The following is a 72,089-nucleotide window of genomic DNA, read 5'->3' as shown; positions in this document are numbered from 1 at the left end:
ATTCATATCTTAGCGTATCTGCTAATTCATATATTAGCGTATCTGTTACTGTAAACTTTGCCTGACATATTCCGTAAATTCCTCCGTAATCTACGAAACCTTTTGCTCTATATAATTAGAATACCACCCGATAGCCGAAAAATCATTTCATATAGAAAAATTCTTTATTCAATCGTACGAAATGGAATTCGTCATTAGTTCAAGTCCCTCGGATTCCGAAATGGAATCCCACTCAAGTTCCGAAAGCAGTGTGACCGGAATGGATCAACCAATTAGTCATCATCTATTCTAGATGAATTGGGGATGGGTTCGTAGCCTCCTTAATCATTGGAGACAAGAAGAAGGTGTTCCCTTCCATCCGTCACATTGCCCTCTTGGCGAAGAACCTGAAGCACTTACCGGCGAACCTATCCGAAACACCATTTTCTCTCTTATTTCTAGAGTATCTTGTCACGATTACATACTACACCAAATTCTAGATTTTATTTATCCGCTCGTCCGAACCGATAATCACCCCGGTGTAATAGAAGAAGTCAACGAGCTTCGCGCTCGGGTAGTAGCTTTGGAGAATATCGTGCAAAGTTTATAAATGCCAGCAGCAGCACCAGCAGCATAAACAGTACCACCATCAGCAACACCAACAGTACCATCACCACCACCAACAACAACATCCACATCCCACACCGCAACATTACAATCTGTATCTCAAACATCAACGTCATTCGCCCTGTAAATATCCTGGAATATCAACAACAACAAACGATGAAGTATTAATTCATAAACTTCATTGAAGAGATATCTCTGCGGCAGTTATGTAATCTCCAAAATCTTAGAGATTATTTAATTCTGACCGTAAATCGGATGAGTGAACGGAGATGGTAGAGTAGAAACTTTGATCGAAAATGGTGTACGATTTACAAGCTAGAATTGTTTTACCAACAGCATCAACAGGACCGTAGCATCATCAACACAGTCAGTGCCGTCAGTATCGTCAGAATCAACAACACATGTAACATCACAAACTCTGTCAGTTCAAGAATCATTGTGGACATCATTACGAATCAACAATAAATATATTGTATCAACGAGTTATGAAGTATTAACTCATTTCCAATCGAAAGATTTATATGTATATTTTATATGTATAAAATTTTAAACCATAATAAATCTTCCCGTACTAAGCTATTATGTGTGAATCTTAACTACTCAGTTAATTCATATTACAAATATGCAATGATGTACGTCCTTCGTCCGCAACTTAACCATCGTTAATTACAATCTCTGTCTCAATTCAATAAAAATCCAATTCATAATAAATCAAGTGTATTATTCGAATATATGTTTGATTTTACACTTTCATCATCTATGTACTCGAAACTTTTCAAATAACATCATTCGTACCTTGCGAAGTTCACAAGAATTTCACGAAAACTAACAAATAACAAAGTAATGATTCATAATTTCAATATTATTGAAGAAATACTTATGCAATTTATAAAGTTTTAGGGATTACTCAATTCTAGTTCCAACCATAAAACAAATGAGTTTAATTTAATATTAACTCATTAAATCCATATTACATCTAAAGAAAATATACACATATATTTTCATAAAGACTGTAATAAACTTCTTTTGTACAAAATATTAATTGTGAAAATTTTTTTAACGGGTAGGTAATACCCGAGAGATATATAAATTCACAATTAATATATTACATTTTTTGAAACTGATTCAGGAATCATCAACTATACTCCCTACTTTCACAACAATATCCATTCTTTCATATAAATCAAAACAATCATACTCATTCAAATTCAATTACATATTCTGATTTTGAAATCGCATAATTCAATTGGAAATATAACTAGTATCATCACTCTTAGATTCCTATATCTTTCAAAGCTATACTTTGACTTCAAAACTGTGTTAGAACATCATATGTATTAACGATTACAATATGTGCTCAAACCCTTTGAAATTCCTGAAGACACTTCAACTAAGGAACAATCGAGATGATGATCCAACCACATGTTACCCACAGTTATACACCTGAAAAACTCTCAAAACCCAAGTCATAGTTCGACACGTATCCGTGTTAGACCCTTTGGCATTTACTAGCTAAAATAACTTTTCAATTCCGTTTCAAAATAGACAGTTTTGTCACAGCTCCAGCAAGTCAACTTCGACTTCTCAATCAAAACAGTCTTATTATAACCTCGATAGATACGTTGCCCTTTCGCCAACGTTACTGGGGAATCGTTTATATTCACCACATTAGCAATAAACTTACCAACAACTTCACTGATCGTTGACTTTCCAAAAAAAAAAAATCATTATAATTATCGAAACCCTATCATATACTCATTCGTACCTTATAACAAGAATTGCCATACTAATTATTGAGAATCAGCAATCAGTATTTTGAAACCTCGCAGCATGTCTACATCAACAATTACATATACACACAAAGTCTACCTCCAAGACTTACATTCTTTGAATGAGAAATTTCTGAAAAACACCCTAAACTACGAACCAGTTCTTGAAATTTTGAAAAATGCTGATGAAGCAGCAAAAACTGTAAATGACCTTAACAGTAAAAAGTTGGATGATAAAGGATAGTATATTGGCAAAGCTCAGAAAAAGAGAAGCTTTGGAACTGGAAAACGGATTGAGCAAAGTATGAAGGAGGCTGTGGACAAATCACAAAGGCTGAACCTGTCTTCAAAGAATCCAAATAATTCAGTACTTACTGAAGTCATTAATGAATACCTTGCTCCTGACTCTAAACCCCTGCGGACAATATCCTTCATCATCCTCTGATATTAGACATTCTAAGATATCATCGTATCTTTCATTATAAATATCATCCATACTTCTGAAGATATTTTTATAATTATTCTTATCTAAAATCATTTACCTCTTCGCGCTATCTGTATTATATCATAAAAGAAATTATTTTAGTTTCTAAATTCTGAAACATTCGAGTTTAAAATAAGAATATTCTTGAAGAAGTGTTGGGAGCTGAAGCATGAGTTAGTATAATATAATGACACTTGATCAACGTGATTATATTATAGTAATTCATGCTGAGTTTCTAAATGGAACATGATGATTCACAGATCATAACGTCATCATGTGCTATGTTACACGACTCTTGTATTCTCTTTGATCTCTAAATATCAAGAAAATATTTCTTGATGATTCGGCCTTTTTCTTGGTATTCTGGTAATTTGACAAGTCAAGATCATGCCATTACAATTTCCTTCCTAGAACATTAACAATGTTCATTCCGAAATTTATATCTGCGAATTCTGGACCATTACAAGCGGTGCTTAATCGCAAGAAGAAGAAACGAAAGGACAAAGCTCCGAACTAGAAATGGGAGTATAAATCATAGCAAATAGAAGAAAGCATTAACTGTGGATGACAATGATTATAGAAGAAGCAAGGACTTTGAAATATAAGGGAAGATATAAAACCCAACAACAACCCAGAAATCACAAACCGTATATATCAATGTATATAGCAATATAAAGACACGGGAGAACTAAAAACACTATAAAACCAAGAGTATAGTAGAAGCAAATAGATTCTTCCGGAGGCAGATGAAAAAGAAGAGCGACAGATATGAAAGTGAGGAGTATATCAAGAATCAGCACTGGATGAAGCATATTGACAAATACTTTAAAATATGAGTTGAGAAGGTGTGAGTTGTAAGAAAACAAATGAGGTGGATTTATAGGGAAATATCCGACAGAGAAATCAAAATGGATTATCGCATTAATTCGAAGAGGATCATAATTTCCTTAATCGCCGAATAATCAAATCCAATATAGATTACAAAGATTTTCTTTTCGGAGATCAATCGTGATGACGTCAAAAGATACGACGAATCACTATTATCTTATTTCATTCATTTACGATAACTTCACTCACACGCTTCGAGTAATCGAATTATTTTATCCATGCTTCTTGAACATGATAAAACTCTATAATCGTTATAATAACATTCTCATTGTTAGTCATGATGACCTCTATCAAATTTCGGGGACGAAATTTCTTTAACGGGTAGGTACTGTGACGACCCGGAAATTTCCGATCAAATTTAAACTTTAATCTTTATATTATTCCAACACGATAAGCAAAGTTTGTTAAGTTAAATCTCAAGAATTTTAAACTGTGTTCATACATTCATTATAACCTCGACCAAATTCCGACAATTCACGAACCATTATATATAAATAGATATGTATATGTATATATATATATATATATATATATATATATATATATATATATATATATATATATATATATATATTATAACTTGAGAATATTAATAATGTATTAAACGTATAATACTTTACACGAACGTATTTGTTTCAATATGATTTTCGACGAAATTAAAAAAAATATATATTAAATGATTGAATTATCAGAAACATTGAATTATGATTATAAGTCTCTGTTGAGAGGTCCACTATGATTTGAGAAAATCTATTCCTCTTAACGATATTCAGAATAATTTGTAAAGCTATTTATAAATAAAAATATAAAGTTTCATTTACGAAAGTTAGACAAAAGTTAGTGGAGAATTGGTTTCCATAATATTCTATTAATCTATTTTCAAACGTACAAAGACGTTTTCAGTTTAAAAAGAACTTTATTATTAAAACGTATATAACTTTTATAAATATCTAGAATCACTTTTGACAACTCATTACTTAACCAGTATAATAAATATAACGATATTTATATTTTATTTCATTAAATATATATAACGATTTAAATTAATATTATATATATTTATACGCGTATTATACATACATGGTTTTTATAATTTTACTATACTTTAACTTTACCTTGACTTTACTTTTACTTTACTTTAACTTTAATAATTCACTTTAATAATTCATACTTTAATAATTCACTTTAATAATTCATACTTTAATAATTCACTTTAATAATTCATACTTTAATAATTCACTTTAATAATTCATACTTTAATAATTCACTTTAATAATTCATACTTTAATAATTCACTTTAATAATTCATACTTTAATAATTCACTTTAATAATTCATACTTTAATAATTCACTTTAATAATTCATACTTTAATAATTCATACTTTAATAATTCACTTTAATAATTCAAAAATCTATTATAAATAGAATTCAATAGGTTTCATTATTTCATAGAAACTTGAAAATATATTTCTCTAAACTCTCTCAATCAATTTATATATATATATATATATATATATATATATATATATATATATATATATATATATATATATATATATATATATATATATATATATATTTGCTCTGTATTATTTCAAGATATTATTAGTATACATAAAATATTACGACGGAGTGCTGTCCGAGTGATTTCAAAATAGTTTTTTTGAATGAGTCGAAGCTAAGGAAATTATGGGTTATAGCTATGGAGGTGATGGGTATGGTTCATAGGTATGCTCGTGAGGTCAATCTAGTGTTTATCATCTCCGTTGCGTCTACGTACTTTCCTGCAATATTGAATCTCAATATTGATACGTTCGTGAATCCGAGGCCAACCTTGCACTTGTTAAATGACGTTATATGTATTTTTACTACGAAATACAGTATTGTGAGTTTCATTTGCTCCCTTTTATATATATTTTTGGGACTGAGAATACATGCGCTGTTTTTATAAATGTTTTACGAAATAGGCACAAGTACTAAAACTAATTCTACGTGGGTTTAAACCAGAAATATACCCTTAGCTTGGTAACATTAAACTACTTGTCTATGTATGGTAGGCGCGAATCCTAAAGATAGATCTATTGGGACTGACAAACCCCATCCTGACTATGGGATGCTTTAGTACTTCGAGGTAATTTTAAACACACCTGATCTGGTGTACTTCAGAGGGTAAAACATGAACGTTAAGGCTTGTTACCGGGTGCCTACAACTTATAGAATACTTTTATACACTTGCGAGTGTACATATATTTATAAACGGAAATCTTGTGGTCTATTAATATATTGAAATGATTGTTATGATAAACCTATGAACTCACCAACCTTTTGGTTGACACTTTAAAGCATGTTTATTCTCAGGTATTAAAGAAATCTTCCGCTGTGCATTAGCTCATTTTAAGGATATTACTTGGAGTCATTCATGGCATATTTTGAAAGACGTTGCATTCGAGTTATTGAGTTCATCAAGATTATTATTAAGCCAATTATAGTTGGATGTATTATGAAATGGTGTGCATGCCGTCAAATTTCGTTGTAAAGAAAGTTTGTCTTTTAAAAACGAATGCAATGTTTGTAAAATGTATCATATAGAGGTCAAATACCTCGCGATGTAATCAACTATTGTGAATCGTTTATAATGTATATGAACGGGTCCTTTCATGAACCCTAACAACACTTTTCACTAACAACACAAGTGAGCTAGTGATTTATTAAACCTTTAAGACTCATTAACACTAATTATGACTTTGAAACCCTAGGTTAGTAAATCTTTAGTCTTACATGAACTATCTTTACCCAAAATCCCAAAAATCACCACATATGGGTTTTATGTTCAACCCTAACCCAAACCCTAACCATTTAACACTAATTAAGTAAGAAAATGGAGATTAGGACTTACCACTACTATCACCGTGTAGCTAGCAACTAGATGAACAACTTTAACACACGAGGTAAGACCCGAAAATAGCTTCTTTCTCCTTTGCTTGAGCTCTCTCACTCTAGGAATCACCCTCTCTCTCTATAATGAAGTGAAGAAGATGAGGTTGGTGTAAGTGGAGTAATGGCTCCACCAAAACTGATCTAAAAGGCCTTAAACTCGTTCCATTGTGAAAGTACCAAAATACCCTTATTAAAATGTCAAAAACCAACAGCTGGCCTGCTAGTTGTTCTGGACGGCGTCCCAAAATCTGGACGGCGTCCAGCCTTTTGAACTTGGACGGCGTCCCAAGCCTTTGGACGGCGTCCCACGTGCTGAACCAAAACAGGATATTACATTTATGCGTTTACATAGTGTTGTATTAATCCTTAGAATTGTCTTAGGATTTTCATCACTGAAAAAGTGAGTCTTTGTACTTTGTAATTAGAGGCATATGCTAGCTTAGCTATCATCTTCCTTAAAGGGAACTAGGGAGTTGATTATTCTTATTGGGGATTAATACTTGTCCAAGTTGAAGACAAGTTGATCTAAGTTGGAGGTAATCCTTCAAAGGGATAAAAGGATTAGGTTTATTATCTAAGGAGAAGTACAAGGCTTGTAAATCAGATCTCCACCGAATTTGGAGAAAAGTGCTTAGTGAAGCAAAAATCCCAATTAGTGAATTGGGGAGTGGATTAAGGTAGATTAGTTAACATTCACCCGAACCACTATAAATCCTTGTGTTTATGTTCTTTACTTTACTTTCCGCATAATTACAAACATAAATACACCACACATTGGTTTGAGTTGACTAACGTGATCAAGTATCGTTCATATCGTATTGGTCATCAAAAAAGTTTTAAAATCATATTAAGTAACTATTCACCCTCATCTAGTTACTTACACCCTCCTCAACCGAATCTCCCGCTCCTAGTCCTTCACCCGATCCCGTCACTCCTACCGCACCTACTCTGAACCAACACCATATGCTCACTCGTGCCAAAACCAGCATCTCCAAACACATCTCCTGCCTTAACTTACACATTAACACTCCTATCGACATTGCCAGATCTCACATCCAAGAACTTATCGACCTAAACTGGAAACATGCAATGACTGATGAATATAATGTTTTAATTAGAAATGGTACTTGGGTTCTGGTTCCAAGGCCTTGGGGGTCAATATTTTTAGATCTATGTGGTTGTTTGAATGTAAGTTATGCTCTGATGGTTCTTTGGACAGGTTTGTAACGACCCGCCAAAATCACTATTGACGCAGTACGTTATTCACCGGTTTTATTGCGAGGTATTGACCTCTATATGATACGTTTTATAAACATTGCACTCTTTTGAAAAGGCACACCATAAATGAATATCTAAATCCAAGGTTTTCGACATCTGATGATTTCTACATATAGATAATCACCGTAAATAATAGTTTACAATAGTACATCCGTTGACAATGCAGTCAAAATAAGATACATGGTGATGATTTTGTGAATGCAAAGTTTTCTCTAAAAAGCATGTATGACTCCATGCACATAGCTTGTATAATGTATAAGCAAACAGCGAAAGACTTCTAGAGAACTGAGAATAAACATGCTAAAAGTGTCAACACAAAGGTTGGTGAGTTCATAGTTTTAATATTGCGCATAATCTGTATATAAAGGTGGATCACAAGATTTCAGTTGTTTCATCCAAAACGTTTATCAAAATATTTTATGAAATTGAGCACCCTGGTAACTAAACTTAACGTATATATAATAAGTACCCCTGATTTAACATACATACAACCAATATGTACAATACACGCAAACCAACGTGTACTAAACTCAAATAGCGTACGTCCGCTTTATAGTTCAGGCTAGGGTCTCTATACCTGGAACGGACGGGGATGTCAAGCCCTATGGATCAATATATACAACTACTCGCGCCCACCAGTTCTTATAACCGGCAGTTACTAGTTACCAAACCTAAGGGATTTTCGGTTCAAACTCAGTGTAGAATTTAGTATGTACTTGTGTCCATTGCATTTAAAATAAAAGGCATGTATTCTCAGCCCAAAAATATAGATTGCAAAAGCAATTAAAAAGGGATCTATAAACTCACCTTAGCAGCACATAAATTCATTCATCGAAATGTGACCAAAACTCGGAATGCGATATAACCGTAGATCTCAACCTATAGAACATATGTTGGTCAATAAATATCTAACAATCTTGGTTGGTCCATAGGGTACGTATAGTCCTATTGATCAAGTCCGACTCATAAATTTAGCAAAATTTAGCAAAAGTCAACACAAGTCAAAGTAAGTCAAATGTAAGTCAAACGCAAGTAAAAAACAGTCAACACATCAGTCAACAAGGTCAACACAAGTCAACAATATCATAACATTACTCAAGTTAATCAAATAGTCAAACATAGGTCAAAATTTAAGTTATTCATTTTTACTTAGCAAAAATAATATAATTTATATATATGTTTATGTAGCTAATTTGCAGCTGATTTCGGGTTCCACTAAATTTGATATAATACCTTAGGTCATGACCATTGGAAAGTATACCGTCTCACCTTTCTATAGCCACTTTATTTGATAAAAACGGAGTTACGGTTTGAAAGTTATGGCCTTGCGACAACAGCCCCTCAAAATATAAAATGCTGAAATTTGGTGCTGTTAACAGCATGGATCAGCACGATTACCCATTTTCGCGCATGTTTTAAACATGTTTAGACTCGAAAAAAACATACGTATAATGTATCGTTTTAAAAGCTTATCGTAAAGACTTTCAATACCAATTAATAGTTTTTATCCAAACTTAACCGATTTCAAATTACGAGTTCGCAAAGTAGACCCAAGAGTCAATTTTCAATAATTGTGCATGCATTCGTTATTCAAATAGACAAGCATAAATCATAAATCAATTTACATGGCAAGTTGATAGTTTATCATAAACCGAGCAAGCAAAGGTCAAACTTGATTCACCCTTTTTATATGGCAAAATTATAAGTAAATAAATATATATTTTTTTATATTTTGTGTTGACGACTCTAAATTCAATCCGAAAGACATGAATGTTTCATTATCATAACACAAGTTTAAAATGACATTATTGACGTGTTTGTAACTTCGAATTTCTGAAATTATGTGTATGGTCAAAATAGGCCATTATGACCCAAATGGGTCATAAACACCCACTTTGACCAAAACATGCCAAAACTTATTTTTAAAACATTACAATCTTTAAACGTACTTAAATTGATATATCGGATGTGTCTACAGTACCCGTTACCCATTTTGACACTTTAAACCCATTTAGTCAACAAAGTCAACTGCACATAATATTTAGTTTAAAAATTGCAGTCAAATTCTGGAATTTTTTTTAAAAATAAGTACAGGTCCGTTTGACTTGAAATACGCGTCAAAATCTTCGTAATTTAGTCAACTATAACATACCCGAAGCACAACCTCTAAATCTAAACAGAAAGATCGCAGTGACTGAAAATGTACCAGGCTGTACATGCTAAAACGTTTCAGCACTTTTACCTAAAATGTATAAACTTTGAAAAATCATATCAAATCCAAAAATATCCAAAATTACGTGTTTCTGGAGTCTAAACTTATTAATTTTTCGATACGCACGCAACCGTAAACCCAAAAATCTGAGATCGGGCAGCACGCATCCCGAGGCAACTGAATCAGCCCTTGATCAGCACGCTTTATCAGAATTCAGCAATATTTGTTTTTTTTTCTATTCAAACTAACGTAACTTTTGACTCGTTTAACAGATTTTGTTGAAATTTATATACAAATTCACTAAGCAACAAGACCAACACAATGGACTATACATCACAACTCGATAATCAGGCACGCTTCCCCATTCAGACTGCTATGAAAACAGATTACATAAATATATACCAAAACTTTGAACGACTATAACTTTTGACTCACAAATCGAATCCGCGCGATATATAAATGAAAATTTAATAATTTTTCAAGTTCTTTTCAAATATCATCATGTCAAGAACATATTGTCAACTCAACTTTTCCAGAATCACAGTTTCAAATACGAATTTTCAACAAAATCCGAATAGGTCATATCTTTTGATCTAGAAATCGAAAGCATGCAATATCTATATGAAAAGTTAACTACTTTTCGATAGAAATTCAATTATGTACTTAGATTGACAGTAGTTAACATGTAAAATAAGTTTTGATCAGTCCAAAATTGTGATTTCATTAAAATTACCCAAATGATCAATTAAACACAATTTCACATGTAAACATTCAAGGACTTGAGCACTAGACATATATCTTCCCTAATATGTAACAAAAACATGAAAACCCAAAAATTAGAGTTTTTAAAACTTACCCTAATCATGAAACTGTTGATATGGATGTGTAAAGCTTTTCGAGAGGAATCCGAATATGTAAACGATTTTGTAATCAAATGATTTCTTGAGAGTGTTCTTGAAGAAGAAAGATCTATGATGAAGATGGAAATGGGTGTGAGGAGAGGGAGGATGAGATGTTTGTACGTGTGTGTGTGTGTATGATTAAAGTGAGATTAAATGAATTGGATCGGGATATAATATAGATAAGATAGAGTCACGGGTAAATATCTATCTTAATAATAGATATCACGGGTATTAACTGTATAGTCACGGGTATATAGATATATTACGGGTGTGATAATTAAATAAACACGGGTTATAATTTAAGAATATCCTACTTAATTGAAATGATTTTTAAAACTCATTTATTATAAAATATAATTGTTAAAAATTAAAAATTCATACGTTTTGTTGATTTAAAAGATATATATATATATATATATATATATATATATATATATATATATATATATATATATTTTCCGGTTTCACTAACCGTAGTATTTTTCTAAAAAAATAACAAATATTGAAGAGTAGTATAAAAATTTCTTACAACTTGGATCTAAATAGTGACTAGAAATAGATACGAATCTAGTGATGTCGAAATTCAATTTAATCATTTATTATATATTTTTATTTATCATTTTATTATTATTATTATTATTTTAAATAAAGTATTTATATATCTTTCATAAGTTAGTAGTTTTAATTTTTAACTTTATTATTACTAATCCTCAAAATTTTCTAATGATAAATTAACACATATCAAAAGTAGTCTATTCTAAAAAAATTTGGGGTAGAAAGATCATTCACAGTTGTATAAACGAGAACGACTCTATATGAGATATTTTATTGAGTTTTGCAGCGGAAGATAAATAGATTACATTGTATTTAATGAACAATGCATTAAATATCTTTAATTGATATGATATGAAATGCATGACTCCAAGCATGGCAAACGATCATCATCAAAGTAGTAGATATACAGCGGAAGCAATATTTAAGTACCTGAGAATAAACATGCTTAAAAAGTCAACACTAGGTTGAGTGAGTTCATAGATTTTTCATAAATAATGATTTCAGTAATAGTGTTAGACCACAAGATTTTTATTCATAAGCTTAGTCTCGCAGGGACCAATTAGTAGATCACGCAGATCCAAAAGTTGTTCATAAAGTTGGTCTCGCAGGGACCAAAAAGTAGATCATGCAGATCCAAAAGTTATTCTTAAGCTTAGTCTCACATGGACCAATTAGTAGATCACGCAGATCCAAAAGTTATTCATAAGCTTGGTCTCGCAGGCACCAATTAGTAGATCACGTAGATCTAAAAGTTGTTCATAGTTTGCCCCAAAGACAAGTTGTGTTTATACTTGTCGGTTAGGGACTTAGTCAGACATAGCCAGGTATAGCATAGTTTAAAGTTGGTACTTGTGTCTAGCATGTAAAACAGTTATAAAAGTTGTGCATGTATTCTCAGTTTAAAAATGTAAAGAGTAAAAGGGAACTATAAACTCACGAAAAATCAGTTTTAGTATTTGTATTCATTTCATAAAACAGTTATAAAAGTAGCGCATGTATTCTCAGCCCAAAAATGTAAAGAGTAAAAGGGAGCATATGAAAACTCACCTTAAATAGCAGTTGAAGTATTCCTTGAAATGAATGAAATGAATGGAAATAAGTGACCGGGATCTCAACCTAGAGATAGAATGTACGATCAGATGTTGTCTAATAGACATAAGTATGGTAACTATACCAATGATAATGGTTTTCTGAAAGAAATTCCATAAATGACTGGGATCTCAACCTAGAGATAGAATGTACGATCAGATGTTGTCTAATAGACATAAGTATGATAACTATACCAATGATAATGGTTTTATGAAAGAAATTCCATTTTCGGAAAGGTTACTATCGATGGAAAGTTTCCACTTTTAGTAACTTTCCAATTATAGAAAGTTCGGGTTATAATCTTTAACAAGACGTTGTACGACAATCTCAAATCTCGTTGCTATCATACAAGTCACTTGAATGATCAGTTTTACCGGTTGGCCCAGGATCTCTTGACCAAAATCTTTGTTTGGCATTCGAGATCCACAAGCGTCCCATAATGGTACCAAGGATCACCCTAGGCCTTAAGTAGCGTTGAGATTCATATATAGTGCACGTTATCTTGATTATAACCTTGGTGATAATAACGATAGTAATAATAATAATAATAATTGAAAATGGAAACATCAATCACGTATCAATATTGTGACTAAATATTGCAGTAAAAAGTACGCAGATGTAACGGACATTACAAATGCTAGGTTGACCTCACAAACAATACCCATAACCTCCAGAGCTATAACCCATTCTTTCCTTAGCTCTATCCTGCTCATAAAACCCGTTTTGAAATGACCCGCTCATGACTTCTTCGTAGTATTTTATGTATAAATAATAATATGTTATAATTCAGTAGGCTTATAACTACCTTTAGTGGTTTGATTCTTGATTAAGAATACTAATAATGAAGTGTAAGAACAAAGATGATAATGGAGAGAAAGAAAGAAATACTTTGTAAGTGTGAGAAATGGTGCAAGTTTAATGCTTGCATTCATGAGTATTTATAGCCTAAAATTTCAATATAAAAATACATACTTTATGTACCAAAATTGACTATATGTATACTAGTTTATAATTTTATTTTTAGTCAACATAAGGATGTACTAGTTTATACTTTCCTTTGTTTTAATTTTTATTTATTTTTAGTCAACATAAGGATGTATTTGTTTAGGATTCTTTTTAGTCTCATTATTATAATTATTATTACATTTACTACATGATAAGTATTATTTTCTTTTTACTAATTCATTACATTGAAATATATATATATATATATATATTCATTTCGAAATATAGATTTGTAATATTTATTTAATATTTAGTTTTTCAAAATCAATTATATTTTAAAGTTTATTTTAAAATCGTTTAAATAATAGAAATTATTATAACACGTAACGTTTTTAATTAATATAAATATATTTATATAGAATTGTTCGTGAATCGTCGGAATCATATAAAAGTTAGGTTTAAATTTAGTCGAAAATTTTCGGGTTGTCATAGTACCTACCCGTTAAAAGAAATTTCGTCCCGAAATTTAGTTGTAGCCATCAATCAGCGTTGTTTATAAACAGGTGAGGATATTTCCGTTTTATTTGGTTTTCACGTTCCCAGGTATGATCGGGGCCTTGCGTGAATTCCAACGGATAGAATATCGTTTTGTTTCAAGAGTTTAAATCATACGAACCGTAATTTCTACAGGTTCTTCTATGAAGTGCATTTTATTATTAATGCGGAGATCATTCAAAATGATGATGTTATACAAGTATTTCAGTACATATGAAATGTGTTATGAATAATATTGAGCTCATTTAAAACCTTGAGCATTTATGCCACAATATTAGGGCAGACAAACAGAGAGCAGTTCGTGAAAATCATGGTCATGAAATTTGATAGAGATCGTCACTGTTGACAACAAGAATATTTTAATGATGAATATAAGTTGAAAAATAAAGTTTTATCACTATTGAATAATATGGATAAAACGATTCGATTATAGGAAGCGTATAAACGAAGCTATCGTAAAAGAGGGAATGAGAAAATTAAATGTTCGCTTTAACTTTTGATATGGTTAAAGTTGATTTCCGGAATTCAAGGGATTTAAAGAAATCTTCGAAATCCTTTTAAGATTTGATTCTCCGGTAATGAAGGAAATTAGGATTTTCTTTACTTAAATGCGGTGAATTGCCTCGATTGTTGTGTCTAGAATTTTGCTATAAATTAGCTTCTTTCGTTTCATTATCTTCACCACTTCTATAATTTCTTCCTCAATTCATACTTCTAAAAGATTTGTTAATATGCTCCATCCCGTAATGATCCTTGTTATTATATTGATCATATATACAGTCTTTCTTCTTTTTCATTTACCACCAGAGGAATTTGTTTTCTTCTACTATTCCCTTGGGGTTATAATATTTTTAATTCTCCCGTGTCTTTACGTTGCAATACGTATCGATATACACGGTTTGTAATTTCGGTGTCATTATCGGGCTTTGTATTTTCCCTTATATGTCAGAGCTTCATGCTTTTGTAAAGCAAGTAATGGTCCAGAATTCGTAGGTATGAAGTTTCGAATGATCATAATAAAGTAGAAAGGAAAGGTAATATCACGATTTGATTTGTCAAATTACCAGAATATCCGGAAAAGACCGAATCATCAAAAAAATATTTTCTTGATATGTTTAGAGGTTAAATAGAATGTAAGAGTCGTGTAACATGGCAAATGATGATTATAAAGTCAATGAATCATCATCTTCCATTAAAAATTTAGTATGACTTACTGTAATATAATCACGTTGGCCTGACGTCATTATATTATATACTAACTCATGCTTCAATTCCCAACATTTCTTCAAAACATTTATAATTTAAACTTAAATTTTACAGAATATAGAAACTAATACAGTTTCCTTTATGATGAAATAAAGATATCGCAAAGAGATAATTAATTGCGAACAAGAATCGTTATGAAGATATCTTCAGAAATATAAAGGATATTTATAACGAAGGATACGATGATGTCTTAGAATTTCTAATATCGAAGGATGATAAAGAAGATTTGTCCGTAAAGGTTTAGAGTCAGGAGCAAGGTATTCGTTAATGACTTCAGCAGATACTGAATCATTTGAATTCTTTGAAGGCAGGTTTAGTCCTTGTGATTTGTCCACAGCCTCCTTCATAGTTTGCTCAATCCGTTTTCCAGTTCCAAATCTGAGCTTTTTTTTTTCTTTTCAATACGTCAATCTTTATTATCAAACTTTTGGCCATTAAGACCATCTATAGCTTTAGCTGCTTCGTCAGCATTCTCAAGGTTAACGAATCTGAATCATTGATTATCAATCCGAGGTGTTTCTAGAAATTTTATTTTTAGACGATTAAACACTGATTGTAATCGTCAACGGATCTAATGGTTGACGAATAGGCGTCGTTGATTTCAAAAGTAATGAATGATAATTTCGGTGGTTTGATGTGATAATTCATCATAGAATACGAATGAATATAATTCATGAATATAGTGATCTTTAGGAAGATAACACCTGCTAAAGCTTTACTTGGATTCTGATATATCAAAATCAGAATATGTAATTGAATTTGTTTGAAAATGATTGTTCTTTAGTGAACGGATACATATATCTTGTAAATGTAAGTAGTATAGTTAATGACTGTTGAATCAGAACTAAAGAATGTACAATATAACATATTAATATGAGATATAAATGTTTCTCGGGTATTACCTACCCGTTAAAATATTTTCACAATTAACAGTTTGTACAAAAGAATTTTTAATTACAATCTTTATTAAGATATACGTTCATATATATATTCTTCAGATATAATATAGATTTAATGAGTTAATATAATATTAAACTCATTTGATTTGCGGTTGGAACGAGAATAAATAATCTCCAAAACCTGAGAGATTTCATAATCGTCACGGAATATTTCTTTAATGAAGTTACGAATCAATACTTCATCGTTCATTGTTATTGATACACCTCGGTATATGATGTTGGTGCCTGTGGAATTCTTGTGAAATTCACAAGGCATGAATGATGTTTTCTAGAAAGTTTCGAGTACATCGAAAATAGATGTGTAAAATCAAACATGTATTTGAATAATACACTTGGTTTATTATGAAATGGAGTTTATTGTGCTGAAGTAGTGATTACCGATTGTTAAGTTATTAACAAAAGATGTACATCATAGCATATTAGTGATATGAATTAACCAAGAAGTACATACTAGTTAAGATTCACACGTAATAGCTTAGTACGAAAAGATTTATTATTGTTTTAAAGCATATATATACATATATACATACATACATATATATATATATATATATATATATATATATATATATATATATATATATATATATATATATATATATATATATATATATATATATATATATATATATATATATATATATAAAGTATACATATATAATTCTTCAGGAAGAACGAGTCAATACATCTTAACTCATTATTACTAATATTCCGTAGTATCTATGTGCGTATGATGTTGATATCCGAGGTACCGAGTGTGATGTGGGTTGTGGATGTTATTATTGGTGAAGCTGATGCTGTTGGTGGTGATGCTGATGGTACTGGTGGTACTGGTTATGCTGCTGGTGCTGCTGCTGGTGCTCGTAGGTTTTTCACCATATTTTCTAAAGCCACTACTCGAGCGCGGAGCTCGTTGACTTCTTCTATTATTCCGGGATGATTGGTGGTTCGGACAAGCGGATGAATAAGATCTAGAATTCTAGATATTATATAATTGTGGCGAGCTGTTCTGGAAATGAGGGTGAAAATAGTGTTTCAGACTGGTTCGCCGGTAAGTACTTCAGGTTCTTCGCCAAGTGGTGAATTCGGTTGGTAGAAGGGATCACCTTCTTCTTGCCTCCATTGATTGAGTCAGCTACGAACCCATCCCCAATTCATCCAGAATAGATGATGGCTGATTGGTTCATTTATTCTGGTTATGCTGTCATTGGAGCTCGAGGAGTTCGAAGAATCCATATTATGTGTTTGAAATAGGGTTTGATATGAAATGGGTGTTGAATATTGAATGATATATTCGTCTCCTTGAATACGTATATATAGCAAAAGATTTCCGTAATTTACGGAGGAAATTTAGGAAAAGTGTTAGACAAAGTCTATTGAGATAGATATGATAAGATATAATAAGATATGATGTGTCTATACTTCAATAATGGCAGTATGATGTGTCGAGATCATAAAATGATAAGTATGTAATCTGATAATCTTTCGATTAAAGACTTTCAATTCGTATACTGTGATAACCCAATGACATTTTTCGGTTCACAAACCGATGCATATAGGCATAAGGCACATAGGTATGTGATATAACAGGGAGTTATATACGTTTGAGTATGAATAGTAACGAATATAGGAGTTTCAAAAATCATGGATAATATTTCAGGTAATACATATGTAATACACAAAACCATGATAGATGACATAGGAATGTCAAGAACTTCAGAAATCATGGTGTCGCATTTAAATGCGGTGGCAGAATTGGATAGTACTTAGGACAGTGAGCAGAGTTCTTATATTGGCTTGGCATTCTAAGATAAGTAAAGTTTCTAAAGTATAGTGTAGCATTTAACAGTTAAAGGCAACAAGTAAAGGCACTATGGTCAAGGAAAGTTGTAGTCCTACATTGCTAAGGTACCTAATTGTATAAGGCATACATAAAATTCAATCCTGGTTCTCCACAACAAACTGCTCTGATACCAATCTGTGACGTCCTCCAGATAGGGCCCGGAAGAATAACATCACTAAATATATCAAATCACAGTTGTATAAACGAGAACGACTCTATATGAGACGTTTTATTGACTTTTGCAGCGGAAGATAAATAGATTACATTGTATTTAATGAACAATGTATTAAATGTCTTTAATTGATATGATATGAAATGCATGACTCCAAGCATGGCAAGCGATCATCATCAAAGCAGCAGATATATAGCGGAAGCAATATTTAAGTACCTGAGAATAAACATGCTTAAAAAGTCAACACTAGGTTGAGTGAGTTCATAGGTTTTTCATAAATAATAATTTCAGTAATAGTGTTAGACCACAAGATTTTTATTCATAAGCTTGGTCTCGCAGGGACCAATTAGTAGATCACGCAGATCTAAAAGTTGTTCATAAAGTTGGTCTTGTAGGGACCAAAAAGTGGATCACGCAGATCCAAAAGTTATTCATAAACTTAGTCTCACATAGACCAATTAGTAGATCACACAGATCCAAAAGTTATTCATAAGCTTGGTCTCGCAGGGACCAATTAGTAGATCAGGTAGATCCAAAAGTTGTTCATAGTTTGCCCCAAAGACAAGTTATGTTTATACTTGTCAGTTAGGGACTTAGTCGGACATAGCCGGGTATAGCATAGTTTAAAGTTGGTACTTTTGTCTAGCGTGTAAAATAGTTATAAAAGTTGTGCATGTATTCTCAGCCCAAAAATGTAAAGAGTAAAAGGGAACTATAAACTCACGAAAAATCATTTTTAGTATTTGTATTCATTTCATAAAACAGTTATAAAAGTAGCGCATGTATTCTCAGCCCAAAAATGTAAAGAGTAAAAGGGAGCATATGAAAACTCACCTTAAATAGCAGTTGAAGTATTCCTTGAAAGGAATGAAATGAATGGAAATAAGTGACCGGGATCTCAACCTAGAGATATAATGTACGATCAGATGTTGTCTAATAAACATAAGTATAGTAACTATACCAATGATAATGGTTTTCTGAAAGAAATTCCATTTTCGGAAAGGTTACTATCTATTGAAAGTTTCTACTTTTAGTAACTTTCCAATTATAGAAAGTTCGGGTTATAATCTTTAACAAGACGTTGTACGACAATCTCAAATCTCGTTTCTATCATGCAAGTCACTTGAATGATCAGTTGTTACTGGTTGGCCCAGGATCTCTTGACCAAAATCTATGTTTGGCATTCGAGATCTACAAGCGTCCCATAATGGTACCAAGGATCACCCTAGGCCTTAAGTAGCGTTGAGGTTCATATTTAGTGCACGTTATCTTGATTATAACCTTGGTGATAATAACGATAGTAATAATAATAATAATTAAAAATGGAAACATCACTCACGTATCAATATTGTGACTCAATATTGCAGGAAAAATTACGCAGAGGGAACAGACATTACAAATGCTAGGTTGACCTCACGAACAATACCCATAACCTCCATAGCTATAACCCATACTTTCCGTAGCTCTATCCTGCTCATAAAACCCGTTTTGAAATGACCCGCTCATGACTTCGTCGTAGTATTTTATGTATAAATAATAATATGTTATAATTCAGTAGGCTTATAACTACCTTTAGTGGTTTGATTCTTGATTAAGAATACTAATAATGAAGTGTAAGAACAAAGATGATAATGGAGAGAAAGAAAGAAACACTTTGTAAGTGTGAGAAATGGTGCAAGTTTAATGCTTACATTCATGAGTATTTATAGTGTAACGACCCGGATTTTTCGACTTGCTTGTGTGCCTTGTGTTTTTGCGAAACTGCGTATTTGTGCGTACTGTGTTACTTTATACTCTGGAAACTTGATTTACGTGGTTTACTTCCATTTATATGTTAAAACGTGCCTTAGAGTACGTAGGATACATAACTTGATCATTGGAAGCCTTTATAACCGTTAGTGTTATTTGACGTTTCGAATAAACCGCGAACTTGCGCGCACGTTTAACTTTTGTCATAATCGGAATATTATGACTGCGAAATATTAATTATTATTTTATAATAATAATTACCTGGGTTTTTGGATGCTTAATTACGCGTAGTAATTTAATTATGCACAATAGTTAGTCTTGTTGGACTTTCTACCTTGTTGGGCTCAAGCCCACCCTACTCTAGCTAGTGACCCAATTAATTAGCCCTTGTCCATGTCATCAATCCTTGTCAAATTCCTTGCTTATAAATACTAGCCCTTGTCCATGTCATCAATCCTTGTCAAATTCCTTGCTTATAAATACTAGCCCTGGTCCATGTCATCAATCCTTGTCAAATTCCTTGCTTATAAATACTAGCCCTTGTCCATGTCATCAATCCTTGTCAAATTCCTTGCTTATAAATACTAGCCATTACCTCTCATTCAAATCACTTGCTCATTTGGTTTTCACACACACTTGTTCTTTCTTTCTTCCCTTTCTAGTATTGCTTGTAAGTCTTCTTTTTCTTCTTCTTTTCCTTTCATTTTCGTGGCCATCATCATCATATTATGGAGATCAAAGTTCCTTTTAGCTTTGATCTTGCTTATATCTTGTTGATTCAAGCATGAATCTTTCAAGAACATGGAAGATTCAAGCTTTCTAGCTTTGAATCTTCACCAACTTTGTAGATTCATCTTTCTTTTACTTTAATCTTGTTATTTTGTTATAAAGATTCAAACTTTTGTTTGTTATCTTCATATATCTTAAAGATCCAAGCTTTATGCTTCAAGATCTTCAAGAACACTAAAGGTTCAAGCTTTCTAGCTTTGTGACCTTATAAATTGTGTGAAAGGGATCCAAGCTCTCTAGCTTAGGGTTCCATCACCTCTTTTGACTTGGATCATGTTCATACTTGTTTGATTGATGTAAAGTGTGTAACTTTGTTTGTAAATAGGACTTGTAATTGTGTTAAGACTAAGGATATGATGTAACCTTGGTTCATCATCCATCTAAGACTCTTAAATTAGTTGTGTTACCACTTGGTCTTAACATATTTTGTATTGATGGTAGAATCTTGGTCAAAAGTGATGCTAAACCATCAACGAGTTGTACACTTGAAGCTACAAGCATCAAGGATGAGAACCGTGATGAGCATCAAGCACCAAGAACCTCACCGGAGCACTTGTCCACTGATTTTCGTTTCTGATCAGACTACCTGGGCTACTGGAAAGTTAATTTTCAGTTAGTTCGGTTCGATTAGATGATTTTCCATTTAGGCCTCATCTTAATCCGAGTTACGGTTTAGGATTTATGGCCCTTCGAGAGTCACTACACCCTATTAACGTTGTGCTGAAATTTCTGACCTACTCGCACTTAAACCGTCGCCACGGTCAAATGAAGACGAGTTAGGTTCTGAAAATTGGTCAGCGGTTAGGGGACTCAAATACGGAGCCATAGCCACTGACTATGCATATTTTCGATTTACGTAGAGGTCACAGCAGCTGACTGAAGTCAGCCTATTGTTTCGATCTGTATTCATGTCGAACTTACCTAGCTTTTATGATGATGAATGATGATGATGATGACACTTAAACTTATTTTATGCACTATTAGAATTTATAAAAACAACCTACTGACCTAGTAACCCTTGATTTAGGTTGACGACCTTTCGGACCGACTTACTACTTGCGTACTTTCATTACCGACTTTACCGCTTTTATCACTGTGAGTTATAGCATTCCCTTTTTACTTTAACTTATTTTGGGAACTGAGAATACATGCGGATTTTATGTTTTACATACTAGGCACGAGTACTTAAACTTATATATGTGTGGGTTATACAACAGCATAAACATTCCCTTTAGCTCGGTAACGTTTAATCATTGGTTTTTGAACCATGAACGCGAATCTTAGATATGGATCCATAGGGTTTGACATCCCTACTCGGGCTAGTCGCGCTAGCATTTAACGAGTGTTTAATACTTCGTAGACATACGCACTTGCCAAGTGTACTTTCAGGGGGTATAAACGTTAAGTTAGTTACCGAGTGCCCACGGTTATACATATACTTTATCATACTGATTTGAATTACGGATTTGAAACACTTGTTTGAAGCACTGAAATCTCGTGGCATACATTACATTACTGAATACAAACAAACTATAGCTCACCAACATTCGTGTTGACTTTTTAAGCATGTATTTCTCAGGTGTTTAGACGTTGTTGCTTCTGCTGTTAGCCTTGCTGTTCTAGTCTCGGTGTATAGACTTGCTGTTACAGACTTGCTGTGTTAGACTTCCGCTGCATTACTTAGAGATGTCTCAAGCATGAAACTTTTACTTTGCATTCCCAACTTATGTTATTTTCAAAACAATAGCTTTGTAATGACCTTAGTATCATGTACTCATGTTAATGTTTCCTATTCATCTTTTGTAAAACGTTATCTGTTCATGAATGCAAAACTGGTTTTTAAACAGCATATAGTGTTTGACCTTGTAATGATCCTGTTGTTGATGTACCGTACACGATAATTTTGTACGGGGCGTCACAGTTGGTATCAGAGCATTAGTTGTAGGGAATTAGGTTGCATTAGTGAGTCTAGGACCGACCCAAGTAGGATTCACTAATAGGACTAATCTACAACTTGCTAGTTTACTTGTTTCTGCGGAACTTGCTGCATGCTACCGTTTCCTTTTACTGCTATGTAAACTCGCTGCATGCTTTTGCTTATTCTAGCTACTGCATGCTACTATCTGCTTTCGATTGCATGTTACTTCTATTTAGTACTGTTAATATTGCCATACTATATACTGCTGTAAACGAGCTAGGTTGCTGTAGTGCCTGATAACGTGCTTGCTTCATGCCTGCTATTCGCTGCACCGACTTGGAAAAACTTACCTTTCCTAGTTCAGATGTTCTTCTGAACCCATTTCCCACACGTCTAACCCTAAGGATTAGTATTGTAATCCACCTGTTACTACTGTTCCACCGTTCCAGGGATCGAAACGATTCTTCACGCAATCTAGGAGGAGTACCCCTCGGATTACACGCCCACTAAAGTCGATCCTCAGAGGAGGAGATATTGGAGGATTTGTCGGAGTAACCGCACCCCGAGCTCACTCTAAATAGCCACGTACGACGTGTGAACATTCGAAGGTTGTTCAGTTCCTGCAAGATGGCTTGTATCTTGTACGCTTTCATGACCGTCACTTATCTCTTTCGTTCTTCACCACTGCTCGACGATCTGACGACATTTCTGGATTTAGTACCCTAACACTCTTAGGCATTGGGGAAGTCGAGAGGACATCTCCTTTCACAAGGTCAGAGTGCCTTCTACTGATGCTCAACCATACCCAAAGACTTGGGAGTCGCCTCAAGACATATCGTACTACTACTTGCTACACATACAACTCGACGCGAGATCCAGATTGAATTTCTAGAAAGGAACCTAACGATGTTACCTGAACCTGAACATTTTGAAGAAATTTCAGGACATTTAGGCATTGGTGCATGACCTACGGAACTTACGCACCCACACCAAGAAACCGTGAGATTAATTATGTAGATTTTGTTTTGAGATAGCATAGATAAAGCACCGTTGGATGAAATTGAGTAGAACTGAAAGTGATCACGTTACATTGACCATATGGAGTGATATTGGAATGAACGTACGATTTAGTACAATATAATGACGCCAGGCCAGCGTAATTATATTGAAGTGAATTATGCAGAAGTCCCAATGTTACTACATAAGGAATATGAAGCGATTCAAAGGAAATTTTGGTAGGAACCACTTGAGTATACGCATTATGGTCTGATAAAGGCAGGAATAACCACTTAGTCTAGATACTGTACGAAAAGGGCCTGGACTGCAGAATTGATAACCCGAAAATTTGTTATAGATATAGACACCCTGGATACTTAAGGAAAAAGTTCTCAAATAGGAAAAGAAAAACTTTGGACTCATATACGATAGAGCAATCGTTATCTCAGCTATGGAGACTCGCATGGATCCTGATTTTAGTTAGGGTACGTTTCTTCACAACGATTTATAGTCTCGGAATTGTTTAATACTAGAGTGATAGAAACCTTATATCTAAGAATCCTAGTGTGATGACTAATAAGCCATTAACAATCATGAGAGTTAAGTATTCTATAGGACAAGCTAATGGTAAGTTGGTAGAGATAGAGGAGTAATTTAAGATAGTACCTTAAAAATTAACAGGTGGGTCATTTGGAGATGACCTCATGCCAACAAAACTTGGAAGTTTTATAGTAGTAGTTGGAAAGGATTAGTTACCTGCGCACAAGCAGATGTTATTTGAGAAGGTTGATAAAAATTTTCACGGCAGTATAATAAGATTTGGTTGGAATGGACCTTAAAATTAACCTAATACTCATCGAGTTAGAAAGCTTTGAGGAAATAGTTGGAACGGACTGACTTTCAAGGACGAAAGCGAAAGTTATTTATAGTAAGAAGATTATTCTTATACCTCGCGAGAATGGTGAGCCAAAAGCCATCCGGATTACTTCAACAACCCGAGATCCCACAATGGAAATGGGAAGAGATGACGATGGATTTCATTCTGAAACTACCGAAAACAGTCGGCAGTTATGACACTATCGGGGTTATCGTTGATCACCTCACCAAATCTGCCCACTTTCTAGCCATGAAAGAAACCGATACAATGGACAACGATACATAAAGGAAATTGTATCCCGTCACTTCAGCAATTCAAATACTATACTACCCAAGAATCGTATTTGATACTCATTCTTATGCGACACTGAATCCTAACTTATTCCGAGAGAATTCTTAATCAATGATAATCACACCATCACCCTTCTTACTTCGATATTAGTCATACCAGTTCATAATTTCCAAAATCAATGGGTAGTTAATCCCCGTCCTCATACTCTCCCTTTCTTTTCTCACTTATAAGCAACAACTTTATACTTAAGCATTTTTGGTCGAAGGACTTATGCCCTACTAATAGTCATCAACCACATTAAAATTCAACAGTTTTCATTACCTTGTAACATTTTTGCTCAAATATCACCCGAGATTTTCAAAAGTCTTTTACTCGATTCTCATCAATCTTTTTTCAACTTGTAACCTCCGAAATATGAAAATTTTGTTTGCCAAAATTTTACTTACACTATTTTACTGTGCGATCCTCTCAAAACTTAATAAAAATAAATTTATTTTATTTGCCATTCGTGTAAATTTTTGAAATCGTATACGTTATATAAAATAAAGTAAATAATTACTTCTTTTTGACAAATACATATGAAATTTTACTTTCACTTTTACAAATCAAATCTTTTATTCAAAGGATATTTTACCTTGAATGGTTACGTGTTGTACATAATCCTAGTTTGCTAAGAACTTAATTTCTTTTCTTACATCGTCACCTTAAATGAATTCTATAAAATTTTCGTTGCTTGTCAATATAAAATTTTTCGTTGCTTATTCGTATCCAAGTCATCATGAAGACAGACAACTGTCGAAACTAAGAGATTCATGTGTGTGTATGTGATGAAGGCACTTACAACCACGTCATGCAGAGCCTTCGGGCATCCACAAATACTTAAACCATTCAAAATTACAGCGTTACCCCAGGGATCTTATTCTTCACATCTGTCGGAGCGATGCTCTATCTTACATAACTCAAAGTCCTGACCTATTCCAAGAAAATTCTCATCTAGCGATATTAACATCATTAGTATTCCGACTTTAATATTAGCCATAACCTGTATGGCATTCTGCAAAGTCAAGAAGCGATTAACTTCTCATCCTCATGCTCTATCCTTCATACCTCACTTTTTAGCAACGGCTTCGGACGTAAACAGTTTTGGGCCAAAGACTTAAGTTCCGATAATCATCAAAACTACATTTAATTCATTAGTTTTCATTACCTAGTAACATGTCAACCGATGATTCAAAGATTTTTCACTCGACCTTTTTCAACTCGTAATCTCTGAAATACGAAAAACTATGTTTATCAAAAAATTTACACGTTGCTTATTTGTGCGGTCCTCACGAGATTTATGGACAAATGAAAGTACCAAAAACTTTTCTATCACTTACGCGATTTATAAAATCATATATGTATAAATTTATCCTTGCTTATTTTGGGTTAGTACATACAAAGTTATACCTTCAAGATGATTAAAAATCGCTCCTTTATTGAGTTGTTTTAAGTCAAATAATTTTGTGCAAATGGTACTCGTTATACATACTTCTAAATTTACCAAGAACTTCGTTCCATTTATGTTGTCGCATCAAACGTTTAAAGGTTTTTCAAAACTTCCTCGGTTGATTTTATTAAAGGTTTCCGTATTAGACTACACCATGTAGGGATCACACTTCTTCTCTCCCTCCGTTAGGGATGAAGCTTACTATTAAAATCCTTGTTAAAAACGCTTGAGCCACTTTGGGTGGCAGATTTATAAAAAAAAAAAAATTTAGGAAGTCTTTGTACTCGAAAAATGTTCCTTTTAAGGTTAAACATGGCAAAATCGCGGGCCGATAAATCAGTTTTCTGAGGTACACTCAATGGTCACCCCATTGTAGGAAGGGCACTAGGTGGGTTTCTATTCTCAATATTTCACGACTAATCGCAACATCCTCGTAAAAATCATCTCTATGAATTAGTAGGTTGAGGTACAAGGAATCGTTTTGAGATTCTTTTCACTTACAGTAAACCGTTCTTTACGACCAAGGGTCCACGTATCTTCTTGTCCGCGCATCTCCTTAAGTATAAGGATAAATTCAGAACAAACCGCTCGAAGAGTTCACCCTGGTTCAAAGATCACACCTTTCGTGCGATTCTCTTTCGGAAATGTAAAGTAACATACTTTAGGAATCTATGAATCTTGTTATCCTCTTGGAAGGGACTGCTTAAAACATCTGTAATACGGATATGGTTACTCTACACATTCCTTTCTTCGTTGGTTGCAACTATATGTTGTTCTAGTTAATGTTAACCCTAACTTCAACATGTAACTGAAAGGATAAAGTTACATTATGGAACTGTTCTTTCATTCCATCTAAGGATAAGTTCACCTGCAGTATGGTAAACTGGGTGATATCCTTCATTGTTCGTTCAGACCGTCCTGATGGCACTATAGATAATTATGGCTTGCATTGCATATAAGTCCGATTATTCACTTTCAGCAAAAGTTTCAATTCATATAGTCAAATGAAACATTCTTAAATATCGAGTTCTTTATGCCTATGGTCTCTTTCCGAAATCAAGGGGTTAGTAAAATCCGTGGCTAACACTATCCAGACATCAAATCGCATGGTTATGATCACCATGATTTCCATCCTACCTGTCAGCTTTGTATTGCGACATAAGCGCTCAATGTTTTAGATGAGTTTAGTAACATTCATGATGTATTTCATGCATCCAGCTTACTAAAGATGCCTGTAAGGCTAAAAACATCATCTTTTCTTTTGTGGATATATTCAGACAACATACTCATGTTAACCAGAAACGAAATCAATTTGTTGATCTCCTAAGAGACTTAATTAATAGCATATACCTATTCTTATTTTTATACGCCAGAGTACCTTTCAAGGTAAATAGCTCACTTTTTAGCCCACGAATCTTTCGGAACTTTGATACGCTACTTCTTATTTAAATACGGTACCATTTTTTTTGTCACTCCTCAAATTTCGGGACGAAATTTCCATTAACAGGTGGGTAATGTAACGACCCGGATTTTTCGACTTGCTTGTGTGCCTTGTGTTTTTGCGAAAATGCGTATTTGTGCGTACTGTGTTACTTTATACTCTGGAAACTTGATTTACGTGGTTTACTTCCATTTATATGTTAAAACGTGCCTTAGAGTACGTAGGATACATAACTTGATCATTGGAAGCCTTTATAACCGTTAGTGTTATTTGACGTTTCGAATAAACCGCGAACTTGCGCGCACGTTTAACTTTTGTCATAATCGGAATATTATGACTGCGAAATATTAATTATTATTTTATAATAATAATTACCTGGGTTTTTGGATGCTTAATTACGCGTAGTAATTTAATTATGCACAATAGTTAGTCTTGTTGGACTTTCTACCTTGTTGGGCTCAAGCCCACCCTACTCTAGCTAGTGACCCAATTAATTAGCCCTTGTCCATGTCATCAATCCTTGTCAAATTCCTTGCTTATAAATACTAGCCCTTGTCCATGTCATCAATCCTTGTCAAATTCCTTGCTTATAAATACTAGCCCTGGTCCATGTCATCAATCCTTGTCAAATTCCTTGCTTATAAATACTAGCCCTTGTCCATGTCATCAATCCTTGTCAAATTCCTTGCTTATAAATACTAGCCATTACCTCTCATTCAAATCACTTGCTCATTTGGTTTTCACACACACTTGTTCTTTCTTTCTTCCCTTTCTAGTATTGCTTGTAAGTCTTCTTTTTCTTCTTCTTTTCCTTTCATTTTCGTGGCCATCATCATCATATTATGAAGATCAAAGTTCCTTTTAGCTTTGATCTTGCTTATATCTTGTTGATTCAAGCATGAATCTTTCAAGAACATGGAAGATTCAAGCTTTCTAGCTTTGAATCTTCACCAACTTTGTAGATTCATCTTTCTTTTACTTTAATCTTGTTATTTTGTTATAAAGATTCAAACTTTTGTTTGTTATCTTCATATATCTTAAAGATCCAAGCTTTATGCTTCAAGATCTTCAAGAACACTAAAGGTTCAAGCTTTCTAGCTTTGTGACCTTATAAATTGTGTGAAAGGGATCCAAGCTCTCTAGCTTAGGGTTCCATCACCTCTTTTGACTTGGATCATGTTCATACTTGTTTGATTGATGTAAAGTGTGTAACTTTGTTTGTAAATAGGACTTGTAATTGTGTTAAGACTAAGGATATGATGTAACCTTGGTTCATCATCCATCTAAGACTCTTAAATGAGTTGTGTTACCACTTGATCTTAACATATTGTGTATTGATAGTAGAATCTTGGTCAAAAGTGATGCTAAACCATCAACGAGTTGTACACTTGAAGCTACAAGCATCAAGGATGAGAACCGTGATGAGCATCAAGCACCAAGAACCTCACCGGAGCACTTGTCCACTGATTTTCGTATCTGATCATACCACCTGGCTACTGGAAAGTTAATTTTCAGTTAGTTCGGTTCGATTAGATGATTTTCCGTTTAGGCCTCGTCTTAATCCGAGTTACGGTTTAGGATTTATGGCCCTTCGAGAGTCACTACACCCTATTAACGTTGTGCTGAAATTTCTGACCTACTCGCACTTAAACCGTCGCCACGGTCAAATGAAGACGAGTTAGGTTCTGAAAATTGGTCAGCGGTTAGGGGACTCAAATACGGAGCCATAGCCACTGACTATGCATATTTTCGATTTACGTAGAGGTCACAGCAGCTGACTGAAGTCAGCCTATTGTTTCGATCTGTATTCTTGTCGAACTTACCTAGCTTTTATGATGATGAATGATGATGATGATGACACTTAAACTTATTTTATGCACTATTAGAATTTATAAAAACAACCTACTGACCTAGTAACCCTTGATTTAGGTTGACGACCTTTCGGACCGACTTACTACTTGCGTACTTTCATTACCGACTTTACCGCTTTTATCACTGTGAGTTATAGCATTCCCTTTTTACTTTAACTTATTTTGGGAACTGAGAATACATGCGGATTTTATGTTTTACATACTAGGCACGAGTACTTAAACTTATATATGTGTGGGTTATACAACGGCATAAACATTCCCTTTAGCTCGGTAACGTTTAATCATTGGTTTTTGAACCATGAACGCGAATCTTAGATATGGATCCATAGGGTTTGACATCCCTACTCGGGCTAGTCGCGCTAGCATTTAACGAGTGTTTAATACTTCGTAGACATACGCACTTGCCAAGTGTACTTTCAGGGGGTATAAACGTTAAGTTAGTTACCGAGTGCCCACGGTTATACATATACTTTATCATACTGATTTGAATTACGGATTTGAAACACTTGTTTGAAGCACTGAAATCTCGTGGCCTACATTACATTACTGAATACAAACAAACTATAGCTCACCAACATTCGTGTTGACTTTTTAAGCATGTATTTCTCAGGTGTTTAGACGTTGTTGCTTCTGCTGTTAGCCTTGCTGTTCTAGTCTCGGTGTATAGACTTGCTGTTACAGACTTGCTGTGTTAGACTTCCGCTGCATTACTTAGAGATGTCTCAAGCATGAAACTTTTACTTTGCATTCCCAACTTATGTTATTTTCAAAACAATAACTTTGTAATGACCTTAGTATCATGTACTCATGTTAATGTTTCCTATTCATCTTTTGTAAAACGTTATCTGTTCATGAATGCAAAACTGGTTTTTAAACAGCATATAGTGTTTGACCTTGTAATGATCCTGTTGTTGATGTACCGTACACGATAATTTTGTACGGGGCGTCACATATAGCCTAAAATTTCAATATAAAAATATATACTTTATGTACCAAAATTGACTATATGTATACTAGCTTATAATTTTATTTTTAGTCAACATAAGGATGTACTAGTTTATACTTTCCTTTGTTTTAAGTTTTATTTATTTTTAGTCAACATAAGGATGTATTTGTTTAGGATTCTTTTTAATCTCATTATTATTATTATTATTATTATTATTATTATTATTATTATTATTATTATTATTATTATTATTATTATTATTATTATTATTATTATTATTATTATTATTATTATTATTATTATTATTACATTTACTAGATGATAAGTATTATTTTCTTTTTACTAATTCATTACATTGAAATATATATATATATATATATATATATATATATATATATATATATATATATATATATATATATATATATATATATATATATATATATATATATATATATATATATATATTCATTTTGAAATATATAGTTGAAATATTTATTTAATATTTAGTTTTTCAAAATCAATTATATTTTAAAGTTTATTTTAAAATTGTTTAAATAATAGAAATTATTATAACACGTAACATTTTTAATTAATATAAATATATTTACATAAAACTGTTCGTGAATCGTCGGAATCATATAAAAGTTAGGTTTAAATTTTGTCGGAAATTTCTGGGTTGTCATAGTCCATAGGGTACGTATAGTTCTATTGCTCAAGTCCGACTCATAAATTTAGCAAAATTTAGCAAAAGTCAACACAAGTCAAAGTAAGTCAAATGTAAGTCAAACGCAAGTCAAACACAGTCAACACATCAGTCAACAGGGTCAACACAAGTCAATAATATCATAACATTACTCAAGTTGATCAAATAGTCAAACATAGGTCAAAATTTAAGTTATTCATTTTTACTTAGCAAAAATAATATAATTTATATATATGTTTATGTAGCTAATTTGCAGCTAAATTCGGGTCTCACCAAATTTGATATAATACCTTAGGTCATGACCATTGGAAAGTATACCATCTCACCTTTCTATAGCCACTTTATTTAACAAAAACGGAGTTACGGTTTGAAAGTTATGGCCTTGCGAAAACAACCCCTCAAAACATAAAATGCTGAAATTTGGTGCTGTTAATATCATGGATCAGCACGATTACCCATTTTCGCGCATGTTTTAAACCTGTTTAGACTCGACAAAAACATACGTATAATGTATCGTTTTAAAAGCATGTCGTAAAGACTTTCAATACCAATTAATAGTTTTTATCCAAACTTAACCGATTTCAAATTACGAGTCCGCAAAGTAGACCCAAGAGACATTTTCAATAATTGTGCATGCATTCGTTATTCAAATAGACAAGCATAAATCATAAATCATAAATCAATTTACATGGCAAGTTGATAGTTTATCATAAACCGAGCAAGCAAAGGTCTAACTTGATTCACCCTTTTTATATGGCAAAATAATAAGTAAATAAATAAATAATTTTGATATCACAGGTATTAACTGTATAGTCACGGGTATATATATATATATATATATATATATATATATATATATATATATATATATATATATATTACGGGTGTGATAATTAAATAAACACGGGTTTTAATTTAAGAATATCCTACTTAATTAAAATGATTTTTAAAACTCATTTATTATAAAATATAATTATAATTATTAAAAATTAAAAATTCATACGTTTTGTTGCTTTAAAAGATATATATATATATATATATATATATATATATATATATATATATATATATATATATATATATATATATATATATATATCTATATATTTTTTTTCGGTTTCACTAACCGTAGTATTTTTCTAAAAAAATAACAAATATTGAAGAGTAGTATAAAAATTTCTTACAACTTGGATCTAAATAGTGACTAGAAATAGATACGAATCTAGTGATGTTGAAATTCAATTTAATCATTTATTATATATTTTAATTTATCATTTTATTATTATTATTATTATTATTATTTTTTTAAATAAAGTATTTATATATCTTTCATAAGTTAGTAGTTTTAATTTTTAACTTTGTTATTACTAATCTTCAAAATTTTCTAATGATAAATTAACACATTCAAAAGTAGTCTATTCTAAAAAAATTTAGCGTAGAAAGATCATTGAATTTAATAAATGATTGTTAAGTACTTAATGGAAAAAGTTAGGTTATTACAAGGTTTAAGGCTCGCTTAGTTGCTAATGGGAAGAGTCAGAGACAAGGTTGGCTTTATTACTAATCTTCTACGCAAATCTCTTTATGGACTCAAACAAGCTCCACGAGCTTGGTTCCATCTATTTGCTCAATATGCCCTACAGGTTGGCTTCGTCCACATTCGATGTGATACCTCCCTTTTCATTTACAGACAGGGAAATAACATTGCCTACTAACTTCTCTATGTGGATGATATTATCCTAACGGCTTCATCCACAACTCTTCTTTAGCAAATCATTTCTTCCCTTAGCATAGAATTTGCCATGACTGATCTTGGTCCTCTTAACTACTTCCTGGAGATTTAGGCCACGTGCACAGCTGAGGGCATGTTTCTTTCTCAGCGACAATATGCCCTTAACTTCTTGGATCAGGCTGACATGTCTAACTGCAAATCGTGCAGCACACCCGTGGACACTCAGTCTAAACTGGGACATTCTGGTCCTCCTGTCTCGGATCCCACGTTATACTGCAGCCTGGAAGGTGTTTTACAGTACCGTACTTTTACTAGGCCTGACATTACATATGCAGTTCAACATCTGTGTTTATTTATGCGTGATCCACGGGAACCACACTTCAACGCTCTTAAATGGGTCTTATGTTATGTTCGAGGTACCGTCGACAACCGCTTTAGTTATTTTCATCCCCCACTGCGAAGCTTATTGCTTACTCTGATGCAGATTGGGGAGGATGTCCAGACACTCACCGATCCACATCTGGCTATTGCATTTTTCTAGGTGATAACTTATTGTCTTGGTCATCTAAATAGCAGGCAACCGTCTCCCGCTCCATCACTGAAGCAGAATATCGAGCAGTTGCCAACACTGTTGCTGAAACTTGTTGGATTCGTAACCTCCTCCGCGAGCTTCAATCACCACTATCTCATGCTACTTTAGTATATAGTGATAACATGAGCGCCGTTTACCTCTCCACCAATCCGGTCCAACATCAACGCACCAAACACATTGAAATTGACATACATTTTGTGTGTGATAAGGTGGTTATAGGAGCCATTCGAGTTTTATGTAACATCCCGTTTTCCTCGAATATGACTTAAGGTGCATAATTAACCTCGTGTACGTTTATTATTGCATCTATGATCGTTTATTTTAGTTTAATGTGTGAAAATATTGGAAAATGGTTTGATCAGGCCTTCTGTCGCGTCTGAGTGAGTTTCATCGCGTCCTGGTGCGTCGCGATACGCGACAAAGTGGGCTGGAACGCGACAGCTCCAGAACACCAGTTCTGTCGAGGTTATCGCGTTCTGTTGTGGTTTATCGCGTTTGGGCATCGCGTTACGCAACAGGTTGTGAAACGCGACAGATGTCGCTGTTTGACAAATTTGACCCAATTTAAATGGCATCTTTGGGGATGTTTAAGTCTTTTCACTTATGGACGGTTTTAGATCTAGAAAACTGATAAATGAGTTATCCTAACTCATTTAACACATCTTCACCTACACCACATTCAATTTTAGAGAGAGAGAGTTAGGGTTTAGTGAGAGAAAGCTCACTTGGAAAAGAAGGAGACCAAATCTCACCCGAACCCAAGTTTTAAAGTTGTTCCCTACGTCTCTAGCTACGTTGTGATTGTATTGGTAAGTCTTAACTCCATGTTTTAAGTTTTAATTGGGTAATGGCTAGGGTTTTGGTTACTAGAGATTGTATGACCCATTTGAGGGTAAAATGGGTGAAGTTTGGTTATGTTGTTGTTATGAAACCCTAATAGCCACAATCTAGGGTCTTGGCCTTGTGATTTGAGGTTGTAAGTGTCAATTGGTGTTGTTGGTCACTAATGCACTTTAAAATTTATGAAAGAAGTGTTAATGGGTAGGTTTGACTTGATTGTGAGTTTAAGTAAAATAAAATGGGTCAAAATGTACTAGTTGACCTAATTAGATGAAATGGGTATGGATTACCCTAAGTTTTGTGTTAATTGAAGTTAATAGACTTTAATTCACTAGTCTTAGTGATTAAAGTCGAGTCTTGGCCATTTATGGGCGGTTGTGAGTAGTTGAGTCATTTAATGCAAATTGGGTCATTAAATGCTCAAGTGGGAGTATTGTGGTTAATCTCACTAGTTGTGAAATTGAATGTGCACTTAATGATTTAGGTACATTGCATTGAAGCTCGGAAGTGCTAAATCATCATCCTTGTGACAAGGTGAGTGGAATAATTATGCGTTCATGTATATGGCGTGTTTATTTGTGAGTGTTATGGTATGAACCACGTGCCGGTAGTGCCATAACATGTGTGGGATGGAGTGTGAACCACGAGCCGATAGCACTATAAACTAAGATGGGAACCATGAGCCGGTAGCATCGAGTGTGAACCACAAGCCGGTAGCACTATAAACTAAGATGTGAAACACGAGCCGGTAGCATCGAGTGTGAACCACGAGCCGGTAGCACTATAAAAGAGTATGACTCAAGCGTATGGTGTGAACCACGAGCCGGTAGCACCATAGCGTTATTGGTTAACCATATTGAGATTGTTGTTTTTGTTTAGCATATTATATATATACTGAGTTGAGTATATGCTAATGAAGTGGTGTGATAATGTACGACTTGTTAGCGTTACAGGTATGTTGACATGTTATTTGAGTTACAAGTTCGTATGAGGTATTTGGTATTGTGATTGCAAATGGATAGATTATATATATGTATGTATAATTGTCGCACTCATTAAGAATTGCTTACCCTCTCGTTGTTTATCATTTTATAGGTTCCGGTTGGATAAGGGTAAGGGCATACGTTTGGACTAGTGGTCTCCCACTTATGTTGTCGGGGGTGCTTTTGCCATAGCTTTTGAAGTTTGGCCTAACGTTTTGGGTAGTTTAGCCCCAAACCGTGCTCGAGTGTCATTTGGATTATAAACTATCATTGTAGTGGGTCAAAATTGTATAAAACTTAATTAATGGCCTTCATGCCTTTGTAAACATGTAAGTTGATGTACGTTTAAATGGAACTTGTGGAATGGTTTACATATTTAATTGGCGCGTAAATATGTATTATAAAAAAAAAATTTATCGTATGGAATACGGGTTGGGTTGTTTCAAGTGGTATCAGAGCATGGTCTAAGGGATTTAGGCGACTTGAGATAGGTGCCTAGACTTGGACTTTATTGTGTGAGCGCTTTATGCGGGACTTGTAGGACTTTGGGTCTAATCGGGAATTGTTAGTGCTTTGGTTTATGTGAACTAACCTTGTGCTAATTGATTTGTGTTGTGTTTAGCAAGCATCGAACGAGATGGACGTTGTACTAGTAAGTTAATGCGACGTGCTCGCGTAACAATGATTAGCTACCATTGTTACGGGTGCAAATCGTGTCAAACAAGTAATGTACGACGATTGTCGAGCAAGATGGAGTAGTGTGGTGTACATGTATATACTTACATGTTATGTCTTTTCATTCTTTGTTTAATCTTTTCCATTTTATAGAATGAAGACGAGAAACGGACACGATAATGATAACGGTGGTACGAGTGAGGATGTTGAACTCACGGCCAAGGTTGAGGCAATCTTTAAAAAGTTAAAGAAGGATTTTCTTGACGATGTCCGAAAGGTCTTCCAAGAGTCGGTCGATGGACAAGTGACCGAAATGATCAACGATCGAATGAAAGCCGCAATAGAGGAGGCTTTAGAGGCTAGAAACATGTATCCTCGAGGCGAAGGGGGTGAAGGTAATGGTGGGGGTGGAAGGCGGGACTTCCACTACAAAAATTTCAAGGATACTCAACCTCCGATGTTTAATGGGGTGAGGGATCCATTGAAAAGCACTAGTTGGATTTCCGATATCGAGGGAGCTTTCCGTACTGTGGAATGTCCTCCTGAGAAGAAGACGAGATATAGGTCTAGCATGCTACGTGAAGAAGGCAAGTTGTGGTGGGACGACAAAATCAATTTATATGGTGAAGAGCAATGCATGAGCTTGACATGGGAGGAGTTTAAGAAGGAATTCTTCCAAGAATACCAAACTTCTTCTGACCTTGATGGAATCCGGGATGAGTTGCATCATTTGCAACAAGGTTCGATGGACTTGGTTACTCTCAAGTCTGCCTTTTCGGCAAAGACTCGTTTTTGCCCGGAATATGTTGGTGACGATCACAAATTAATGAAAGATTTTACCGTACTTTAAATGATGAGTTGAAGGGTAAGATTAGTCGGGGTATGGCTAAGTCTTTTGAGGAGTTGTTTGAGTTGGCTCGGGGTTTTGAGCCAGAGGTTCCAAGGAAAAGCGATTTCACTTTTTCTAAAAGAAAGTTTGAAGGTTCGAGTCCTTCAAACTTTTCCAATAAAAAGAACAAGAAAGGCTCCGAAAGCATTAATAGTGTGAAGAAGGGTACTTACGGGGGTTTCGGGCCCACATGTTATAATTGTAATCAAAGAGGACACATGGCCCGTGATTGCACCAAGGCGTCGACCAAAATCACTTGTTTTAATTGAAACAAAGAAGGACACCGAAAGTCAGAGTGTCCCGATTTGAACAACGATAATGTTAAAAGGCTAGAGAAGGCGGCGGGTACGGCTCGAGGGCGAAACTATTTGATGACTAACGACGAAGCCAAGCAATCCAACGAAGTTGTCTCAGGTACTTTCTTGGTTAATTCCAATCCGGCAAGGATTCTTTTTGATAGCGGTGCAAATTTGTCGTTTGTATCTCCAAAATTTGTGCCTAAACTTGATAGACAGTTAGCTAAGTTAAGTCGTCCGGTAGAAGTCGAAATAGCGGACGGCAAGATGGTGCTAGTGGTTGATGTGTGTAAAAATTGTGACGTTGTTTTTGGTGCCGAAAACTTTAAAATTGATCTTATCCCTATGACTTTGGGCGACTTTGATATTGTTGTGGGCATGGATTGGCTCGATCATAATAGAGCCGATATTGCATGCCATGAGAAGTTGATTCGTATAAAGACCCCTAGTGGGGGAGAGTTAATTATTCACGGTGATAAACGAAGAAGATTTGTGCCGATATGTTCTTTTGCACGGGCACGTCGTTTTCTTGTTAGTGGTGGCATGGCTTTTCTTGCCCATGTTATTGATACTCGTGATGAGCCACCGCCTATTCGTGAAATTCTGGTGGTTAGTGAATTCGAAGACGTTTATCCGGACGAGTTACCGGGTGTTCCGGCGGAAAGACAAGTTGAATTTTGCATTAAGTTGGTTCCGGGAGCTACTCCCATTGCTAAAACTCCTTATCGTTTAGCACCGACAAAAATGCAAGAGTTGTTAAATCAAACCCAAGAGTTGCTCGAGAAGGGTTTTATTCGACCGAGTGCTTCGCCATGGGGCGCTCCGGTTTTATTTGTGAAGAAGAAGGATGGTAGCATGTGAATGTGCATCGATTACCGGGAGTTGAATAAGGTGACGATCAAGAATCGTTATCCATTGCCTCGGATTGACGATTTGTTTGACCAACTCCAAGGTGCGACGTATTTCTCTAAGATCGACCTACGGTCCGGCTATCACCAAATGCGGGTCCTTGAGGGAGATATTGAGAAAACGGCTTTTCGAACGCGTTATGGGCATTTTGATTTTGTAGTTATACCTTTTGGTCTTATGAATGCACCGGCGGCATTCATGGATCTTATGAACCGAGTGTGCCAACCTATGTTGGACAAGACGGTAATAGTGTTCATTGACGACATATTAGTCTACACGAAAAGTATGAACGAACATGAACGTCATTTGCGTAAAGTATTGAAGACGCTACGAAAGGAGAAGTTGCATGCAAAGTTCTCCAAATGTGAATTTTGGCTAAGGGAAGTTCAATTCCTTGGTCATATTGTGAATGAAAACGGTATTCAATTAGTTCCGGGGAAGATCGAGACGGTGAAGAGTTGGAGACAACCGACTACGCCTACGGTGGTCCGAAGTTTTTTCGGATTGGCCGGTTATTATCGTCGGTTTATCTAAGACTTTTCTAAGATCGCTTCTTCATAGACAAAGTTGACGAGGAAGAACGCGAGATTTAATTGGGAGGACGAGCAAGAAATTGCTTTTCAATTGCTAAAAGAGAAGTTGTGTCAAGCTCCGGTGTTAGTGTTGCCGGAAGGAGTGGAAGACATGATGGTTTATTGTGATGCTTCGTTAAATGGACTCGGGTGTGTTCTAATGCAAAGAGGTAAAGTCATCGCTTATGCCTCTCGACAATTAAAGGAACACGAGACGAGATATCCGACTCATGATCTTGAGTTGGCGGCGGTTGTGCATGCGTTGAAAATTTGGCGCCATTACTTATATGGTGTCAAGTGTACGATTTATTCGGATCATAAGAGTTTGAAACACCTCTTTAATCAACGAGATTTGAATTATCGTCAACGTAGGTGGATGGACGTGGTAAAAGACTATGATTGTGAAATACTTTATCATCCGGGCAAGGCGAATGTGGTCGCGGATGCGTTAAGTCGAAAGAGTCATCAACCGGCATTACGATTGGGATTGCTACGTATGATTATTACTAACGATTTTCTTGAAAAAATTGGTGTGATTCAAATAGAGGCTTACGTTCACAACAAGCATGCGAAGGGAATTGTGGGACAATCGGAATTCATTACAATGGGTTCGCGTGGTTTGTTGTCTTTTCAAGGAAGAGTGTGGGTGCCTAAGATGGGTGATTATTGACAAGTGCTACTTGATGAAGCACATAAGTCAAAGTATTCCATTCACCCGGGCGCGACGAAAATGTATCATGATTTAAGGAAAGATTATTGGTGGTCGGGCATGAAACGTGATGTTGTGAAGTATGTTGAGCAATGCGTCATGTGTTTGCAAGTTAAGGCCGAACACCAAAAGCCGTATGGTAAGTTACAACCGTTAGAAATCCCGAAATGGAAATGGGAGCACATTACCATGGATTTCATCACAAAGTTACCTAAAACGGCGAGAACCCAGTTTGATTCGATTTGGGTTATAGTTGATCGACTGATAAAGAGTGCTTTGTTTCTTCCCATTAAGGAAGCGATATCGTCGGAGACCTTGGCTAAGTTGTTTATCAAGGAAGTCATCTATCTACACGGTGTTCCTATATCTATTATTTCGGATCGAGATACTCGTTTTACATCTCGGTTTTGGGAAAAGTTTCATGAAGATATGGGTACGCAATTGAAGTTGAGCACGGCGTATCATCCTCAAAAGGACGGTCAAACCGAACGTACAAATCAAACTTTGGAGGATATGTTACGGGCTTGTATTATCGATTTTGGTTGTAGTTGGGACGAGCATTTACCTTTGGTGGAATTCTCGTACAATAATAGTTATCATACTAGTATTGGGATGCCACCTTATGAGATGCATTATGGGCGTAGATGTCGAACCCCGATTTGTTGGGGTGAAGTGGGATAAAAGGAAATCGGGAGTACCGATTTGGTGTTAGAGACGAATAGCAAGATTGATGTGATTCGAGAGCATTTGAAAAAGGCTCAAGATAGGCAAAAGTCGTATGCCGACAAGCGTAGACGAACGATCGAATTTCAAGAAGGTGATATGGTGATGCTTAAGGTTTCGCCATGGAAAGGTATTTTTCGGTTTCGAAAACGGGGAAAGTTAGCTCCTCGATTTATTGGGCCATTTAAGGTTTTAGCTCGTGTTGGTGAAGTTGCGTATAGTTTGGAATTACCCGAAGAGCTTGCGGGGATCCATGATACATTCCATGTTTCCCATCTCCGTAAGTGTCTTGCGGATGATTCTTCTTGGATGCCTTTAGACGAAATTGAGCTGAACAATAAGTTAGAGTATATTGAGGAGCCGATTGCTATACTTGATGAGAAGGTCAAAAGGTTGAGAAATAAAGAAGTGAGAACTTTTAAAGTTCAATGGCGTCGTAGTAAAGGTTCCGAATTTACTTGGGAAACTAGAAGAATTCGTGTTGGTTTACCTACCCTCTTGTCATGCGGCTTGGATCGCGAGGACGCGCTCCGATTCAAGTGGGGGAGAGTTGTAACATCCCGTTTTCCTCGAATATGACTTAAGGTGCGTAATTAACCTCGTGTACGTTTATTATTGCATCTATGATCGTTTATTTTAGTTTAATGTGTGAAAATATTGGAAAATGGTTTGATCAGGCCTTCTGTCGCGTCTGAGTGAGTTTCATCGCGTCCTGGTGCGTCGCGATACGAGACAAAGTGAGATGGAACGCGACAGCTCCAGAACCCCAGTTCTGTCGAGGTTATCGCGTTCTGTTGTGGTTTATCGCATTTAGGCGTCGCGTTACGCGACAGATGTCGCTGTTTGACAAATTTGACCCAATTTAAATGGCATCTTTGGGGATGTTTAAGTCTTTTCACTTATGGACGGTTTTAGATCTAGAAAACTGATAAATGAGTTATCCTAACTCATTTAACACATCTTCACCTACACCACATTCAATTTTAGAGAGAGAGAGAGTTAGGGTTTAGTGAGAGAAAGCTCACTTGGAAAAGAAGGAGACCAAATCTCACCCGAACCCAAGTTTTAAAGTTGTTCCCTACGTCTCTAGCTACGTTGTGATTGTATTAGTAAGTCTTAACTCCATGTTTTAAGTTTTAATTGGGTATTGGCTAGGGTTTTGGTTACTAGAGATTGTATGACCCATTTGAGGGTAAAATGGGTGAAGTTTGGTTATGTTGTTGTTATGAAACCCTAATAGCCACAATCTAGGGTCTTGGCCTTGTGATTTGAGGTTGTAAGTGTCAATTGGTGTTGTTGGTCACTAATGCACTTTAAAATTTATGAAAGAAGTGTTAATGGGTAGGTTTCACTTGATTGTGAGTTTAAGTAAAATAAAATGGGTCAAAATGTACTAGTTGACCTAATTAGATGAAATGGGTATGGATTACCCTAAGTTTTGTGTTAATTGAAGTTAATAGACTTTAATTCACTAGTCTTAGTGATTAAAGTCGAGTCTTGGCCATTTATGGGCGGTTGTGAGTAGTTGAGTCATTTAATGCAAATTGAGTCATTAAATGCTCAAGTGGGAGTATTGTGGTTAATCCCACTAGTTGTGAAATTGAATGTGCACTTAATGATTTAGGTACATTGCGTTGAAGCTCGGAAGTGCTAAATCATCATCCTTGTGACAAGGTGAGTGGAATAATTATGCGTTCATGTATATGGCGTGTTTATTTGTGAATGTTATGGTATGAACCACGTGCCGGTAGTGCCATAACATGTGTGGGATGGAGTCTGATCCACGAGCCGGTAGCACTATAAACTAAGATGGGAACCACGAGCCGGTAGCATCGAGTGTGAACCACGAGCCGGTAGCACTATAAACTAAGATGTGAACCACGAGCCGGTAGCATCGAGTGTGAACCACGAGCCGGTAGCACTATAAAAGAGTATGACTCAAGCGTATGGTGTGAATCACGAGCCGGTAGCACCATAGCGTTATTGGTTAACCATATTGAGATTGTTGTTTTTGTTTAGCATATTATATATATACTGAGTTGAGTATATGCTAATGAAGTGGTGTGATAATGTACGACTTGTTAGCGTTACGGGTATGTTGACATGTTATTTGAGTTACAAGTTCGTATGAGGTATTTGGTATTGTGATTGCAAATGGATAGGTTATATATATGTATGTATAATTGTCGCACTCACTAAGCATTGCTTACCCTCTCGTTGTTTATCATCTTATAGGTTCCGGCTTGGACAAGGGTAAGGGCATACGTTTGGACTAGTGGTCTCCCGCTTATGTTGTCGGGGGTGCTTTTGGCATAGCTTTTGAATTTTGGCCTAACGTTTTGGGTAGTTTAGCCCCAAACCGTGCTCGAGTGTCGTTTGGATTATAAACTATCATTGTAGTGGGTCAAACTTGTATAAAACTTAATTAATGGCCTTCGTGCCTTTGTAAACATGTAAGTTGATGTACGTTTAAATGGAACTTGTGGAATGGTTTACATATTTAATTGGCGCGTAAATATGTATTATAAAAAAAAAAAATATCGTATGGAATACGGGTTGGGTTGTTTCATTTTATATGTCCCTACTACTTCACAGTACGTCGACGTATTCACTAAGGGACTGCTTACTCGCATTTTTACTGATTTCAAGACCATCTTGAACGTTCGTTCTCCAACTCCCGTTCCAACTGCGGGGGCGTATTAGTGTACATATTGTATGTATTGGGCTTGCCCATATTTCCTTGTATTCCAAGCCCATGTTGTATTCTTGTATACCCTACATCTTGTAATATTTATAGTGATATGGTGTATGTAAATGAGCATCAACTGATTGAGAAATTATCTCACAATAATATTCAGTGATCAAATCTACAATTCCTTGTTCTTCCAACAAGGATCACCAAGAAGTGTACAAACAATCAACTAAATTAATGTTTCCCACTTCTTATTTGCCAATGATGTTGCAATCATTAGCGAATGGAACCACAATGACATGGGTAATATCCTACGTATTCTTGTTGTGTTCTGTCTTGCTTACGGGTTAAAGATAAATCTTGCAATATCTAAAGTCTGTGGGATACGGGTTTCTCATGATCAGGTAGTTTCAATGGCTGATTGGACCGGATGTGAAGCGGGTGACACTCCCTTCAAGTTTCTCGGCTTATCGGAGCTAGCATTAGGCGTATGGCTCACTGGCTAAGTTTCTCGGCTTATCGGAGCTAGCATTAACCAAATTATGTTCGTGGACGGCTAAGCTTTCGTCTATAGGCGATCGTTTGACTCTAATCAAAGCGGTTTTGGGTGGTCTTGGAATTGTTTTCTCATTATTTCTTGCTCCTTACTCGATTCTCTCATCGTTGGAGAAACTTCATGCCCGGTTTTTTTGGGGAGGCAATAAGAATAAACGCAAAATGGCTTGGATCAAGTGGGACAAAATTCTAGCATATTTTAAAAACGGTGGTCTTGAAGTTGGTACTCTAAGACCATCCCTAATGCAGGCGTGTTGGGCCTCATGTGCACCGAGCACGCCACCAACACGTGGTTAATGGGGCGTGCTCGCGTGTGTGCTCGCGGCTTGTGTGCTCCAAGCACATGAAACCATTTTGGTGTGCTGATTTTTGATTGGCTGATTTTTGTTTTTTGATTAATTTTTATCCTCTTTTTCACCGAACTTCAAATCAGATTTTAACACATCATCCAACATGCCACTCAACACTCCACCCCATTATTTTCCAGTTTACTAGCACGCCCATCATGTATCTCACTCCCCCAACAACACACCAACACGCCTGTGAGGGTTAAAGATGGTCTAAATGCTTTTAACCTTTCTCTTTTGTTGAAATAGCAATGGCGTGTACTTACCGTTCCGGATCAACTTTGGTCACGCCTCATAAAATCCATCCATGGAGATCACGTTGGTTTTAGCCAAAACAGTTGTGCTACTAAAGGAACGTGGTTTAACATAGTCACAACCATTAAATCTTTTTATAAAAATGTCATTCTTCCTTCAGACTCTTTTCATCTTAATGGCACAACTATTAAATTTTGGAGAGATAAGTGGCTTGGAAATTTCACTTTGCAAGATCGTTATAATTGTCTATTTTGTCTCGAGTCTACACCAGATTGTTTATTAAGCTAATGCTTCATTGACAACCCATGGGTTTGGAGATGGTCACGTACAAGGGCTGACCTACCCGTATACGCAGTGGTAGCATGGGCTACCACTGAAATACGCGATGTAGTGAAATTTTTTTTAGCTTTTAACTGGTGATACCACTTGATAGTGTAAATTTTTTTGTATGACACCATTGAATAGTGTAAATTTTTTGAACTTTTAACTAGTAACACCAGTGACTACGATTCCTTATGTTATTACATAGAAATTCACATGATTCAATTACAATTGAGATTGAGATTTCTAGAGTCAAGTAAACAAATATCCAATCATAAACGATTTCCCTAGAACGTGGATCTATCAAACTTTATAACTCCCCCAGTTACGCACATTCGAAGATATGAAACTAACCACTAATGTGCGAAAAGTGTGTGTGTGCTTAGTTTGCTTTTCAACTTTTAAATTTATATAACATTTTTATTAATTCACTTTTAACACCCTAACGAGCAACAAAACCCGGTCAAGTGTAGTATTTTAGGTTATCGTCCCAAGAGAGCGTAGAAGCGGATAAACGTTGCTATTTATTTATCTTTAGTCTAATTCTTAGGAAAGAATTAGAAGTAATTAAATAATTATTTTAATTTAAGTAAAGTAACAAAACGAACGAACCGGATAGATAGGAGACGAATCTTAAAAGGGAAGCATCTAAGTTGGGCGGATTCACAACTTAGGAATATAATATATACAAGTTCCAGTCATTTCGCAAACACTATAATTATAAATTTTGTTCCAATATAGCGGGCTTTTCCATCGCTACTAAGTTATTAATACGCCTTAAGACGCAAAATTATCATAAAAGAAACACGCAATAGTTTTCTCCAAAAATTACCTTTATTACTTAAAAAATTATATCACATACGTGCTCGAAGCACAACATCCTTACATCAATGTGAAAAATATCGTACAAATAACCTTCGCACAAGGTAACAATTTTCAATATTTTTACAAGTACTTTTTACATTGCGGTAGTATTTCTAATAATGCGCCAAACCACACAGATATTGTAATGTAGTACTTGACTTTGCCATTGTTGCTTATCAATTCTGCATGCCATGCATGACCATATTAACGGATTTTTCAGTCTCAATTGAGTTTTGCCCACAAAATGGATCATCTTCGTGATCCCTTTGAATTAATCTGAGCAACTCAGCTGCAAATGAATGCAAATTGAGCACAAAAGTTGTTGCAAACATACTTTCATTGCGTGTTGCACAATAAACTGGTTTTCGCGCTGTGCGATGTACTGCCATTGCCAATTGATTCACATTCTCGCATAAACTGCCATCACCCTGCCTTGGAACAACGCGGTTAGTCACGACTTGATGGCCTTCAATTGCACCATTTTCCTGTGCAGTAACTAACGCACAAATAGGCTCTGATTCTGCGGATGTTACAGTCGTGATTCCTTTGCATGTTGCAAATTTAACCATTCCATGAATTGTTGACGAGATTATGCCAAACTTACATAGCGCAGTGCGCCCTAGTAAGATATTGAAGCGTGACGTGGAACGCATAACGTACAAATTTAAAGATGCCTTTCGCGTTCATTTTGTCTCTACTTCATCAGTCAATTAAATACTCAACTCCAATTGCCCCAAGGGCCAAGTTGCTTCGCCATAAAACCCAGAAAGTGACACTGCGGTTGGTAGCAATTTTGCCTTGATGTCTTCTGGCAATTTATTGAAACATTGTTCGTACATGACATCAACGCTGCTTCCAGTATCAATGTGTACCTTCCTGATAATAATTGCGGAATCCGCAATTTTTCATGAAATGATTATTGGCTCATCAGATAACACGAGATGCTGCACCGGCGGGAATGTTATTGATGCAAATTGCTACATGTCTAGAGCCTTTTCAGCTTTTCTTTTCTGCGCAAAATTATTGATTTGAACCATATTGATCACTTTGATTTCTTGCAAATTTTATTTCTTTCCAACAACCTTCGCACCCAAATTTTTGACAGCGGGAGCCTTTCGCTCTTATTGTTCAGTGCTCACATTTGGTATCATAGGCGTGTTGTTTAAATTAGGCGCAATCATTGCGTCCGCCGTGCTTGATTCCTTGTCAACTATCAAATGATCCATTTTGCCCTGCAATGTGGCTTCTGCAATCAGCTCAACTAGATCGAGACATCTATTTGTTTCATGACCATAATCGTCATGGAAAACACAAAGTTTAGATTTGTCACATCTATTGTTCTCTGAGAGAGGTGGTGGATCTGGGAATGTTTTCGTAGTCCTTTCTTGCATCAAAATTTCTTTTGGCGTTTTAGACAACGCTTGAATTATGCTGAACGAATCATTACTCTACTTTCTTGATGAGTTCCGATCGCAATTATAATACCCATTATTACCATTATCGTCATTATTGCGCTGTCGATCATTGCGCTGATAACCCCTGTTGTAAATTTCCTTCGCTGAAATCCTGATCCACGGTTGTTATCGCAATAATTATCTTGGTTACCATCGCGGTAAGAGTCATGATCATCACGCTAACTTCTTTCCTTACCCTAATTACAATTTTGGGTAATGTTGCTATCTTCACCACAACGAATATAATCATAGGTCTCTTGCGTAACCTTTGCAAAGGTCTACGGTACATCTCTGCGCAATCTCCGCACTAAAGTGGGATGTTTTTGCAGATTGATTGCATGGACGAAACTAGAGTTCTTCTGATCTTCGTGCTGGTTCGGATCTTCTGACATTCATAAACATAGCGCGTAAGCAAGCCACCTAGCGTTTCTTTGAACCTGTTGGATCCCTTGCATCAGTTGCTAGGATCTTTAGATCAAGGAACAAGAATCGATTGATGATTTGAGCATAAACATGAGATAAGACGATGAACATGAACAAACAAATGATAAACTCGATAATATTGATCATAATCTGCTGTAATTACACAAGAGAAAGATTACAATAACTGTTGACAAAAAGATTAGACTAATCACTTTGTCATTTCCATGGTGGTTGGAGCATCAATCCACCATGGATCCTCCTTACCATGAAGGTGAAGAGGAGGAGCACTCACCTCACACACACTCTAGTGATCTTGGTGGAATAACCTCAAATGAACATGAACAAGGAAAACTCTATTTATAGTATCTGCCTACTGTCAGCTCACACGCACAGTTGAGCATTCACCCGTACGGATGACAGTTATCACCCGTATGAGTGACTTCAGTCACTCGTGTGGCAGACCTATATTACATGTTTGGTCACATATGCTCCTGCGACATGAGTTTTCTAGTTCAATACAACCCTAGGTGAACAACGTAGACTTAAACCTATCCTCAGGTTGTTCGACAGCGATGGAAATCTAAGAAAATGCACTAACAACTCCCACTTGGACATTGCTGGAGAATCTTACTATCGATAAGTCGTTGAATCTTGTAATCTTCAGTCAGTCTCTGCAGTGGTACCGGGTCTTCCACATAACCAACGTCTTCATAATGACTTGCCTACTGTAATGAGCAAAATATTCAGAGAAATCTGATCCACAGTTTATCTGATTCACCACACATCATCAATCTGGTATCTCATGATTGCACATCACTCTTGTCAATTCCCTTGACAGTGTGGAATCTTCTCAAACAAATGCTCTATATTCAGCGGAATTTCCACAACCAGCTTCCATCATACAATGGAACTCTCAAAAATAGGAATTTAAAACGTTTCGACCCATAAATAATCAGATGGATCTGATTACCCCAAAATAAAATCTTCATAACACTCGTGTCTCGTGTACTCATCTTACACGGACAATGCGGAAACAAACACGTCGTTTGCCCATAAACAGTCAGATGCTCCTGGCTGCCCCACTAATCTTCGCATAACACAAGTGATTTACGTAAACACTTACTAAATAAGTTCAACGGACTAAGGAGGTTGTCCACTAAACTTTATATATCAATGCTTCAGTAAATAGTAAACATCTTCTCTCAGTATCAATAACGCTTGAGTAGGTCGATGTTGATTGTGCGTCTTATAATTACACCCCACGAATAAAAATCCAAAGTAGCTTCGCACGAGTTCAAATCTTCATTCGGATAGATCAATCGAACCTATACGACTGAATTTAAGATACGTGTGACATCACTTAACGCATAATAGCAAAGGTTCACGGGCTCATGATGCCTCGTTGGTACTTCGGTCGTGCAAACCATGTTCAGGTCAGAATTATCATGATGCAAGACCCAGTGAGTCACTAAATTCTTAAACGTGTAGCTTAATTCATATTTCCTGCACAAATCACCTCTCTTACGCTTCTCGATACAATCACATCTCAAATCATCTCTTGATGACAACTCGATCACATCTCAATCACACATCAATCGGTATAAATGACTTTGTTTTGTTGACAAACCCTCCAACACATAACTTAACAGCTGAAAAGTAACATTCCAGGACCATTGATAAATATTTACACAAGTTAAGGACCATCACTGAGAATTCTGGAAAGTTCAGTGACCGCAGTGTAAACTTCAAAAGTTAAGAGACCAAAACTGTAAATTTGCGAAACATTAGGGGCTGAAAATGAAACTTTATAAACTTCAGGGGCTAAAAATGAAAATTCTCACAATATTCTCAAAATTTTGCATTGGAAGCCCCTAGGATTTAACAGCTGTTAACTATTTAACTGGAATAGTTAACTGAAGGACTAAAGGTGTCAAATAATAATTGGGTAGCTGTTGGGTCAAGAAGAATTTGGGTCGGATCAGTTATGTGGATCCGGGTTCTGGATCCGCGGATCTGGTAAGCTGAATGAGGTGTGGTAAACTAAATGGGTAGATGGTTCATGCTTGAACTTGGTTAAAACGTGACCAGATTCAATGTTTAGGTTTAGGAAACACATGGAATAAAAACATATCAGGTGGGTCCCTTGTGTCCCTTGTGATTTCCCAATTCCATCCGTCAAAATAAGGGTTTCCAGGTGGGATCCGCCATTAAAGTTCCACAAAATTACAAGATTGCCATCATCATTTGTCCACATGCTACTGTACCCCTTTTTTTTAAATTTATCCGCCGACAAAGGAAAGGGGAACAATGAGTGGGGTCCACCAGTAAAAGTTCCACATAATTACTATCTTGCCACTCATCTTTTTCCTTTGCTGGACACAGTTCAGCTTCTTCTTCCCAAACATAAACAACCAAGCGTACGTACGAACCAATTTTACTTTGAGAATTTCGAATAATCTTCATGTTAACCGTACGTTTGAACAATCCACACGCATATACTTAAGGTTAATCGTACGTTTGAGCTGTGTCTCCTTCTTCAATTGCACCAACAAACTCCCCTAAGACCTAGCCGTAGAGCAGAAAAATTCAGTCATCAGTCAGTAAACGGATCTGTCACCCAGTTCTTCAAATAACAAAGTTTCACAACTCTGCAATATTGTTCAGCCTGCACATGATTTTCTAGGTGATACAGCATCCTGTTGTAGTATAGGGTAAACATATCTTCCTCACAGCAGTTTCTTAACCAAACTGGATCTAGAACCCTGATACTATCATTTTCATCTCCTCCATCCTTATCTAACACGATAACCGCTTCCTCCGAGCGTTCATCATAATACCACCAACGAAAACGAGGGCTGAAGTGATGCGGCATTGAAACGACCCAACCCGTATTAAAACCGGCCCATAAATTTTTTTCCTTTTAATACGCTTTAAATAACACTTTAGGTCCCAATTGTGTTCCCATAAACATCTTTAATACAATAGAAGGTTTAATAAACCTTAAAACATTTAATACATTGATTAATTGTCCAAACGGACATACACGACCCGACTAGTTTAGTTTCCAACCAAAACCGAGCATGGTGATTTGGGACTACGCTACACAAATCCTAATCGAATACAAAAGCAAGATCTTCTAAGCATCCTAGCCAAGATCTCTAATCCCCAAGCTTACCCGAGCCGCCAAGCATGCGAACCTATAAAACTATCAACAACGAGAGGGTAAGCTAACGCTTAGTGAATGATAATATACTACATACATATATATGTATAAAATAGACACGCCACAAAATATCAAATACCGCATACCGGAGCATCCAAGCATAAAGGCAAGCTAATACTAAGCATACCGTACGATCACTAAGCAACGAGCTAAAGATACATCAACAAAATATAAGTTCACCAACGACGATGTGAACAACGCCAATAAGCTACACCCGAAGGTTTAGCTACACCACAACAATACATTAATATATATATATACAACAATACGACAAACATCGATGTTCACAACATCCATAGTACTCAAGATCTCATGGCTAGCCCAACGAATGGTATCGTCAACATCGAACTTAAATCCCATTCGCCTATATTAATGTGGTATCGTCAACACCGAACTTTAAACCCACATATGAGGTATCGTCAAAAACGAACTTTAAACCCTCATCAACGTCACTACAATAATCGTATGGCATCGTCAACATCGAACTTTAATTCCATACGTATGAGGTATCGTCAACAACGAACTTTAAACCCTCATCAACATCACAAATATACTCTAGGGTATGGTATCGTCAACATCGAACTTCAACCCATACCCCATAAATAAATAACTCATATACATACGTATATAATTATTCCACTCACAAGCCCATGTGATAATGTACACACGAAGTGTTCACCTCGCCAAAGGTGGTCAACCAAAATGCACAACCGTGCCAATTGGACATGTACACAAGTCCATCAATTCCACCTATATGTGAAGTGAGCTCTATAACCGAGAACCACTTCACCTGACCCGCACCCATCCTACACATACATATGCATATAGGATATTAACACTCACCTTATCGCCTTGATGAATGCTTCCAAATAATCCACAACTCGTTAATGGAAAGTACCTATTCCATAATCATAAATACCACAACACAATTAGGATGAATTTACAAACCAACCCAATTTGACACTTAGTGCAAATTCGACCCAATTGCACTTCCAAGCACAAACCGCGCCCAAACTAACCAATAATCACTGACCCAAGTGATAATGGTCCTAATATGCCAATTAAACCCGAACACAAGTGTTAAACTCTTATCGTTCTCAAAATCGCCCATAAACTCTAATTTTGACCCATAAGGTTAAAATCTCACCATATACAAGTTTTGACACCAAAACATATTTATCTCGATTTTATACTTCAACTTAATCCATTTTAAGTTTACAAACCTCATCGAATCGATATTCGGGTCACAATCATCATCAAACCCTAATTTTGACTCTAGTCAAAATTAGTCAAACACGAGAACCCTAAAAGTCTCCAAAACACCAATAATCACTAATGCTAGTGATTATACACCCTTTACAAGTCTTAAACATGGTTAAATCATTAACCAACCCAAAACTTTCCTTTAACACTTATAAACCCGAATCTTGGTGTTAATCTTCAATTAACAACTAAATGGGTTCCATTTACGAACATACAAACCAAAAACCCTAATTTTGAATGATGAACACAAAAACAAAATTCAGAGTTAGAGCTTACCACTAGTATCACCGTGTAGCTAAGAACGAGGAGAACAAACTTGTCAACTACGCCAAAGATCAAATCCCGCTTCTTCCTTTCCAAAAATCCCTTTGAAATCAAATGGGTGTTTAAGTTTTGAGAGAAAAATGAAAAGAAAAGGAAAATGAAATTGGGAAATGAAATAAATGGATGAGGTTAAAGCCTCAAATCTGGCTCAAATGTGAAATGACCAAATTGCCCTTGAACCTTATTTAATATTACAAGAATCTGGTGCCAGTTCGCACAGTATGCGGCGCCGCGGCATTAATGGTCGCGCCGCGACCTTTTCCTGAGTCTGGTGCCTTCTTTACCACACTTTCTGATCTGATTTCTAGTTGATTGTCACGCCGCAGCCTCATTTGTCGCGCCGCGACGTTCCACGTGATCTGACTCCACTTATCGCACACAAGGCTTTAACACTAGAAAATTCCCCGAACCCTTCTTACATCTATCGTACATACCCAATACATCTATAAATTATGTACGGGGGAAAACTGGGTGTTACAGGCATCTTCCTCAAAGGAACCTTTTGCATATACTTCACATGTTAATACTTAACTATCTTCCTCCTTACGCCCGTTTTCCTGTTCGTCCTGTAAGAGATCTTCGAAAATTGTGGTCGAAAACCTATGAAATTAGGTGACTGAAATGATCTTCTTATCTTACGAACCAAAAGATCAGGAATTCCAACATAATCCTGATATAACATCTTAAGCCGTGCCACCTGCATAAATTCAAAATATGGTAACGAAGTGAACTCGTGTGCATATCTAATGTAATCCACTCCATGCTCTTTCTTGATCGCATAGATGTCAAACTCTTTTATGTAGGCCCAGGCTATTATCTTTCCTTTAGCAGGTAAACTGTCAAAATGCTCAATAAACTTCAAAAATTGAGGCTCCACCTTAGGCTTCATGACATACTTTCGAATATGCATAGAGATCTTCCATTCTTCTTCCAAAACTTCAACATTTTCTTTATTGATTTTCACCGGCAAAAACCCTTCCTGCAACACATTCTCTTGTCCTTTCCGTTCTTTCTCCTTACACTTCCTATTCAAGAGTTCATCGTTCATTTGAAAATAATCAGCAAAAGTTGGAAGATCATCATCAAAACCTTCATAATGAGGATAAGGCTCTGTCGGCTCATCCTCAATAATAACCTCATCAAAACTGTTATCATTCTCATCAACAACATCAGAATCACTCAAATCATCATCAAACTTATGAGCCCCTGAAGTCGAGGCTTAAGTCGAGGCTTTTGATGCAGCGTCAGCAGATTCCTTAGCTTGTCGCTCTAGACGCTCCATCAATTCCTATTCAGTCTCGGTGAGATCCGGAGGGATCTCCCCTTCTTCTAAATCATTATAAACAGTTGAGTGATTAAGGCAATCCTGCATAGCTAAATATTCAGAAAAGGTTATTACTTGAAGTGGAGTTACGTACAATGGGTTATCCTCCGTATAGCCCTTAGCAACTTCAAGATCCCTGTCCTCCTCATCACCCAGAGTACCAAAAGGATCTGGAACTTCCTCAAAATCTTCAATCACAATCTTCTTTTCCCATTCATTTAACCTCTCAGTCAAATTCCTAATTTTGAGTTCGTAAAGCCATAATCTCACCAGCCTGACTTCCCACATTCTTTTCAAGTTCATCAATTTTCAGTTGTTGTCTTTCCACCAGCTCTCTCATTATAGACATCTCAGTGTCTCGCTTTTTCTTATCCTCCTCAGCAGCCTTTTGAAACTTTGCAAAATCAGCTGACAACTGAATAAGTCGTCGATTAATCATCCCAGTTAAATTACCAAGAACAACAGCAGGCTGCTGAGAGATTTGAACTTGTTGAGAAGATTGTGCTTGTTATTGTTGAGTATGCGAAAGTTGTGTAGAACCACCAGCATCAGTAGCAGGTTGAGTGGTTGGAGTAACCTTCGGTTGTGACTTTGTTGTGGAAGACGAACTTCCATGCTTAACCAGAATCCTCAAACGCTTCTGCCTCTGCCTAGTGGAAACATTTGGGGCTTCTGCTAACTTCTTTTTAATCAAATTAACTTGACTATCATCAAGTGCAGTCACATCATCCTCATCAACTAACTGAGGACCGGTTCGCTTCGGTGGTGGCTGATTCACTTCTTCCTCACCAGCAATAGTAATGTCTGTCTCATCAACAGAAGTACTATTTTCGTGTCGACAGTTCAGACCCTATGGACACACATACTTTTCATTGGCCAAATGACCAATCAACCTCTTCTCAAGAATCTTAATAGAACCGATTCTGTTTTGCATGAACCGATTGAAAGATTGATCATTCAAATGATTTTGTTTCAGCACGTCCTGTGGAATTTTCGCTAAACCTTGACCTTGCTTTTCTAATATTATCTGAAGAAACCTTGGAAACACTGGATGAACTTTTCTCTTCACGTTCAGCAACATTCCATCAAAAATAAGTTGAGAAAAATTAAAGTCCGCATTCAAAACTAGAGCAACAAACATCGAACTGTACTTCTCAGTCATTTCATCAAAACCACCTTGCATCGGGCTCAAACACCTCAAAAGTACATACGTGAAGTATCTGTATTTCCTACTGAACTTTGTAAGCTTTACTGCCTTGGTTATGTCTCCTGCATAACCACAACACTTCAAGCACCTTCTTACCTTCAGAGCTGGTAAAGAAGTTGGCATTGTATCATCATATGGGAACCTAATATCCTCCCTAACAGTCTGAGCAGAGATTTGAACAATGGTGTTGTTGACTGAACTTAATATCACATGCTTGTTGTTCTCAATAACAATTCTAGCAACCTCCCAGAAAGTTCTCTTATGCGAGTAGTATGGAGTGCTCTCGATAGTAATTGCCTTGAAGATTCTAGATCGCTTCAAAAACACGATAATAGGACCAAAATTTCCCCTTTGAGCTTCAGTTCCAGTATCATCGACACAAGCTAACACATTTGTGTCTTCACGTCCAATGAGGCCTGGTAGTTCAGAAGATAACGGGATCTGTTGTTCATCTATTTCCTCTGATGTATGTTGTTGTTCTTGAGACATTCTGTATAGCTATAAAACATTCAAAACAACACAACTAATAAGAATTTACCACCATGTATCATGGGGTATCAAGTTAATCAAATGCATCAGTAATTAAATAAACATGATAGACACATTAACTAATAGCATACAATTACTTAGTACAGAGGTCAACGTTTATTACAGACCATGGATTCTAGGCTAACAGGCTAGCCTTATCAAATTACACATTAAAGATAAAACATCATAACTACACAATATCACAAACATTAGAACTATCCCACAATAACATCCTCTAGGACAGGCTTCATGTTGTAATGCTTGTTCTCAAACAGATCTAGCTCCTCAAACAAGTGATTCAAAAGAACGACATAAGGAAATGGTCTACCCTCAGTATCCATGATATCCTTCATAATGTTAATAAGAATCTGACCAAAGTTCACTTTGATTCATTCCGTTAGACAATATAACAGAACTGTTTCAGTACCAGAAAGCAAGTCATCACTTGGATCTCTAATCACCACGTTTCTTTTGATAATCCTCAGGTGAGGTATCAAGTCATTTCTAACATCACTGTCTCTAACCTCAATTCTATTATTGGCCATTGTATTTCCTGGCTTAAAGATGTGAGAAGCCACACCACCAGCATCAAACTTGCTAGGAATTTTCCTAAGATCTTTGCTAGGGCTATAAATCTTGGCTCCCCAGTACGAAAATTGTAAGTAGTCTGCAAACTTATCTAGTGTCCACTTATAGGGTTTCCTGAAGAATTAGCATGAACATACTTCTTTTTACCCTCTTCTAACGCTACATATGTATAGAATTCTTGAATGAGCTTGGGGCAGTAATAATCTCCTATTTTAATGAATGTTAAACAGTCTAGACCCTTCCATTGTTCATGAGTGGTCTGAGTTGCAACTACTTCGGACTCAACTTGAATAGGCATGTGTTTAGCCAAAACTCTCCTACGTTCAAGATCAAAACCCCAAGTGCCAACTAACACACCACCTAACATTCTAAGAACAAGACTATGCAAAACATTTAAAATAATATAACATGATTTCAACAAAATAACCAAAAACAGTAAATTACAAAAAAATAGGGTTTCAACACACTCGGTCGTGTGTGTGTACACACACGGTCGTCTGAGTCAACAACCCGTCGAGTGTGTGAACTCACTCGGTCGAGTATGTCACACACTCGGTCGTGTGTGTTCATCCAGATCTGTTTTCACCCAAATTTACAAATCAATCGAATCTGTTGTTTTGGCTAACATCCTGGTCACATGTGCCTCTAAACTGGCCGATAAGCATATGTATAACATCAATTTCAACATATCATGACTAAAAAGCATTCGATTAAGACTTTAAACTTTGAACACATAATCACCGATTTAAAACAAATGGAAACTAGTTAGATTACCTAGTTAATGGCGCTGTAATCAAAAAGTAAAGATGTATCTAAAATTCAAGATCAAAAACTCTTATCTTAACTTCGAAAAATCAGTGTAAAATTCGTCCAAAATCACCAAAGTATTCTGAGCCGTTTGACACTCAAAACCTTTTTATACCCCCAGACACACTCGGTCGAGTGTGTCACTTACTCGGCCTTGAGTGTTACTAACTCGGCCGAGTGTGTTTAAAACAAAAAACACATCCTTTTTCAATCTCAGTCGGTCGTGTGAGTGGGTCACACGGTCGTGTGTGTATACTCACTCGGTTGACTGTCTTTAGGTTTTAAAATTTAAGAATTTTAATTTCAACTCCACAAATCTTTTCTCGTCCACTCCCCCTGGGACTGATCTCTACAGTATAAAATTAAACACTCTTTGTTCCATTAAGCCTCAAACAAATGATATTCTTATTTAAAGAAAAACACGAGATTCTTTTCACAGTAAACCTTTCCGAGAACTGAGTTGCTAAGCTTAATAATTAAAGCAAAAATGCACATGCAGCTAACTTATAAATGCAAATATTTTGGATTTTTCAGATATATAGGCACATGCAAATCTATAAAGCAAAATACTATACAAGATCCAGTGTGTCATGATCAACAATATTATAACATACATATTCAGTAACCCTTTAACCTTACAGGTCTGTAATAATTCAACTTCTAACATCAGTTTCATTAACCAATAGCATAATCATGTATTCGATGTTATTATCATACGAACAAATTATACTCTTTCTCATGAAGCACTCTAAGAAGAACATAACACATGTTTTTGTGAGTTGACATATCAAATTAATTTAATCTTTTGATTCGGGGATTAGAACTGAACTATGTTGACATGCTATTCCACTATTCATTCATTAACGTATTTAATAAAGCATATACAGAATAACTTTCAAATATATCAATAAACATTCACCAACTTTCACCCTAGACTTCGATGATCACGTTAAATTAATTACTTTAACATTTTTCAATGTTAGATTTTGATCACAAAGTCAGTCCTCATTTGAGATCGCACGATGTATCAGGTAGAACAATTGAGCACAAACCTGTCGATGCTGTCCTCTTATCCCATCAATGTACTTTCAATTCGATTGAACAGAACCATTTCACGATGTTTCTAGCAACCCTGTTAGCCATGAGCTTCTACCTTAAACTTACACTTTTCATTTCAGATAACATTGTTTATCTCAAATTTATTGCATACTTTGAAAAGACGCATACCGGCCACTATAAACCCCATACTTAAATAGAAATCGTATGATGTATGATGTTGGATAGATGGTAGTGATATATATATTTGAGTGATGAAACGCTAAGATACCCTCCAGAAGATATTCCCTGCTATCCAGGCCAATAGGTACAATCCCATACCACAGACAAAAGATGTAAAGTCTACCAAATTAGTGATGTGAACTGAATGATTTAAGTTCTCTATATCTAATGATCTGATAAATTTCTCCCCCTCGGATGTAGATAACTAAATCTTCCAAGTAGTTCCCTGATTGAAACATCTGTTTTCTCAGACTTAGATAGCGTAGGAATCCTTGAAGGTCGGTTCAATTCTTGATCCATGATTCTCTTGCAGTAATGTGGTGCATCATATTATTTACAACTTTGAATACATAATCAAAACAAAACATAAATCTTTAAGGATTCTTTTTTTTTTTTTTGGATTTTCCGATGTTGCTTTTTCTCCATGCTATGTAACAAAACATAAACAAAACAAACAAAATAAATAAATACAACTATTTATGATGATGCACCACTGTCTTTAACTTTTGTTGTATCTGCACGAAAAAACCAATCTTCTGATGTTGAAATCTATAACCCGATGACGTTAAATTGTACAAATCATTCTTTGTGTGTGATACAAGATTGCACTTCTCAACCCTTCAAGAGAAAACACCTCCCTTTGGGTACCCGACATGTATGTTGTTGATTTTCGGTCCAAGTAATAAAGGTAAATAGAAACAAGTATGCATCCTAGACAAAGTATGCTCACCTTGAAAACTCACAAAAATTATCCTTTGCTACCGAGTATAAATCGTAGTAGGGGAGACCTCAACCGTTTGTTGAGTTTCTAAACAATAATTTCTCAGTACATATTCAGTGATAAGTAGGTGACTACCCTCAACCGCTGTAAACCTTTTTATGATTTCCTCATCATGATATTTACTCGTTGTTAGTGTGATCATCTCTATCTAGAATTAGGCCAACAAAATCTATCAATACATTCTCAATCATTCTGTATTACTTGTTTTTCACAACTTACATGTCAGTTCAGTATTGCAATCACTTCCCCACAAATAGAATAAGCAACTCATTTTCAGGCTTTTCAATTTTTAATGATTTTCCATTTTCAATTTTTATTTGTTTTCCTGGTTTTTCTGATTTTTATGGCTTTTCGATTTTCTTTTTACAAAAGCACAAAACTAATTAAAAACATAAACAAACATGCAGTACCATCAGAAAATTCTAATCTATCATGCAAAAGAAAAGAAATCATGCAAATGAACTATAAACTACTATGGAACACTACACATACTATACAAGCCGTTTCAAGGCATTCACAACTCAGTCTCTTGGTTAGGTTCCTCTTTGTTAGGAACCTCAGCTTCAGGAACCACGTCATTTAGCAATTTAATACCTATTTCTTTTAACAAGTAATCAAAGCGTGGTTTATCAAAAGCTTTAGTGAATAGATCAGCCCTTTGGGCTGTAGTGTCTATCTGCACTACATCTATCAACTTTTTTCATAGCAATCTCTAATGAAATGGTATTTAATCCCTATATGTTTCATTTTAGAATGATTTACGGGATTTTTAGTGACAGTTATAGCAGCAGTATTATCAACATAAATAGGAGTGTTAGAAATTTGCAAAGCGTAGTCAAGTAGTTGCTGTTAAATCCAGATAACCTGTGATGTAGAGCTGGTCGTGGCAATATATTCTACTTCACACATGGACTGAGCCACTGTTGTCTGCTTTTTACACTGCCAGGTAACTAGTTTGCTACCAAGAAATTGACAACCCCCAGATGTTGACTTAAAATCTTTCTTGCAACCGCCATAGTCAGAATCACTATAAGCTGTGAGATCAAAACCATCCTCACACGGATACCATAACCCTAAACTCGGTATATCTTTCAAATTCCTCAGAATCTTCTTAACCACTAACATATGATGAACATTAGGATTCGCCTGATAACAAGCACACAGGCAAACCGCAAACATAATATCTGGTCGAGAAGCTGTAAGATACATTAGAGAACTTATGATTGTCATGTATAACGTGGGATCTACTTTAGCACCTTCACAATCAGGTGAGATCCCATGATTTACTGACAACTTAGTCTTTGCTAGTCTTTATGTCTCTACTTGAAATCGCTTCAGGATATCAGCAAAATACTTAGTCTGATGCAAGAAGAAGCCTTTATCCATCTGACCCACCTGCAAAACTAAGAAAAACTTTATAGTTCCCATGGAACTCATTTTAAACTTTCGCTGCATGACCTTTTCAAATTCATCAACCATTCCCTGATCTGTTGACCCAAAGATAATGTCATCTACATAAACCTGCACTAACATAAGATGTTGTCCCTTCTTCTTGATGAAAAGTGTCTGATCAATGACACCTCTCCGAAAGTCATTTTCAAGCATATAGTTGGACAACATTGCATACCACGCTCTAGGAGCTTGGTGAAGACCATAAAGTGCCTTTTCAAGTCGATAAAACTTTTCCGGGAAGTGAGGATCTTCGAAACCAGGTGGTTGTTCAACATAAACCTTCTCATTAATCTCACCATACAGAAACGCACTTTTCACATCCTTCTGATATACTTTAAAACCCATGAAGGATACAAAAGCTAAGAAAATCCTGATTGCTTCCAGTCTTGCTACCGGAGCAAATACCTCATCATAGTCAATTTCAGGGATCTGTTGATATCCCTTCACCACCAACCTAGCTTTGTTTCTGATAAAAATACCTTTTTCATCTTTCTTATTCTTCAAAACCCATCGAAGACCATACGGTTCACAACCATGTGGTGGATTGACTAGTCTCCAAAACTTTAAATGCTTAAACTATAACAGCTCTTCCTGCATAGCACAAACCCACTCATCATACTTCAGTACCTCATAGGAATCTTTAGATTCAATCTGACACACATAACATGAGTGTGTATGCACAAATACTCTCCCTGTTTTATTTAATGAGGAATAGAAAGCTGTCACCACATTTGCACTTTCTGTTTGAGCGTCTTCTGATACTGTTGAACTTTCACTTACCACAGGGAACCTCAGATGTAGTCGGAACTTCAGATGTAGATGCCTCATTAGTCGTAGCTTAAGGAATGCTAATATGAGGAATGCCCCTTGTATCCACATAATAATCATCAAGACGTTTAGGTGGCATAATAACACAATCGGATCTACGTACACCTCCTGCTTCAGTTGGCTGTTCAGGCACTGTTACAGTAGGTGGTTGATTATACAGAGGATTAAGATGTTCCTCGGTCAACCGTGTCCGACATACTTCCTCATCATCTTCTAACTCACTGTCTTGATCAGTATCTACTACCTCATCGACATTTGAATCAGTATTTCCTTGAACACTTTGTGGACTAGGTTGCAAGCAAGAAACCGGATACTGAACCTGCATTGGAATAGAAATGACATTTTCAGTAGAGTTTTGTGAATCAAACAACATATGAGTTATCACATCTTCATCAATAACTTCTGGTGGAAGATTGAAAGAGTTAAACAATTTATCATATTCGAACTTCCATGCAAATCCTTTACTAACACGAGGCGGAGCGTTACGCTGAATATCAACCTTAAAACGTTCTTCCACACACTTTGATTTAGTGTTATACACTCTTTTATTCAGATTCCCATGGCCCAAGAAGATACCGGAGAAAACCTTTGAATTAAATTTCCCTCCAGCGTCTCGTACCAGAATAGTACAAGGAACACCAAAGGGTTCAAGATGTTTAATGTTCATCTTTCTCTTGTGTAACAGTTTATAACACGTTTTACCATGTCTTTTCACCACTAGAACTCTGTTCATCACATAGCATGCTGCACTCATGGCTTTACCACAAAAAATAATGGGTAGACACGAATCAGCTAGCATAGTTCTTGCGGTCTCAATTAAAGTTCTATTCTTCCTTTCAGCAACACCATTTGACTGTGGCATATAAGCAGGACTGAACTGTTGTTGTATCCCCTTTTCATTACAAAACAGCAGCATCTGATTAATCTTGAATTCCGTACAATTGTCAATACGAATCTTTTTAACCTTTAACTTATACAAACTTTCGAGTTTCAGAATCAAAACTTTAATGTGCTCAAAAGTGTCTGACTTATGCTTCAGCATCACAACCCAAGAAAAATAGGAATATTCATCTATAACTACCAAAAAATATGACTCTCCAGTAATGGTTTTGTCGTTAACATGACCAAAGAGATCCATATGCAACAACTCCAAAGGAATACTGACCGAATGATGTTTTTTGGTAGTATGTTACTTCTTATTCTATTTCCCTTGTTTACACGGATGACAACCTTCAGGAATATGAAAACTTTTAACATTTACACCATCAACCAGTCCATTGTGGACTAGGTTATTCATCTTTCTTAGACTTAGATGACCCATACGCTTGTGCCAAATTATAGGCTCCTGTTCAGTAGCCTTGGAAACAAAAGCATGATGGCCTGTTGCTGCTTTAACATAAGCCTTACGCACATCAAGAATATAAAGAACCTTGCCCCTTGGAGCGGTCATCAAAATCATGTCTTCCAGAATCACAAATTCTTTTCTCAAAATATAACAAAAGTCTTCATCAAAAGCAACTATATACTTTTTGTCAGCAACCTGTGAAACTGAGAGCCGATTGTTCGACATCTGCTCTACATAATTGACTTTATCAAAGCTGACGTTTTCATTTGCTATAACCTCTTATGCAGTAATAAATTCTCCTTCACTACCTGCAAAAGAAACTGGTCCTCCATTCACTGTTTTAACATTTAAAAGCAAGGACAAGTTCCATGTCATGTGCCTGGACGCCCCACTATTAACATTCCAAGTACTGCAGCGTGGATTGTAGGCGACCTGTACATGAAAGTAAAAAATTAGTTAGAAAGGGCCACCCATGCCCTAATGGCAGTGGGTTTCCCATCAACGCCAACTACTGGCAACTCCACCCATTGTCCTTTACATCCAGAAGGACCTTCAGAATTTTGGACACACTTAACTTATGATTTATGTTTCCAAACAGTATTTTTCGATAATGGTTTCCTGTAGTAGTCATTTGTTTGGAAAACTTTTGTTTCATTTGATTTCACAGAAGTAGATTTCAACACTGGTGAAGGTGATCTTTGATTGAAAGTATGTTTCGGACTAAGATCAACCTTCCTATGTAGTGTCTGTCTAATGGGTTTACAATTTATAGCCCTGTGTTCCAACATCCCACAATTGAAACAGTGAACATCATCAAAGTTATGAGTATTAAACAATTTACATCTAATAGGTGAAAACTGTCTCCTAGGTGGTGCAGTCTGTTTAACAGTCTGTCGACGACTGGGCGGAACATATTTAGACACGTTAACAGAATTAGAACTCTCACCTTTTGGTGGAAGTTCAGCTTTAGGATCAACAACCTGCGGTTTCATAGCACTACTCTCCTTAACAAATTTAACAGGACTGGACAAAGTAGTTTTCTTCCTAACTTGTTTTGTCTTCTCTACACTCTTTATCGGAGTCTTATGACTCTCAATCCTATTACTATCGTTCTTAGGGTTCTTGAGGATCGTTATAGGTTTAGTCACTAGTACAAAAGATTTGATGTCTTTTCCGGTGTCGACATCAGTGTCAGACTCCATCTCTGTCACGACCCGGAAAATTTCGACTAATTTTGAACCAAACTCTCGATACGATTTAATATCTTTGACAAAATAAGCAAAGTCTGATAATCTGAGTCTCAAAAATTTTGAACTATGTTCATATATTCAAATTACCCTTTTGATTATTTCTGACGATTCACGAACAACTATTTGTAAATAGATATGTATATATTTAAATAAATATATATATGATTTAAAATATAATTTATGATGTAATTGTTAGAAATTAATTATGTAAAAATAATAATTATTATTTAAAAATATTAATATACAAAATAAAGTATATTAAAATAAATATTAAATAATTGTAATACTTATTGATGTTCCGATTGATGTTAAGCGAGTTAAATTCAAACTGATATTATTTTAAAATAAACGGTGATACGAAAATGAGTTCTATAAATTTTAAGCTTACTAAAATTATATTTAGGACCTAGTTATTAAATTTCAACACTTTTTATATTTTACCCAGAATCGAGAGGGACCAGTTGAGGTTAATTTTTATTTAATAGTTAATGATCTAATTTCATACCATAATGACCAAAATAAATATATATAGATAATTTAAAAATATGGGATTTTTCTGAACACTTTTATTCGCCACTGAGTAACAACGGAGTACGAAATAATAGTCCGTGAAAAACTGTCGATAGAATTATTATCTAATTCACAAGTTTAAATTATTAAGTATTATTATATTGTAATTATTATTTTAGATACTGTGTTCGAATATGACATGCAACTGAATTTTATTTCATCCGAAAACTTGTAATTTGATGTTTACTGTACTTGATTGAAACTCAAACTTAATAATCTCCACTTGAGAAATATCTGTGATTTAAAAAGTAGATCACTGTCCTTCCACTATCTAATTCATAGACATATATATATATATATATATATATATATATATATATATATATATATATATATATATATATATATATATATATATATATATATATATATATATATATATACTTACAACTCATAAATGAATCACATAATAACTTTATGAGCTGTTTGCCATTTCAAGAATTATTTTTATATTTATTTTGTTTCACCACGTTTGATATACATACATACATACATATATACATATATATATATATATATATATATATACATATATATATATATATATATATATACATATATATATACATATATATATACATATATATATATATATATATATACATATATATATATATATATATATATATATATATATATATATATATATATATATATATATATATATATATATATGTTAATATGCATCAAACAAACAAAGAAAATATACTTTTCTTCTTTTGTTTAATGTGCCAAGAACAACTATGAATTATCAACTTAAACTGTCTTTCACCACCCTCTTGAGCATTAACCGGCCACCGTCTCAACCTTCGACCACCACCACCTCTGTTAACTCACCACCACAACCGAAACCCACTTCCATTTTCTGTTTTTGTTCAAACAACGTACCCAAGAACCACCGTCGCTACTAACCTATTACCGTTGCTATTTCTTAGTTCCAGTGAACACCCCACCATCGAGAACCACCCTAATCAAACCCACCACCACCTACAGTCATTTGATCACCACCATCGACTCTTATTACTGTTTCTGTTTTCTGCTGCTGTAACACCTTCAGACACCACAAAACTCGCCATAAATCTAACTCCTACTCGTCTATTGTTGCTGCGCTGTTGTGCTACACTGGTACTGCAGCTGTCATTTCTGTTTTCTATTCGAAGACAGTCCCCACTCAACCACCATCATCACCCACAAATTTCTTGCTCCTGTTCGCAGCTAGTTATCACCAAACTCGACGTGGAAGAAGATGAACATCAGCAAAGAGATGATAATGTTTTACTCACTATTATCGCTGCTTGTTTCTTTCTGTTTCTACTCCGGTTGTCTACTAAAGTGAAGAAAGATGAAGGTGAAGAGAGGAGAAAATGATGATGATCGTATTGATGATAAAGATGATAAAGATGTAAGTATTATGATGATGATGATGCTTCTATGATGTTGAGTATGAGTATGATTACAATTATGATAATCGCAATGAGTGATGATTAATGATGTTGATGATGATCATAAGGTTAGTGGAAGATGATAACAAGGTGACGAGGTGAACATGGGGTTAGGTTAATGATACGTCACTTTTTAACAACCACAAAGTGATTTAATTCTTTATTTAATATCAATCGATGCATTTATATTATTGGGTGATGATTATCTTCAATCGATTTGTTTTAGGAAGAGGAAGACTGTTAGACGAGTTAAAATAGTTAAGATAGTAAATAAAACAGACAAGTACAAGCAGAACAATGGTTTTTGGTGTTTGTGTTATACGATAGGTCCTGGGTTCGAACCCAGGCCACTACATTTTTTTTTAATTATCATGAGAAACTGTTGGGCCATATTCCTCTCAGTTGGGCCATGAACGATTTATTGATGTTGGGCCATCGAGATTCAGTTTTCCTGTTGGGCCGAATCAAGTCTGGGCCATATTAGGGTCAGTTAAATAGTTATTCGATTGGTATAATTACTGAAAAATGTAAATGATCGAATGGTTGGAAGTGTTTCGGGTTAAGCGGGAGGTCGAGGGTTCGAGTCCGAGCAATGGCATTCTATTTTTTTTTTTTTTGAAGCCTATTTTATGTGAGGTAATAATTTTGTTATTTATTAGTAGTAGTAGTAGTAGTAGTAGTAGTAGTAGTAGTAGTATTAGTATTAGTATTATTATTATTATTATTATTATTATTATTATTATTATTATTATTATTATTATTATTATTATTATTATTATTATAAAAACTATTATTTTCATTATTATTATTATTAAACTTTCATTTTTATTAAAACTACTACTATTATCATTATTATTATCATTATTATCATTTTATGAATATTAATATTATATCTATGAAAATTTCTATTACTATTAATTTTATTATTATTATTATTATTGTTATTATTATTATCATCATTATTATTAACATTAAAATAATTATTTTCAACATTTTTTTATCTAATGTATAAATAAAATAAATATAGCTAAATTATTAATAAACCATATAACTTACTAAAGTAGCAATTAATAATAATAATAAATAAATTGTTCGATTACGATTATGTGCATTAATATATATACCTGATATAGGTTCGTGAATCCGAGGCCAACCCTACTTTTGTTCAATATCGTCATATGTATTTTTACTACAAAATATATTAGGTGAGTTTCATTGCTTCCTTTTTAATTGCTTTTGCAATATATATTTTTGGGCTGAGAATACATGCGCTGCTTTTATAAATGTTTACGAGATAGACGCAAGTACTTAAAATATATTCTACGTTGAGTTGTACCACCCTACATATCTTCCCTAATAGCTTGGTAACTACTATTTACATGTGGTATTGTAAACACGAATCCTGTTGATAGATCTATCGGGCCTGACAACCCCAACCGGACTGGACGACCAGTATTCAACGGTTACACAGTACTTCGTTTCGGTGACTACTCTTGGTACAGTGTAGTGAGATTTCATAATAAAGGGAATATGCGACGTTGATTAAATGTTAAGTATGGTTACCAAGTGCTCAGCCACTTAGAATATTTTTTATTAAAACGTTTATGTATATGAAATCTTGTGGTCTATTAAGATATTGAAATGATTGTTATGATAAACCTATGAACTCACCAACCTTTTGGTTGACACTTTTAAGCATGTTTATTCTCAGGTATGAAAGAAACCTTCCACTGTGCATTTGCTCATTTTAAAGATATTACTTGGAGTCATTCATGGCATATTTAGGTCAGTACCTCGCAATGGGACCAGATGTTGATGACTTCGTCCAGTTGTTAAAGTTGGTATCAGAGCGTTGGTCCTAGAGAACCAGGTCTTGCATTAGTGTGTCTAAATGATAGTTATTAGGATGCATTAGTGAGTCTGGACTTCGACCTTAGCTGCATATTATAAGTATTGTTTATCATTCCTAGTGGAAAATTTCCTGCTTATCATTCCTAAGTCTAGACACGACTTCCTGCACTTATTGCATAGATAGTTTATAGATAAATTTATATCCTAGCGTATCTGTTATTGTAAACTTTGCCTGACAGTTTTTGAAAGTTCCTCCGTAATCTACGGGATCTTCTATAATATATATAGGTATTCTATGTAATTAGAATATCATCCGATATCAGAAAATCATTTCATATCGAAAATCCTCTATCTGACCGTACAAGATGGAACTCGCAACTAGTTCAAGTCCCTCGGATTCCGATATGGAGTCCCACTCCAGCTCTGAAAGCAGCGTTACCAGAATGAATCAATTAATCAGCCATCCTCAATTCATCTGATGGGTTTGTAGCCGACTTAATTAATAGAGACGAGAAGAAGGCGATCCTTTTCACCAACCAAATTACCCTCTTGGCGATGAACCTGAAGTACTCACCGGAGAACCAATCCGAACCAACATTTTCACCCTCATCACCGGAATATCTCGCCATGATTATATAGTATCTCAAATTCAAAACCTTATGCATTCGCTCGTTCCTACCGACAATCATCCCGAAGTAATAAGTCAACGAGGCTCGCACCCGAGTTGTAGCCTTGAAAAATATGGTGCAAAATGTACCAGCTTCAGCAACATTACCGACACCAACAGTACCATCAGTAACAGCACCTGTACCATCAACAATCCATGCCTCAACATCTCATTATGTACCTCCAGCATAATCATCGTACTACATGACATCCTACATCGATTATCTTTGTTCTACGTATCGTTATACCTCATTTATCTTCGTTCGTCATGACGATTATGTAATCTCTAATGTTTTGAGATTATGTATTCTATTACTAACCGAAAATCAAATGAGCTTAATATCATATTAACTCATTAAATCCATGATTATATCTGAAGAAAATATATATGTATATATATTTTCATAAAGATTGTAATAAAAAATTCTTTTGTACAAACTATTAATGGTGAAAATATTTTAACGGGTAGGTAATACCCGAGGAATATTTAGATTTCGCGTTAATAAGTTACATTGTACATTCTTCGAATCTAATTCAACAGTCATTTACTATCCTACCTGCAATCACCGATATACGTATCTGTTCACCGCAGAATAACCATTTTCATTCAATTTCATATTTGGCTTTTGACCTATCAGAATTCAACAAGTGGCATAATGAAGAAAACATTGGACAAAATAAAATTTGTTAGAAACAAACGAATTAACTAATTGAAATTTTGTTAAGAATCCACGCCAACTGTTCCTAGATAACTGATTACATTTTATTATTCACAATTTATTTATCGTAATTTTATTTATCGTTATTTAATTTCTGTTATTTATTTTACGCGCTTTAAATATCGGGACATGTATACAAAGTGTATATATGTTTAATAATATTCTTGGTATGTCCTAACACAATAAGTATACAATACGTTTTGATAAATTCTAAGACAATACGTACACAATACGTCTTAGTTAATTCTAAGACAATACGTATACAATACGTCTCTGGGTTGATGCAAAGACAATACGTATACAATACGTCGTGGGGTAATCCTAAGATTATATATATATAAACCGATTATTGGACTATCAACATTGGACAATTAAAAATGAATTAAAATATTAATTATAACATATGAAACTAAATAATTCTTCAAATCTGCCACTTGATTTCATCTTAAACCTCATTTGTATCTTGATAATTACCATCTGCATTCAAACCCTTTCAAATTCTTGAAAACACTTCGGATTGATAACCGACGATTCAGTTATAATAACTTTGAATGCTGATGAAGCAGCAAAAACTGTAGATGGTCTTAATGGCCAAAAGTTTGAAAGAATGGAGTGTTGGAAACGCTCAATAGAAAATTGATACTGAAGAACCGGTTGAGCAAACTATGAAGGAGACGGTGGACAAATCACAAGGAATAAACCTGTATTCAAAGAATCCATATGTTTCAGTGTCTAATGAAATCTTCAGCGAATATCTTGCTTCCTACTTATTTTGATTCTTTGCAGAAAAAGTTTCTGCATCACCCTTTAATTTCAGGTACTTTAGAAATTCTAAGAATATCATCGTATCTTTCGTTATAAATTTCCTCAATATTTCTAAAAATACCTTCATAAATATCTTTGTCCGAAATTATCTATCTTCTCGTGCTATCTATGTTACATCATAAAATAATCTGTTTTAGTTTCTATATCCTGTAACAATCGAGTTTAAATTGTGAATGATTTCCTAGAGAAGTGTTGGGAATTGAAGCATGAGTTAGTATAATATAATGACGTCAGGCCAACGTGGTTATATTACGGTAAGTCATGCTAAATTTCTAATGTAACGTGATGATGACTCACAGACCTTATCCTCATCATGTGCCATGTTACACGACTCTTTCATTCTACTTAATTTCTAAGCATATCACGAAAATATTTCCTTGATATTTCTGTTCTTCTGTAATTCCAACAGTTTGCTAATAAATCGTGCTATTTCATTTTCTTTCTGATTAGAAGATTTCTTTAAATTCCTTAAATTTCGAGAATCAACTATGACTACGTCAAAAGTTAAGACGAACCTTAATTTTATCATTTCACTCTTTTGCGATAGCTTCACTCATACTCTTCGAGTAATCGAATTATTTTATCAATATTACTCAATTTTGATAAAACTCTATTTATCAACTCATATTCGTCATGAAAACATTTTTATTGTTAGCCATGACGACCTCAATCTAATTTCGGGACGAAATTTCTTTAACGGGTAGGTACTGTCACGACCCGGAAAATTTCGACTAATTTTGAACCAAACTCTCGATACGATTTAATATCTTTGACAAAATAAGCAAAGTCTGATAATCTGAGTCTCAAAATTTTTGAACTATGTTCATATATTCATATTACCCTTTTGAGTATTTTCGACGATTCACGAACAACTATTTGTAAATAGATATTTATATATTTAAATAAATAAATATATATATGATTTGAAATAGAATTTATGATGTAATTGTTAGAAATTAATTATGTAAAAATAATAATTATTATTTAAAACATATCTATATACAAAATAAAGTATATTAAAATAAATATTAAATAATTGTAATACTCATTGATGTTCCGATTGATGTTAAGCGAGTTAAATTCAAACTGATATTATTTTAAAATAAACGGTGATCCGAAAATGAGTTCTATAAATTTTAAGCTTACTAAAATTATATTTAGGACCTAGTTATTAAATTTCAACGCTTTTTATATTTTACCCAGAATCAAGAGGGACCAGTTGAGGTTAATTTTTATTTAATAGTTAATGATCGAATTTCATACCATAATGACCAAAATAAATAAATATAGATAATTTAAAAATATGGGATTTTTCTGAACTCTTTTATTCGCCACTGAGTAATAACGGAGTACGAAATAATAGTCCGTGAAAAACTGTCGATAGAATTATTATCTAATTCACACGTTTAAATTATTAAGTATTATTATATTGTAATTATTATTTTAGATACTGTGTTCGAATATGACATGCAACTGAATTTTATTTCATCCGAAAACTTGTAATTTGATGTTTATTGTACTTGATTGAAACTCAAACTTAATAATCTCCACTTGAGAAATATCCGTGATTTAAAAAGTAGATCACTGTCCTTCCACTATCTAATTCATAGACATATATATATACTTACAACTCATAAATGAATCACATAATAACTTTATGAGCTGTTTGCCATTCAAGAATTATTTTTATATTTATTTTGTTTCACCACGTTTGATATACATATACATATATATGTTAATATGCATCAAACAAACAAAGAAAATATACTTTTCTTCTTTTGTTTACTGTACCAAGAACAACTATGAATTATCAACTTAAACTGTCTTTTACCACCCTCTTGAGCATTAACCGGCCACCATCTCAACCTCTGACCACCACCACCTCTGTTAACTCACCACCACAATCGAAACCCACTTCCATTTTCTGTTTTCGTTCAAACAACGTACCCAAGAACCACCATCGCTACTAACCTATTGTCGTTGCTATTTCTTGGTTCCAGTGAACACCCCACCATCGAGAACCACCCGAATCAAACCCATTTGATCACCACCATCGACTCTTATTACTGTTTCTGTTTGCTGCTGCTGTAACACCTTCAGACACCACAAAACTCTCCATAAATCTCACTCCTACTCGCTAATTGTTGCTGCGTTGTTGTGCTACACTGCTACTGCAGCTGCCATTTTTGTTTTCTATCCGAAGACAGTCCCCACTCAACTGCCATCATCACCCACAAATTTCTTTCTCCTGTTCGCAGCTAGTTATCACCAAACTCGACGTGTAAGATGGTGAACAGCAGCAAAGAGATGATGATGTTTTACTCACTATTATCGCTGCTTGTTTCCTTCTGTTTCTACTCCGGTTATCTATTAAAGTGAAGAAAGATGAAGGTGAAGAGAGGAGAAAATGATGATGATCGTATTGATGATAAAGATGATAAAGATGGAAGTATT

General features: G+C 35.2%; 1 protein-coding gene across 1 annotated transcript; it reads left to right on the top strand.

The window, feature by feature from the left end:
• Nucleotides 1–43,444: 43,444 nt before the first annotated feature.
• On the top strand, nt 43,445–43,997 carry LOC139863867 (uncharacterized). Its single transcript, XM_071852468.1, has 2 exons — nt 43,445–43,586; nt 43,720–43,997. Exons 1-2 carry the CDS (start codon nt 43,445–43,447, stop codon nt 43,995–43,997), a joined length of 420 nt encoding a protein of 139 aa, XP_071708569.1.
• The last annotated feature ends 28,092 nt before the right edge of the window (nt 43,998–72,089 follow it).

This window comes from Rutidosis leptorrhynchoides, chromosome 8 (assembly GCF_046630445.1).
Source record: "Rutidosis leptorrhynchoides isolate AG116_Rl617_1_P2 chromosome 8, CSIRO_AGI_Rlap_v1, whole genome shotgun sequence".
Taxonomy (NCBI): domain Eukaryota; kingdom Viridiplantae; phylum Streptophyta; class Magnoliopsida; order Asterales; family Asteraceae; genus Rutidosis; species Rutidosis leptorrhynchoides.
Note: the sequence above shows the minus strand (reverse complement) of the source record. Positions and strands in the feature narration are given on the sequence as shown.

What these genes read in the sequence shown, in the direction of transcription:
- LOC139863867 (XM_071852468.1), top strand. Translation starts at nt 43,445, where the DNA reads ATGGGTAATATCCTACGTATTCTTGTTGTGTTCTGTCTTGCTTACGGG. An exon ending in TTGGACCGGATGTGAAGCGG is followed by an intron (nt 43,587 to 43,719) that starts GTGACACTCCCT and finishes TTTCGTCTATAG; the next exon opens with GCGATCGTTTGACTCTAATC.